The sequence below is a fragment of the Neolamprologus multifasciatus genome, chromosome 15, assembly GCF_963576455.1.
Source record: "Neolamprologus multifasciatus chromosome 15, fNeoMul1.2, whole genome shotgun sequence".
NCBI classification, from domain to species: domain Eukaryota; kingdom Metazoa; phylum Chordata; class Actinopteri; order Cichliformes; family Cichlidae; genus Neolamprologus; species Neolamprologus multifasciatus.
This window is the reverse complement of record NC_140453.1, coordinates 30,254,593-30,326,681: the sequence shown is the minus strand read 5'-3', so window position 1 is coordinate 30,326,681 and position 72,089 is coordinate 30,254,593. Positions and strand designations below refer to the sequence as shown.

Below are 72,089 nucleotides of genomic sequence, written 5' to 3'. Positions count from 1 at the left end.
CATCACCTTTCTTTTGCTCTCAGAGTTTTCAGGCATCCCGTACCAAGCCAGGTATTTCAAATTTGCCCCTGTGCCCCGTGGGCTCGAGGAGCTGTAGTGTACCGGCTGTAAACAGTAGGTGTGACATGGCAGATGGAAGGAGCGGTGGGAGACTAGGTGAGTCTTGCTGTCCTATGGTGAGTCCCCTGGGCTGCAAGTGGAAAGTGACCGCTGTAATTAATCCATTTTCACCACTTTTTTTATACTCCAAATATTGAGCCTCATGGGTGTTCACTGAAGGACACCAAGTACAGCAAATTTCAACTTTTTTTTAACCTCTCTCGAATTGGTGGGCGACAGAGGGAGAGATACTGTGTGCAGGCTCAAAGGTAATACTACAGAGCCGTGGTAAATGGAGGTCACAGTGAACTAAACTGAATGAAATCCAAACATTTTTTGCATGGCTCAGTTCGAGATGGTTCTCATACATCAATCAAGTTACAATGTAATGCATAAAGGATTCAAAGACACTGGAAAGGATCGTCTTACCAGTGCAAACGTTTGAATATCTGGAATGTCTTAGGAAAGGAAACAGTCTTAGACTAGGCTTCAACCCTTTGTTACAATAATTGTGATGCTGCTGAAATGTGCAAATCAACTTTGCTGCCCACAGTTAACAGAACACCATCCTCATTCTTTGTGCCCGCAAGCAACTCGACACAGACAAACCCAGAAATTGGTTGAAATAATCACATTTTTCTCCCCCTTCTGCCAGTTCCCCTTCTTAAATCTATTCAGATCTCAGAGGTTGCACAGAAATTTCCATGTTGCATCATAATGAAAACATCAGATGAAAGGAAGGAACTCTTTAAAAATTGTCCCTATAGATTAACAGTGAAGCTGCAAGTATTAATTCACAGAGAACAAAGGGGTGGTGTGCTGTACAAGCATGTGCACAGTAAAGAATTAAGCTTGCAGTGGCCAGGTGGGCCGCTGAGTAAGAGGAGAATGTACACAGAAAATAAATGGTGAATGGCCTGTATTTATATAGCGCTTTACTAGTCCCTAAGGACCCCAAAGCACTTTACACATCCAGTCATCCACACATTCACACACTGGTGATGGCAGCTACATTGTAGCCACAGCCACCCTGGGGTGCACTGACAGAGGCGAGGCTGCCGGACACTGGCGCCACCAGGCCCTCTGACCACCACCAGTAGGCAACAGGTGAAGTGTCTTGCCCAAGGACACGAAGGGGCTCGAACCGGCGACCTTCCGATTACAAGGCGAACTCACTCCACAATCGGGCTGAAAAAGGGAATCATTTCAGTTTGTGCGTGAGCATGCTCACTTTGCCCGGTTACTTTTTGCTATTTAATGAAAAGAACTGACCTCTAATTAACACAGGCCAAGAGTTCAAAGGTTACGGCAGTACAGAAGAAGTGCTCTTTTTTTAAACAGATGACTGTTCTTGATAATATTTTCCCTTCTGCCTTGAGGTTTATAACTTTATTGCTTGGTGAAAACAGTTCACCTGAATATTATGAGATACTGAAATCTCTTTTCATCAAGGATGCACTGGATCACATTTGCATAAACTGGAGATATATAAGGTGCTGAAGGCTGGAGGCAATTGTAACAGTCTCACTTTCTTCAAAAGAAACAAGCCAGAGGGGTGAAACTGTACTCATCTCTCACCCAAAGTCTATACATTAGTGCCATACCTACAACGCACAAGTAAGCCTAGAGTGTGTTACTCACCTACAGTATGCCCACTTAAGTGTAAAGTAAGCGGGCATGGTGGAGCACATGCAGTGTGATCACTAACTGCACCCACGCAGCTACGCCTTCCCTGCTGTATTAAATTAAAAATGCATGAGAGCTTCCAAAAACGGTCCCATTTAAATCAAAGAATACAGGAAGTAGAAACCTCATTTAGGAGCTCTTTTAAAAAGAAAATGTGTGCGTGAAAGAGAGCGCAAGAGCAAAGGAGAAGAATTGGGATGCTGAGACAATCCGAAGCTTTTGAGGGCTGGATCGTTAGCGCAGTGTGACGGCAGGCCAGCAGGGGAGGGAGGTGGAGGGACAATTGTACTAGGGAATGGACGAGGCAGGTGTCCCAGTGTGAGTAGGCCTCTTTCTGGCTCTGGAACAGGAGCGAGGTCTGTGCACCCTTATGGACGTAAGGATTTTAGTTCTGCTGCCTAAAGTTTAGACGACTGCAGCTTTAAACGTACATGAATTGAATCGTTTGGTTAGTCGATGACAAAAACAATTGTAGACAAGAAGAATTTTAGCACAGTGCTGCTGCTGCACAGTAACAGTAAAACAGTGTGGTTGGTTTTACAGGACATTTTTAAAAAAGCTTTCTAAATGCAAGCGCAGGCAGACCGTTACAAAAAAGCTGAAAAATTAAGACACACCCTTTTTTTGGGGGTGTCAAATATCAGTTAGCAGTTAACTGTACGTTGCAACATCAGTAAATCCATTTGCTCACTTAGTTTATATATTTTACTCCCTATATTTTGTGCTCTCTCTCACAACCAGTGTTGGTCAAGTTACTTGAAAAAAGTAATCAGTAACTAATTACTGATTATGTCCCCAAAAAAGTAATCCCGTTACTTTACTGATTACTTTTTCAAAAGTAATTAATTACTTGGTTACTTAGTTACTTTTTAAAAACACGATTTACAACCTGAATAGGTGATAAAGCGATAGATCTTTCAGCCCAATTCTACTTTTTCTACATAATCATCATACAAAATGTAATCAAATGGAAAAGTCTCTTTTTAAAACTTGTTTTATTCGTTTTAATCTTTAACTTTATGCATCAAGCAAACATTTAATTATATGCAACATTCTCTGACTGGAAGAATATTATAGAATATTATTTAATATTGTTTAATATTTAAACCTATTTTCTGCACATTCCAGCACATAAAATAAAATATTTTTTGTGTGTTTACACTCAGTCTTTCAAATAGATGCAAGTAAAACACAGCAGAAAATAAATAAAGTCAAAGACTAGCGGTCCTGTTGCTCTATTTTCACCTGTAAAGCAGGAGTGGGGTAGGCGGAGGTTTACCCTGGTGCAGGTGTGCAGCGGTCAGTGGAAGGATCCGCGAGTTTCTCTGTGAGTTTCCCATTACGTCGTAGCTACTCGGTGCTTGCTTGGAAGTTTAGGGGTTTTTTCGCTGTAAAAAGAAGTTTTCTTCCCACGCACAACGGACACTAATGTTTTTGTCACTTTTTATGGAATCAAACTCAAAGTAAGGTCAGTACTTCCACGCTTTAAACGCTGCACGCTCATACTCTCGCTGCACTCGATATATGATCCATTGTTGATCTGCACACAGCTGTTGTCACGAACGTCGCACTCGCTTACGTCACTGTCATGAGACATTCTCGCAAAAAAATTACGATTTTAGTAACGCAGTAACGCAGCGTTCCTACGGGAAAGTAACGGTAATCTAATTACAGTTTTTGCAATAGTAATCCCTTACTTTACTCGTTACTTGAAAAAAGTAATCAGATTACGCGTTACTGCCCATCTCTTTCACAACAAAACCCAGCTTGTGCTTAGTAAACCTGACTCATGGACATCTTACATTAAAATGTTTTATTTAATAAAGGAGCTTATCAATAAATATTTACTGTATAAAATAAAGTCTAATAGGCATTTTATGTGCATACAAAGTTAGACATTAACAAAACTTATAAAACTTACCAACACTTCTTTCATGGTCATTTAGCCTGCATAGTTTGTTTTAAGTAGTTGAATAATATGTCTGACATCTGGAGTCTAACCTTACAAAATAACTGTGATAAAGGTAACTGGATCAGATGTACTGGTGTGCTTAAATAAACATTGCCACAGTGGATTACAGTTTTTCTCCATTGGTTTGGCTCATTTCTTGAAACAGAAATTACATTCTCAAAACTCTAAGATCATTTGGCAAAACACTCTTACAGTTTAGCACAACACTATAGCTCACCTGCAAATGCTCATATCTCTTCCAAAACTGTTCACTCAGGCTTCAATCTAAATCTCTTTCTCATTTAAACAGTCAGTGTCTCCAAAATGGCAAAGATCCTTCTCAATAGCTTTGGCTCATTTCTCAACACAGATCGGACATTCTCATCATTCTTGGTGCTTTTGTCAAAATAAACCTGGATGGTTGATCACAACAACATGGTCCACCTGCAAAAGCTCATATCTCCCCTAAAACAGTTCACTCATGTGTCAAAACTACATTTCTTTCTAATCTGAATAGTCAGTGCCCCCAAAATGCATCGTCCCTTTGGCATTGTGTGAGTACTGCCATACAAAATGTTTAGATGTTTTGTCACTATGGCAGAGGACCAACAATATACAACAGAAAAGAGTAGCCTCCAAGGTTTGACATCACAGATTGCACTCACACTACCAAGGAAATGATAACCATTTTTTATTCACACGCAAAGAAAGTTTCATACATATGTAAAAAGAAAATGTACATTACAGTAGTAAATTGTATGAACACAAAATCAAAAAACAAGGACTTATTCAGTGGTTGCTGTACTAATTCTCCCGCTGCACAGTGACTGGAATACTTCTCTAAACTGTATGAATTATGTAATTCCATAGTTTACAGTAATTTGTTCAATATATTTCTTGTCATATTTAGTATCAAAACATTCCACTAGTCCTCTCCACCTGCTAGTATAGACCTACCACTGGGCCGATGCACACAAAATCTCTACAGTAAGTTATACATTTTTTGCCTCACGCACAGTGCCCTGTCCTATACAACATATAATTCCATTATAGATTACATAGAGTACATACCTGTTTTCCCTGCGAAAGGTTTGGATGATGGAGGAGACTGTAGAACGAGGCACATTAGGCTGCACTCGACGACCTGCCTCTGCCATTGTGAGGCCATGGTTTATGACATGGTCTATAATCGTGGCCCGAATTTCATTCGGGACACCACAGTGTCTTCTCGCTCCTCGGCCTCTTCCCCCTATTCCTCCACCACACATTCTCAGTCCTCCTCTTCTTCTTCTTCTTCCTCCTCTTCCTTGAGGAAGAACTTCCCCTTGTCCGTTTGCTTGGCCTTGTCTATCCATGTTCAGAGATCGGACTGGCTCTGGTCTGTGTTTGGCAGCACACAAACATGGAACACACCTGCGTGTGACACCTAGTTTCACCTGACTGTCAATGACTGTCATCAATTTATCAAATATTCAAAGAAATTCATGTATGGTATTCATGGTATTATGTTCTTGACCAATTTTGACAATTGAACAGACGGTTGTGCATGCGAGTACTTATACAATGAAATCATGCTGACATGTTTTGGAGAGAATGATCATTAGACTGAGAATCAACTAATCAGTTTAGATCTACAAGATCTATTCATTTGGGAAATGTGCTAAATGTGGGCTAACTGTATAACTGTAGGCTACTTGTACTTAATCATTTGCAAAGATGCACTGAGACAATTGAGACATGTACTAAGGCATTTGCCATTTGATAAAATGAATGAGAAATGCCATTCTGTTGTGAACATTTGCCAAGAGGTTTGGAGGTTTGTCCATGTTATTTTGAGAATGTAATTTCTGTTTCAAGAAATGAGCCAAACCAATGGAGAAAAACTGTAAAAGCAGTCCTTCCATTTTTTTGGTGTCCTTTCAGACTTCTTTGTAACGTGGTTCTAAATTCAAGCACTTTTTGGAAAGTAATATTTATCAATGGATGTCATTAAAAAAAAGAAAGAAATTTTTAAAATAAACCTAAAAAAACACAAACAAAAACAAATAATAAAGAAAAAAGACAGTGCAGACCTATTATGCTCTTTAAATATGCGAATTTCAGTGCATTCGCTCTATTATCACAATGAACATATAGCAAGCTGAATTCAGCACAGGTTGAAAGTACAACCTTAAAAGGAAAACTCGTCTCTTTTGGAATTTCTTCTTTAAAAAAACAAAACAACCAAAACCAACAAAACGAACAAACAAAAGAGAAAACAAAGCAAACGTTTAGTTTCATCAGTAAACTGGATGCAGCTTATAGAGAATGAAACGCTGTCAAAGATCCAAGTGCATCAACGTCATTAGCAAAGCCATGTAGCTGCATCATCGGTCTGTTGTTAAAGATTAACATTTGACATTGTGACTCAGATTAACAGCTGAAATGGTTAAAGGAGCACATTCAAGCGCACAGCCGCAGAGTTCCTTTGAAGACAGATAGAAATCATTGAAGCGAGAACATCAAACTGAGTCTGTCATCGTGTACACACCACGGCTTCTGTGCCAAGTAATATCTGTCAGAGAATAGTGTGATCAACAGTATTAAAAGCCCTGGAAAAGATCTATAAATAGGAAGCAATAATTGCCTATGAATTTCGGGAATGTAAGTCTGTCTGCCTCCTGACGGGAAGGCTTTGTCATATTCTGAAAACGCCATGATTACTTAAGGTGCTGTGTTAAATATCACGTTGTACAGAGGCAGCAAATCAGCCTGATCTTTCATATCCCTGGGTTGTTTTTAAAAACACTGTCTTTTAAATTGCATTGTCTTTGCAGTTATAGCACTAAAAAAACAAAAACGATGCATAAAGGTAAGTGCTTCTGACAGACAAAATGTCTGTTATGAACAATGCACATACTGCCCCCCCCCCCCCCCCCCCCCCCGCCCGACAGTAAAAGCAGCAGAAAAAAGAAGACACGAAGAGGAGGATTACTAAATATTTGACAAACACTCGATTCTTATGCGTAACATTAATCGAGTCCAGGTGCAGTTAGGCTTACTTTTAACATATTGCTGCTAATTAATATTTGTAAATATTGAATCCTGTACATACGTTCACCTGAAAAATTCATAAGTCATTCCCATTCCTTGGCAACTGCAGGGACACAAAGCTTTGCCCGATGGTTTACTGATAGAATCAGCATTAGCTTTACCGTATATAGGAGTAAATTACCAAAACACAGGCATGAAGCTGCCTCACTGCAGGGTAATAGAAGATATTGCTTCCATTGATTTAATTTTAATTCAGTACGGGGCGCTTTCAGGATTTCTTTAATGAATGGGACACAGGCGGGCCCAAGGACATGATGGCGGGGGTGGCGGTGGGGGTGGGGGGGTATTTAATAAAAAATAAAGACAGTGTAGAAAATGTCATAGAAACCTCTGGGCATGCTTCAAGCTCACTTTATGTGATAAGAGCTGTACAAGAGTTTCGATATAATGTTGTGTTTTCATTTTCTAACTAAAACCTGTAAATAACAAGTGTGCAATACAAAGTACAATATTTACATTCAAAATATAGTAAAGAGTGGAAGCAGGAAGTAGCATAACTTAAAAATACAGAAGTTGCAGTGAAAGCAGAAGGAGGTATTTTATTATTTCTATTATTGTTTTATTGTTTTATTTATTTAAAAGGGACAGTGTCCAAGCACAAAACATGAAACTGAGGTAACGCATGTAAGTTTATGGTAAATGGTCTGTATTTGTATAGCGCTTTACTAGTCCCTAAGGACCCCAAAGCGCTTTACATATCCAGTCATCCACACATTCACACACTGGTGATGGCAGCTACATTGTAGCCACAGCCACCCTGGGGCGCACTGACAGAGGCGAGGCTGCCGGAAACTGGCGCCACCGGGCCCTCTGACCACCACCAGTAGGCAACGGGTGAAGTGTCTTGCCCAAGGACACAACGACCAAGACTGTCCAAGCCGGGGTTCGAACCGGCAACCTTCCAATTACAAGGCGAACTCCCAACTCTTGAGCTACGATCGCCCCACAAGTTTATAGCTATTGCTAATTTTTAACCATTGTCCCTTGTTGGGCTTACAATCACAATACATACATTTTACAATAAAACATATATTTTCATAGTAAAATACATCATCAAAACAACTAAAATTAATAGATAATAAATTAAAACAAAAAACAAAAACAACAAAAACCAAAAATCATTAATTAAAATGACTACACTCTGATTTCCCTTTAACCAAACTTATTAGATTAGCCACCTCGCTTAATCGTTTCTGGTGATTAAGGAGCCTTAAATGTACCTGATATATTATTTGCTCTCTACCAACTTCTTGGTTTTAAACGTTACATTTCTCCTCCTGCTGGTAAAGCAACTTCTGTATGCAAAGAAGCAAAGTGGGAGCGGCGTCTCTATTGCACGCTTTGCCATGATACTGGGTCGCTTATTGATTAGTGGGTCGGTAGGTGAGCGGCTCACCGTCGCCCACCCCCTCAAGACACACCCATGCATTCAGTGGCTGTGGATTCTTCCTCTGTTGACCACGAATGCCTCAGGGTCTCAGCGCAAACACAAAAGCACAATGATTCGAACTGGGGAGCTTTGTGTGCACGTTTCCCATCTCTACACGACTATTTCGTCTGTGTAAGAGCAAATAATTGAACAAAACATAAAAATACAGGAGCTAAAATCTTTAACACATTAGATGCAGGTTGTGTGAAAAAGCATCCTGTTAAGGTTTGCAAACACTTCATTCACTGCAAGTTTTTAAAGAATTCCCTTCATGGATATTGCGTTTGCCTTAAGGCAGTATAAATGAACATGAGAAGAGCACTTCTTCACCAAGTCTAGTAGTAGCAAGCCCATTATTACTGTACTTGCATACACACAATAATTATAGCTATTCAGTGACTTTTAAGTCTTAATTGGTTTTCTTCTGTACAGTTCCTGTGATATGTCATTTATTCTAACCACAACTATTAAACGGAGGCTAATGATCAGTCAAGTGAGACTTCTTTCAGAGGGTTCAACAAGTAATTCCCACGACTGAAGTTTGGTTTGTTGACATAATTTTCTCTATCCAGGCAGTCAATAAATCCACTGTAATCAAAACGGCTGGTTTTGCTTGTATCCCGGCAAACTGTAGAGATGCTCTCTGACATCACTGGATATGAAAGGACAGGGCTGAACATGTCAGTACAATACAGAGTATTTCTCTCAGCATTACAAATGCTTCAATGCTCTAGAGCAAGTCAGGTGAACTCCACAGTTGCTAAGAACTGAAAAAATCTGTACCAAATCCAGTCACCGCTCTGGTGTATGTTGCTCAAAGATGATTGCTGTTCCCTGACTTGACGACAGTCGTGCAAACAGTTAACACACGATGCACTCAGCATGGCACTGTTAAAGATTGGTGTGAGAATGTGGGTAAAATATGAAGAAAGCCAGCCTGTTGGCAAGTGTCTGTTCTAGCGTGATAAATTGTCTTTGGCACCTGATATTGGCGCCATTTACCTGCGCCACTGTAAAGTTTGCCAAAGCGCTCTTTAAGAGAGATTATGATATTTACGTGTATGACAGAGCGCTTGTTTTGTCGCTTCCGTTTTCAGCAGATATCCTGGTGTGTGCGTGTGTGTTTTCAGATTAGACCTATTTATGTCTGAAGCGGTGAGACCAGCGTCTGCTTGTCAAGGTGTTGTGTTAAGTGTTACTTTGCTGCTTCTTTAATCATTCTGCTTCACTGAGAGCAGACCTGACAGCAGACCTGCGGTAAAATGCCAACCGCGGTGCAGATTAGGCACATCTTTCAGGGTGTCTAAAAATGTTTGCTAGTCGCAAAATTGAAATTCTCTCATTTATTTTACATGGTGACACAATAATTTATTATGCTATTTCTCATTAACAGTGTGTCAAATGAAGTTGACTGGGGAAGCACATTTGTAGCTTCATCATATAACAGTATTGTGTCGGGCTTGTCACAGTTTGTAAGAGCCACACACTTTGTATTGTGCCTGCTCTACCCGCCTGCATTTGAAATATTTATTGAGTCTGTTAAGGTGATATGCAACCTGTAGCTAGCTGAAGGCACCAATCGCACATGCAAACCTGTCTCACCCATGGCATGCCCCCGTGGTTTGCATTTTAAACCTTTGAGTTTGACATTGTGGCCGTTTTAGTGCCACAAAGTTCTAATGTGTTAGCGAATCTTGGCAAAGTTCGCCAGTAAATCCCCGGTCAAACAGGCGTAGAAACTGGTGGGTAACTACCTGGTAACCACTGGTTGCTAGGGAAAATGTGCAGTCACTGTGAAGTTGATTGCTAAAGCTTGAGTCCCACATGTCCAGAGGCTGATCAGTAACTATTCAAGTTACTCCGTGAAATGACCTGAAAGGTAATGTCGCTTTCTGTATGAACACAAAAGGGTGAACAGCAGCTCAGACTTCAAAGTGATTACCAGTGAAGAAACATGTACAGGTAGAAATGGAGACTTGTGATGGAACACATTGTCACATAATTACCAGTTAATAATGTAAACCTGAAGCCACTGTCCCACGTGCTAACACCAATATCTGTGCTAATGAGGGCAAACATATGAGCTTTCTTTCAGTGTTTACATTTGAATACAATTCTGACAAAACAAAGATGGCCTGTATTTATATAGCGCTTTACTAGTCCCTAAGGACCCCAAAGTGCTTTACATATCCAGTCATCCACCCATTCACACACACATTCACACACTGGTGATGGCAGCTACATTGTAGCCACAGCCACCCTGGGGCGCACTGACAGAGGCGACAAAACAAAGATGCCAGAACAAAGAGACCTTAAAGCCGTCGCCACATTCATTCATTCTAGAAACATGCACAGTTAGAAATGGAGGCTACAATGTTGCAAACCTGACTGCTCATCATTGATTTTGTTACCTGTTGAAGATCAGGGTCTGTGTCATGAACCTGTGTCAGTCCCCTGCCTTCATTTACTGTAGGTTCACAACTATGTTGCAGCTGTAAGCCTTAATATAGTTTAGACAGGTAAGCGCTAAAACTAAAACAAAAAAGCCTCTTGTGCAGCAGTTTTTATCATGTTTTTTTTTCTTAATTGTTCCTAAATTAATCATTTTAACACGAGAGTCCATGAGTACTGCCTAACTTTTGTAGCCAGTCTCAAGTGGCCATTTAGGAATTGCAGTTTATGATACTGTCACAGGTTCTCAGTGAGTATAACCTCTGAAAAAAGCATAATTAAAGGAAGGGGTAGAAATGGAGCATATTTTACCTTCCAATGGGCCTTAAAACACTTGCTCTCGCCAATTAGTGAGAGAAAAAGAATCCACGCAGTCCTTCATGCATTACTATGTCAGCTCGGTTGCATACCAACATAAGTCTGAAACATTTTAAGAAGGGTAAACACTTCAAACTGGTTTCAAAATTGTTGCTTTTCTGATCTACGATGTCACTCCATTAGCTGTGAGCTCAGCTGCTTTATCACTGCAGAATGTACTTAGGCTGACTACACTGAGTGTACATGTGTTTCATACTTTTTGCTGGCAACGTTTTTTAGACATGAAGCTATAAACAGGCAGCCGTCAAACTACTTAAACTACACAGTGGCATTTATCTGAAAAGGCGCCTTTAAATGGCAGTGACATACAAAACTGTGCGAGTCGTGTGTGTCTGAGAGAGAGAAGAGATGCAGACAAAGAAAATGCTTGCAACACAGGAACAGATAAAGCAGACTCGTCTACATATTTAGTCCATTCAGCCATTTTTCCTTTGACTCCAATCTCGTCTGAGCTTCGCATCGCAACACACGAGAGCATGAGAGCGGTATAGATGTTCTTATCTAAGCCTTTGCAAGAAAATATCAAATTATTCTAGTAATTGATCCATTCAATTTCACTGCAAACTGAGATTTCTATTATAGCTGTGGTACTCAATATCAACAATACTGGGTTGTACCAAACAATTTCTAATCTGCTTCATTTATAATTTTGATTCTGATTGGGTAACTGAAAAATCCTTAATTGTATCTTGTTACAGTATGGCTGAATAAGCCAAAACATCGGGATGTAACACTGAGTAAATTCTGGTCTTTGCAGGGATCAAATCGGCAAGCCTCCAGTCATGCAGCTAATCTCTAATCACCCTGTCGCCTTGCCACCTGCTCGCCTCGGTATGTAGGCTTTATATATTTATGTTTGCTAACCACAATAGAAGTTGACTGATGGAATTACTTATAGAAGCATGTTTTCAGTTAACGTGTTAATCTCATGTTGTTGAGAGCTGAAAATATTAAGACAAGCTATGCAGATTCATTACCAGTCAAGTGTTCATGTATTCCGTCTTATTGTGCTGTAGGCTTATAGTGCGCGCACGTGTGTGCACATGTGTGCACGCAAGACAGACCTCTTTCTCTTCACTGCCTAAAGCTTGATAAACTGTGAGGTTGCCATGGCAACCACTCTTCACAGGCACTCTGATCAGTGGCCTTCTTTTGCGATAGCTACAGAGCCTCAAGACTGCACATGAAGAATGGCAGTATTCTCAGTTGCTGAATGCTGCAAACAACTTCGCCATTACTTTTTAACAGTTTCACTAATTTTGCTGTGCAGTTAGCAGGAAAAGGCTTGGCAGCAGCATCGTTTCACAGGACAGAAATGGGAATTCAGTTACCTGTTTTGGCAGAGGGTCAGATTTTTCACATCTTTTCTGTTTCTTTTTCTTTCTTTATTTAGATGAAACATATCTGCATTTAAAAAGAGTTACGGTGTTTGTGTGAATCTGCTAAACAGTCTTCAACAGACAGATGACAACAGGCTACCCTGTGAGTCCCAATAAATCCTTGTATTAAATGGTACACACAGGGATGCTGTGTAAGGGGTGCTTGGCTGCCTCTGTGTGTTTGTGTATTTAAATTTGATCACTCTCTGTCACTTTGTGTGTGTGTAAATCTGAATTTCTGGGTCATATGTTTGGAACAGGAGAATGGCACTGATCTACACAGGAAGACATCAAATTTTCACAAGAAGTAAAAATAGAAAATAAAGCTCCACGAGCAGGGGGCTTCTTGCGGCGCTGCTAAGCGCAACAGTGCCCCCGCCTGGTGGCTGACTATTTAGGTGACTTCTTTATCCAAAAATAAATAAATAAAAATACAAACACATACACAGTTAAATGCAAAAAGCATCATCTCCATCTGTAAGCAATAGGATTATACCAAAACAGTAAAGAGGACGGGGCACGTAGCATTTAGAGCTCTGATGTGTCTGTAGACAAGTTACAATGGACCTGAGGTCAAAAGACCACAGGATGATAACCAGGCAGGCACATCTGAGAAATGAGGAATGAAGCCAATTTGTCAACATTTGCAAATGTTTTCATCTTGAAATGTCTCCAGTGCTTTTTCTGAGGTGATAAATAGTCTGTCTGTCTGTCTGCAGCACATTTTTTACTCTTATTGAGTGCTTTAAGGGTGCCAACCCCCTGAGCAACGGTCACCCAGGGGGCTTGGGAACTACAAGTCACCCTCGTCCTTTCAAACAGTTTTTTATTCTATGCATTTAATTCCTTTTAATTCCTTTTCATCTGTTGCACAGTCTCATACGATGATAGATTCACTGGGGGCAATTTGGGGTTACGTCTCAAGCTTCGGGTCTGGAGGAGCCAGAGACTGAAACACCGACCTTCTGATGACCTGCTCTACCTCCTGAGCCGCAGCTGCCCTGCGGTACGTTAAATCAAAGCTGCCTAATTTATGAATCCGTTTTGAAACATTTATAAATTCCCACTGGCGTGAATTTGGAGTCATGTTTCTGTCCCCTTGTTCAATGTAAGTCTCTAGCCCTTTTTTCCTCCACCAGCTCGAGAGAAATATCTGAAAGCAGGTAGTTTTTTTTTTTTTTTTGTAGAGTGCTTTCCTTTTAAAAAAGCTGCCCGCTGTTGCTTGAAACAAGGTTGATGAGAGTGGTGAGAATGAATCAAAATAGACAGCGAACCAGAGAACCAAAAAATGAGCTGAAAGATTTTGTAAAGCTCTGCAGGTGATAATTTGCATCCCTAAAAACAGTTCATCTCACTTACAATTAGTCATGCAGTCTTAGTAATATAAAAACATTTATTATAACTGCTGTATAGTAGTTTTGTTTTTCTAAGTCGTACTAAAATTTACATCAGGCGTGTAACCGTGCATGCAAAATTGCTAATGCTGGTACCGTGCAGCCAATGATCTGCAGTCAGATGTGAGCGCTCACGTAGCCTTTTTTTTTTACTTTGTCAGAGTTTTTGACGCCTCACCAACACTTCTACGGCGGGAACACTTCTTATTGATAGGATTTGGGTTACAGTAGTCTTATCCAAGAGGGTAGGAGGAATCCATGCAGCAGCTAGGGGCTACCAGTGGGTTTATGGATGTGTGATCTACTTTTTGGATAGCTGAGGATAATCCTAAACTATTACGGAAGCTAAAGCTTCAGTAAAATTGCCTTTGTGTTCGGTACTAGATGGGATTTGGAAGACATCACACAATAACACACACGTAGTATTGAATTTTACATCACAGGCTGAAATAGGCACAGAAACTCTTCATGTAGAGGAAAACTCTTGCAAAAGGAAATAGTGGAAATATATTGAATAGAAATGCTCAACATAGAGAACTGTGCAAAAAACAGTTCTCTATGTTATATATTTTGCCTGGAAAATGGGAGATAAATACAGCGATTTATTGAAACATGTGCAAACATACATGGAAATTCAATATGTGTAGGTACGCTACTGATAAAGGTCAATATTTGGTGTGGCCATGTTTATTCTCCAACGCAGCCTGAACTCTCTTTTTCTGGTAATTTCTTTAAGTAGTCTTCAGGAACAAATGTCCAGGCTTCTTGAAGGAAACTCAAAGATCTTCTTTGGATGTTGGCTGGTTTTTTGATCCACTATGCAACGCCGTCTGTGTTGCATGGTGATTGCAGAGTGTGTTGTAAAGTCTGGCTGTGCATTTCTGTGTTTATAATGTCAGAAGGTTTGACAAAAACCCAACACCACTGGCTGAAATTCAGCCCCAAACCATGACCATGTAGACCAGGGGTGTCAAACTCAAACACACAGTGGGCCAAAATTCAAAACTGGAACAAAGTCGCGGGCTAATGTTAATATTTATTGAAAAAAAATCTTCCTCCAGATTTAAGAATGAATCTTTTCTTATGGACTCAAATAAGTTTTGCTGAAAAAGTGAATATGGAACAAGGGAAGCTTAATACTAAACAATATATATATTAGCTGTATAATACCAGTAGGCCAGCTCTGATAGTAATTTGGTATGGCTTCGCGGGCCAAATGTAATTAGGCTGCGGGCCAAATTTGGCCAGCGGGCCAGAGTTTGACACCTATGATGTAGACCAGCGGTCCCCAACTCCCGGGCCTTGGACCGCTACCGGTCCGTGAGTCGTTTGGTACCGGGCCGCGAGAGTTGAGGCTCAGGTGTGAAATGTATAGTTTTTATCAGTTTTCAGCGTTATTTTGTTATCGTTTTTATTGTTTACTCGGTTTTCCTGGGTCTTTTCACGTGTGTTATGAATAAATCTTCTTTTTTTCGGTACCGGTACTAGTTTTATTTTGTTGTATTTATCCGCAACACCTTAAAGGCCGGTCCATGAAAATATTGTCGGGCATAAACCGGTCCGTGGCGCTAAAAAGGTTGGGGACCACTGATGTAGACACTCACATACTGATATCAATTTGAGCCAGAAGTTTCAAGTTTGGATGACTCCATTAGAGCTGTTCCCACTTATTTTCCATCCTGTTCTTGCGTCTGTACTCCCTGTTTCCCTGACTTGAGACGGGCTCTCGACAGCCACCCTTCCACTGGGACCATTTCTGATGAGTAGGTGAACAGCAGCTGGATCAACCAAAGGCCAGACGCAACCGTCAGGTCCTCTGTCAGATCTTAAGTGGACGTGCCTTTCAGCTGTCTGCAATAGATAGTTTTTCCGGCCTGTCACCTCTTCTTTTGTCCTCCACTTGTCCAGTTTCCTCATTTTCTTAAGGACACTGCACATCATGCCAAGAGATGCAGAGATGAAGTTTTTACCAGAGAAAAACTTTGAAGGACCTTCAGGCAGTCTGAGCTATCGCTCCGGAAATACAACTGAGTTAAACAACAATGCTCATCCTCTGTGTCTATTTGACATTTTTAATAAATGTATGTTCACATAGGACCACTAATACCAACTAATGTAGCAAATACACCAAGATTTCTATAAGACGCTTTTAAAGCTTCACAAGATTTGGAATTCAGCTGCCAGCTCAGTGTTTGCTTCGCTTTCATCAGTGGAAAATTCTAGCATTCGGGCATCATCATCCCCACAAGTGGATAACATCCACTTCTGCTGCCTGTGTTATGCCCTCCACCATTCATTATCTCTCACTGGCCTAGATTAAATTAAATAAGGATTATTTTGAATCATGCAATGCTCCAGTAGACTCAAAGAATGGAAATATGAAGCTAGAAATGAACATAATAGGTCCCTTTGAGTGTTCATGAACTAATAGTATGCATTAGCTTTGTTAAGTTGTTAACAAATACACCAGATAACAACTATGTCTGCTTACAACAGCATTAAAGTTTGCTATACCAATTTATTAAGAACTAATACAGTAGAGGTAAGCTCTTTGTGGCTGTTCCTTCGTTCACGAGGGGTCACAACAGCAGGCAGTTTGATTTGGCAGAGCTTCCGGACACAATCCCAAATACGGGATGTTATGAAATGTTTCAATATGGAAAATATAGGAAATCAAAGTCTGAAACTTGTCCTGTTCAGTATCACAGAGGTCGGACGTCTATACTAGCCCTTCAAAAGTTCAGAAACACTGCACTTGCTGCAGCTCTCACAGCTCCAAGGAAACCACAGTGCTCACTAAACTGACACTGAGAAACAAACCTAATTATATCTGTAACAGTAAACTTCTTGCATTAATTAACTACAAACAAAACAGCAGCTCTATCAGAACAACTCTTTGTACGTAAAGCACAATGTAGACATTGTTCAATATATATGAGATAAAATGAATAAACAAACAAAAATACGTTTATATCTTATACTTTTTAAACTACTACTTTTTATAAAATAAAAATAAAACAACTGGTCGCAGCAGATGGCCCCGCCCCTCCCTGAGCCTGGTTTGTCGGAGGTTTCTTCCTGTTAAAAGGGAGTTTTTCCTTCCCACTGTCGCCAAACTGCTTGCTCATAGGGGGTCATATAATTGCTGGGGTTTTCTGTTTTCCTTGTATTACTGTAGGGTCTTTACCTTTTAATATAAAGCACTCTTTTCACCGTATAAATAAAATTGAATTGAATCAAAGAAAAATATACTGATACAGCAAATACTGATACTGACTGTTGTGTGATCTCAAATTGAAAACTCTATTGTAAAACGATACCTTTGTAGTCTTTTAAATGACAGCACATCCTTTATTAGCATTAAACAGACTCCTAACTTGGTGACCTGCAGTCATTCAGTGGAAATAGAAACTCTGTGCTTCTTACAAACATTGAGCACGAAACAGCCTTCAGCATGGAAATCTCACTTTCATCGGCTCACTTCAGTTTCTGTTTATACAAAAGTCCCTTAGAGGCTTCAACCAGCGCTGCTATTCAAAGTCATAGCAATAACACAGCATGACAGCGCACCACTTATTATGATATGATCATAACATGTGCCGTTATTCTGATCTTTCTGGGATAATACTAATGTTTTCAGTGGGGCACCGTGCTCTGCGTTTTTTCTGGAGAAGCTAAAGATTTGCTTTTAAATCATCCCCTGAAAACATGGCACAGCTACTCAAGTGCAGAGCAACAACATTTTCCTAATAATGTTGGCGAGCATGGCAACAAGCTCATCTGGTAATAGGGATGGGTACCTACCTAGTGCCATGATGGCACCGGTTCTGACATAAACGGTAGTAACCAGACCGAAAAGCAGCGCACATTTCGGTGCTTTTTTTTCCTGAGCTGTGATACACTTTAGATTCTAGCCAATCATTTTACCTTTCCGAGGATAGTAGGCGGGTCCAGGTACGTACGTTCTTTTAGAGCAGAGCTACAGATTAAAAATGCCCAAGGCGAAGCGGTCAATAGTCTGGCTGTACTTTAAGCTGATACTGTGATGCTGTCAAAGGAGGTAACACCTCAAATCTCAAGCAGAGAAATGCGCCGTATTTGATAGCTTGCTGCGAGACCTCACACCGAGCACATCTACTGCGGGTGTGGTTCCTGTTATCGGACCCGGAGTTAGCAACATCCCCCAAAAATCCGAAGAGGAGAGTCCTGGCCCCTAGCCCTGCCAGTGTAGCAGAAATGATGAGGATGATGATGCAGCAGCAGCCGTTCTTCTCTGCGTGAGTAGCTTAATGTTGTTCGTGTGTAATTTACGTTGAGTAGGCTAACCACGTTATTACATTAATGCATGTAAGGTGAACTAGCAAACATCATCATAGCTACATGCAGCTGTCTTCTTGTTTGATGGCAGATACTCCCTTCACCCTGGACAAAAAGGCTAAAATGACCAAAGAAAAAGTGGAAAACAGTTAAACATGAGAGGTTTTTGGACAAAGTTTGTGTTTTTTCCATTGTTTAAGCACTGCTTCCAGCCAAGAGTGATACCATATATGCCCCATAGCTGCAGAAAAGGCTAACATTGTTATCTTTTTACAAAAAAACAGCTGAACATGAGAGGTTTTTGGACAAAGTTAGTGTTCTCCATTCTTTAAGCACCGGTTTGAGCACCGTTTAAGCACCGGCACCGTTTCAAAAGTACCGGTTTGGCACCGGTATCGGATAAAACCTAAACGATACCCATCCCTATCTGGTAAGATTGTGATTTTTAAAATTATTTATATTATTTATCTTTTTTATGTGAGATCCACAGAAGACTAACTGCGAGTGTTGTGTCAGGTTCTAAGCCCTCTGGAGGTGTCAAGAAGTGACAAGGTGTGCCCACTTGATAATGTCAGTGATATAACCAGTCTCTCACCCACTCGCTTTATGTAAGCCTTGCTTTTGTGTATCTTAAATTAGAAGGGCATTTCATGTGATCATGCGAAGCTCTTCAAAAACCAATCCACTTTATGTTCTCCTCCAAATTACCTGATCAATCATTCGCTAATTCGCTTCTTCACTTGAGACTAAACCGGCTGCTAATAAGAACTCTGTATCAGCTACAGTGTCTCACATGTGGCAGCGCTCTCCTCTCAGCTGTGCTCAGGTTAGTAAGGAAATTTGCAAATCTCCTGAAAATAAGCCATAATTACCTGCTAGTTACAACTTTAGATGCAATTTGATTTCAGTGTGCAATGAGTTAACAGTCAGATGTAAAAAAAATAAATAAATAAAAAATCTGTTTTTAGGAATTTTTAAAGGTTTCCTCTATTTAAAATCCAGAGCTGCTGGAGCACTTCAATGTGCCAACACGTTATGTTTATCTACCCTCAAAATGTCAACATCCACTGCATAGCCTTCTCTGTGAGCTAAACAAATACTGGTGCCAGGATGTCAGCACTGTGCCAGGCATATTTTAATATTTAGTAAACACTGTCCTCTAGTGCTCACACACCACATGTTCATGTAACCTGTTGTTGTGCTGGAAACATGATTTCATCATTTAAAACACTGTGAAGAGGCTTTCTAAAATCTGTCCAACCCAAATAATCCATACTCTATTTAATTTATTAAATCTATTTGATAAGAGGTTGCCTCTTATTTTATAACAAAAGCTGCATTGACCTCTTGTGCCTGCAGAAATCCTCCACATTGTGCATAAAAGAGCAAAAAAAACAGCAAAAATGTCTGTGGCCATGGTTTTATTATCAGCTACCCTCAGATGGCTTTTAGTCGGCCTGGTATAGTCTGTGTAATGAGGCATGCCACAATTACAGAGTGAGTGGCAGTAAAAAGGAGGTGATGGCCAATCCCTCCTCCTCCAAATGACCAGATCAGTCATTCACTACTAGCTGATCTGGTGAAGTCATGTCAGCACAAGGTTAGGTTGTTCTGATCCCCTAAATAACAGGAGGTGACGTGGATCTTGACGAAGGGACAACAAATTTGCAATCATCTTGTCAACCAACTCTTGACAGCCTGCAGGATATTAGAGACGTAAATAGGACATAATGGTGGCATTATGACTGTGTTCATTCTGCTCTGCTTTTGATGGCAGTGTCTTTTCTCTGCAATTCAACACCATCTGGCTAAATTAGTGTAAGCGGGAGAGCCGGAGCCAGGAGTAGTTAGGACAACCAGTCCTTTGTTAGGAGGCAATCATGATTTTTGGCTACTTACACATCCCATTTGTCAAAACTCAGATTTGAAATTTGGGACGGATCAGACGGTTTCATCTATTCACAGAGCCGTGTCTCCGTATCCGCACACTTATGAAAAATGTACAAAAATATGTGAATATTAAATAGTCGAGCCATCTAAATATTTGTTTTTCCAAAATGGCACAGTGTTCTACGTGACAGGGGAGGTGAACTTTAAGGGCATTCACGGTGCTGTTGTGTACTGACATGTGCAAACACTCCTCTTGGGTCAGTTTACCAAACAAACACAGCAGATCATACAGACCTTGCAAATATCTTTCTCCTCCAGCAAAAGTCCCAAAATTTGCATTTATAATCCAGTTTACTGACTCCAAAACTCACCCATAGCATTTAGTGCTATAAATACAGGATACAGTCACAGCCAGCTTTGATTTCTATCTAATCAAATATCTAATCAGCCAATCGTGTGGAAGCAGCTCAGTGTATTTAGGCATGTAGACATGGTCAAGACAAGCTGCTGAAGTCCAAACCGAGCATCCGAATGAGAAAGAAAGGTACTTTCCACATGGCATGGTGGCTGGTGCCAGATGGGCTGGTCTGAGTATTTCAGAAACTCCTGATCTACTGGGATTTTCCCACACAAGTGTAACGATAGCTGCTATTGTTGAAGCCACCCACAGGGGGCGCTCTGGAACCAATAAGATATACAGAATAGAAGAAGAAAGTGACCGCTGGTAGAAAAACAATAAACAGCTAGCTGAAGCTAGCACAAGGAGAGATTCTTGATGTTTTATTCATAGAGGAATAAGAACATTACATGGTACCAGGAGACGGGTCAAGAATAAGAAGCAACGCAACAAGATGGATGCAATAAAACCGCCAAGTCCGTTGAAACTGACTGGAAACGTGGATGCAAGTTGGATGACTTTCAAACAGCAGTTCAAACTGTATATAGACTATGGTCGTGTCCAAATTCATGGGCTGCATCGTCCTGAGGACCCAGCCTTCGCGGTCTACGTTGTCCTCAGAAGGTTGGGTAGGCCGGAAGTAAACGGCTGGGGAAATGGGACGGTCTAGCTGTCTGATTAGCGTCACCGCTGTCTCAGTGGAGTTTAATAAACTCGGCCGTCTGCTCCTTGCTATCTAAAATATAACAGGACACTGGCGTAAATTCTCGACCGTCTCATACTTTCTGTTTGATGTTTATTCAGCTGTGTAAAAACCAAGGAGGAACCCACCCGGGGGATTAACCCTTTAAGACCTACCATAGAACCACTTACTGGGAGCATTTCAAGTTGCTATACATCAATACAACTGTTATAGCCCAAATTTTAATAATATTTATGCATTAAATCCATAGTAACTATATAAATTGCAAAAACGTGCAATAAACTACAAAAAAGAAAATCTTTTTTTTTTTTTTTTTTACATATATTTCTAATTAAAGAAATTTAAGAGGTTTATCCCTCAAAACTTTAAATACAAAAAAGTTGCAAAAAATCGTTTACAACCACAGGAAATTTATTTTGCGTGTCTTCATAGTTTTATTTTTGAGATACACCAATTTTTATATACTGCAGAAAAAACGAAAAACAATCCTATGATGCAAATTTGCAAAGAAAACAGCATGTGCATCAAAATAAACTATTTAAAGCAGTGCAATTTAAGGTCTAAGCATCCCAGAAACTATTCAGGAAAGCATAAAGTCAAACATGACTTTTAAAAACACCAGTATAGGCTTATAAGTAAAAAAACTACATTTTCCGCGAAAATGACATCACTTCCGGTTTTGGGCAGGTAATGGCGGACATGCGATTGTTCGTGCTGATGGACATAGAAAGTGTTACAAACAGCCGATCGGATCGGCAAAGCGTGTTTCTGGAATATTATGTTTGTGTTGCTGCAAGCGCTTTTTATGCAATTTTTGCAAAACTATATGTGGAAGGAAACCGTGACCTAGCACAAGCTGATGTCATTAGATGTAAGTACAACTCCTCCGGTTTCATATGCAAAAAAATTATTGCGCTAACTTACGTGGTTCCGGTTCTACAGGGATTTAAAAATAGTTACGCAAAACGGAGCGTGGCCGCTCCGACCGGCTTTAAAGGGTTAATAAAGTTTTATTTTATCTAATCTAATAACTTTAATCTCAGCCAAACCGATTTTTTCACGAACAAATAAACACTGAAAAAAGCCCAACAATAACATTTTTAGGTTGTCTAAGTGACTTATATATTACGTTTAACCCGAGTAGCGAAAGTCCGCGGTGATCTGAAAATGACGTGCCGGGAGTTGTGCCGTTCTCGGCGGCTTCAGTGACCCTCAAGCTACCGACCAGCTGTCGAGCTGGTGGGTAACAGACGTCTCCGAAAACATCGAAGCACTTTTGCAAATATGTGGTGTCTTGATAAACCGAGCAGATATTTGATGTTTACACAGCTACTTTCTCACCTGAAAATATGTTAAAAGTTTATTTTGTGACCCAGAAAGATTAGTATGAGTAATTTTAAAACTTAGTAGCGGCCGCCATTGTTGGAAACTGGAGTTTGGCTGGGCCGCGCTATGAATTCTGGGATATGGTGGGCCACGAAGGACACACCCGACCCATCCTTCAAATTCGGGGAAAAGGAGGACGCATTTGTCGGCTGAATTCGGAGTCTACAAATTTGGACAGCCTTCAGCGCATCGCTGTGACGTAATCGGTCTACAAATGCAGCCTCAGGAGGATGCAGCCCATGAATTTGGTAGAGATGGACCGATCCGATATTACGTATCGGTATCGGTCCGATACTGACCCAAATTACTGGATCGGATATCGGCGAGAAATAAAAAATGTAATCCGATCCATTAAATATCAAAAAAGCACCTCACAAAACTTGCTACACGGCGTAACTCGGCTCATAACTGTAGCACGTAGCAGCAGTATGCATCACGTGATAGAGCCGCTGTGTGTATTTGTAGCCTTGCTAGCAAACCAGCATTTCATCTCCGAGGAAGTTTTCCCAGAGAGAAGTAAAGCAAGTGTGTAAGTTCATCTCTGAATGTTTGTAAAGCATTCCCACGTTAAGCTTAACAACCGACATATGGAGCGACTGCCTCTCTCTCTCTCTCTCTCTCTCCTGCTGCTTCTTCAATTGTGAAACTAATGATCAGCTGATCGGCTTTTCTGTCGCGAGTCCGTCTCTCTTCTTTGTTTTTGGCCCACTTCTCACCAGAAAGAGGAAACCAGCGGCTGAACAACAGCAGCACGTTTAAGCTTGATAAGCTGTTGTTAGAATTTATTTAATATTACTTTCTACACCAGGATCTTTTTCTACGCAGCTGACGGCTGGTAACTGTGCAGGGGCGGATCTAGCAAAGTTTAGCCAGGGGGGCCGATAGAGCATGAACAGGGAAAAGGGGGCACAAAGACATACCTTTCTTTCTTGTTCTCATTTAAAATGTCTGGCTTTTAATAAATAATTATCTGACTCTTACACCCAAAGTTTTAATCTGATGTAAAATATATAGAAGTCCATTACTGTATATAGTAACTGTTAAGTCTAATATACCCTAGTAAGCTATAGTACTTTTTCCTTTGGGAAGATACCATCTGTGCAGTCTGCAATTCTGTTGAAGAAAGATGTTGAATCTATTTAATTATTCTTGAAAAATAATTTCTTTCTGTGCATTTTTCCCCCTGCATCAAATTAAATTTGATTACATCGATTAAGCATCATGAGCTGGAGGGTGGGGGGTGGTTCCCTGTTTTTTTTTTGCTGGGAGTTTGCAACCCTATTAGTTAGGTTGCTTGATATTCCTGCTAAGTACTCTTTAAAATACCAGAATAGGGAGGATGGAGCAGGTTTATGTTTATTAGATTGATCATTGTTGCTGAACTATGAAATATTTTGGGCGCAGTGTATTTTTTACATACAGGTATAACAGAATAGCTTTAGTGTTGTTATTTATTTAAAGTTGAGTATAAACTTATACAAAATGCAGCAAGATATAAAAAAAACAGTTTTATTGATTAAAAAACACTATATCGGATTCATATCAGTATCGGCAGATATCCAAATTTATGATATCGGTATCGGTATCGGACATAAAAAAGTGGTATCGTGCCATCTCTAGAATTTGGACACGACCATAGACTATGTGCATGTTAGCATATGCTACTTCCGGTGTGGAAACTCCTGTGGGGAGCTTTGTTTCCGGTGTCCTATTCGCGCCTTGGTACGGTCCAAAACAAGTTAAGCAAATGAATGAATCAAGCGGCAATTTATATTTCTATAGATGTCTCGGGCATTTACCCAATATATCTGTAAATGATGTTCATCGACTTGTCGATATTTTTCCCCTGCGCCTCAGAGCAAAAGAGAAAATGGATTCAAATGTTATATTTCTCAGCTGTCCCTCGTTTATCGCGGGTGTTATGTTCTAAAAATAACCAGCGATAGGTGAAATCAAGTAGCCAATTTTATTTTTTGACGGTGCGAAACGTCAAAAAATTATTATAAAAATTATTATTATTGTATTGTATATCAATACATCGTGGACATACAGCACTGCACTTCAGAGTCACACTGCTAGTGATCGATGCAGCGATTCTGTACTGTACAGGAGAGACGTCACGGAGGAGATCGTCTGCAGCGATCACGACGCAGGACACAATGTGACGTAAAATAAGCATGCAAACTTGCACTAAAAAATCTGCGAAACAGCAAGGTGAAAGGTGAACCGCGTTATAGCGAGGGACCACTGTAATTTTGAAGGTAAGTCACAACATACCCTTCGTAAATACTAATGTATAGAAACTGTTACCAGCAATCGTTCATTTTTTGTGTGGCTTTTTTTCACGGTTTGTTAACATGCTGTGTAGTTGTGTACTTGACGAGCTGATATCGACATAACGGGGAAACATCTGGTTTGACTATGTAGTTTGAATATTGAACATTTGCCTGTTTAAATCATGAGACCAGTCACTATACAGAGATGTGCTTCTGAATGTGGACGATGTGTCTTCTGCTGCAGTGATGCAGTTCTGCTTGTGTTGAGTGATGTAAACTGATCGATCTAAACTCTTTAAACGTCAAAATTGATCATTAGATTTTTTATGACACAACAGTGGTGAGTGTTCCCACCTTCTCCTCTTTGTAACTTAGAAAAATAGCCATGGTGCTCACCATCGCCGGCACAGAAGCAATAGAGGTCTTCAACACTTTTGTGTTTGCTCAGCCCGAGGACAAAGATAACTTTAATGAAGTCATGAAGAAATCTGACGAGCACTGTCTGTCAAAGAAAAATGAAACATACGAGAGATACGTCTTTCGCTCACGCTTACAGCATCAGGGTGAGTCATTTGATACTTTTCTCACAGACCTCAAGATCAAAGCTCAGTCCTGTAATTTTAGTGATCTCAGAGACTCTATGATACGAGATCAAATAGTGTTTGGAACTAATGAGAAGAAGCTCCGAGAGAAACTGTTGAGAGAAACAGAACTAACGCTGGAAAGTGCTATAAAGATAAGTCAAGCCAGTGAGCTAGCACGACAACATGTACTGACTTTTAGAGAGCCTGTTCAAGGAGCAGCGCAACAAGAAAATGAGGCAGTGAACGCAGTGTCGATTAAAAGAAAGCCATGGAGTAAATTCAAAAACAACGACAACAAAAACAAAACGTGTGACAACGAAATGTTCACTTGCAAAGAAACACGGACTTGTGTCAAGAAAAAGAATACAGGTGCCTTAAGAGTCTGCCTTGGTGTTTCAGAGATGACCTTCTTGGGAGATAAGGTCACAAGTGAAGGGGTGGAACCTGATCAGTCAAAGGTACAAGCCATATTGGATATGCCAGCACCCACTGACAAAAAAGGTGTCTTGCGAGCAATGGGGATGATCAACTTTCTGGGTAAGTTCATTCCTAATCTTACCTCCAAGACAGCATGCCTGTCAACACTGTGTTGAGCTACAGCTCAACACAGTGTTCGAGTGGACGGCCCGGCATGAGAAAGAGTGGAAAAAATTGAAGGAAACTGTAACTACAGAGCCGGTCCTGACATTCTTGGATCCGTCAAAGCCAACAAAAATTTCAACAGATGCCTCAAAAGATGGCTTGGGAGAAGTTCTGCTCCAAAGGAACAAAGACAAGTGGCAAACTGTAGCATATGCGTCCAGATCAGAAACTGATCAAATTGAACTATGCTCAAATTGAACCAGAGACTTTGGGCTTAGTGTTTGGGTGTGGAAAATTTCACAGCTATGTATTTGGATTACCAACCTTTACAGCAGAGACTGATCACAAACCTCTCATATCAATCAGAAAAAAGAACCTCAACAACATGTCACCCAGAATTCAGCGCACGATTATGGTGTCGCAGCGCTATGATTTTGAGCTGAGCTACACGCCTGGGAAATATATTGTACTCGCGGATGCATTATCCCGAGCGCCAGCACCAAGTGGTGACAGGTTAGTCAGCACTACAGCCGAGGAGGCTGAAACACATGTAAACATGGTAAGTGCTTCACTCCCAGCATCAGATGTCATGTTACAACAAATTGTACAGGAGACGACAAAAGATCCAGTGCTGCAGAAAGTACAGCAGATCTGCACCATGGCAAAAGGTAGGCACGGATTTATTTCATCTGGATGGCAAGGACTATGTTTTGGTGATTGACTACTATTCTAATCATCCAGAAGTGGCACAGCTTTCCAGTACATCAGCACAGTCACAGTCACGCTTTTTTGCTAGACATGGAATTCCACAGTGTGTCATCAGTGACAATGGTCCACAATATGACTGTAGAGAATTTAGTGACTTTGCAAAGCAATATGGATTTCAACATATCACCTCTAGTCCCTTGTATCCCCAAGCGAATGGACAAGCAGAAAAGGGATCCAAATAGTAAAGAGATTGTTCAAAAAAGCAAGAGACAGTAAGACTGACCCTTACCTGGCTCTGCTAAGCTACAGAGCTTCATCTCTGGAGTGCGGGGATCACCTGCTGAGCTACTCATGCATCACAAGCTACGCACCACACTTCCACACATTTCCTGACAAAAGGATGAAACTCAAGCACAGACAGAAAAGGAACTACGACAAAACTGCAAGGCGTCTGGAACCGCTTAAGGAAAGAGATGTTGTGAGGATTGCAGGTCCAGATTTCTGGGACAAAAAAGCAACAGTTCTCAGCGAAGTAGGACCCAGATCGTTTGCTGTTCAGACCGAGAATGGACAACTGTTAAGAAGGAACCGGAGAAGTCTGTTTAACAGGATGTTAAACATCAGGACACAGAGACTGGAACTGAACAACAAGGTGCTAACCCCGTTGAGCACCACGGTGAGCCTCCTTCACCTTCCCCAATGTCTGAGATACTGAGAAGGTCTACCAGACCTAAGAAACCTACAGAGAGGCTCATAGAACAAGTGTGAACTGTTGTGGTAAGAATTGTTAAAAAAATAAATCACAAGTAAATAAAGGATAATAATTCATTTAGAATAGTAATTGTTCACACTTACTTGAGACCTGCTGAGTTCTAATGTGCTTGAGGGCTGTATGGGACTCATTTGGTTCATTCTGGAAAATGTAAGGTATACATTTTGATTTATTTTGTTTGACTTGTGCTACAAATTTTGGTTATATAAAAAAACACTACTGAATGTAGTTTGTTGCACAATTTATAACATGTTGAATGTTAGACAAGAATGTTCAGATGTTACAGAGTAACAGTTCTCTTCGGAATTGTGGTTTTTATAACACCAACCTGTTTGGAAAGGGGATGTAATGATAGCTGCTATTGTTGAAGCAGCTCTGGAATCAATAAGATATACAGAATAGAAGAAGAAAGTGATCGCTGGTAGAAAAACAATAAACAGCCAGCTGAAGCTAGCACCAGGAGAAATTCTTGATGTTTTATTCATAGAGGAATAAGAACATTACAACAACCATCTCTAAGGTTTACAGAGAACAGTTTGAAAATGAAAAAATGTTCAGTGACCAGCAGTTTAGGATGGCCAGACAGCTTTGAACTGATGGGACGGCAGCAGTAACTCAAATAACAACTTGTTCCAATCAAGGTATGCAGAAGAGCATCTCTGAATTCACAACACATGAAGCAGCTGGGGTTCAGCAGCAGAAGACCACACTGGGTGCCACTCCTGTAGGCTAGGAAAAGGAAGCGGCTTCATGTCCCAAAGCTCATATCAACTCAGTCTGGCTGTTACCAGATATCAATCCAATAGAACACCTTTAGGATGTGGTGTTCATCATGGATGTGCAGCAGACAGTTTGTGTGCTGAGCATCCTGGGAACTCTATGACAGAAAGAAGTCCCATATGGAAAAGAAATAGTAAAAACATATATGACTTAACTCATGAAAGTGGCCACTTTCATGAGTAAATCATATAAGGCTGACATGGTTTACTCATGAAAGTGGCCACTTTCTCATTACTTTCATATATTGTTTTAGTAAGTATCCAAAAAATACAATTTTCATTTATATAATTTTTCAAGGGATCTTATATCTGTTTTTACTCTTGTATGCTTTTCATACAAGTTTCACACAAGACAGATACAAACTTTATAAGATTTATATATATCTTTTCCATATGGGGTCAAAAGACAGAGTCCAACATGATGTGGACCTTACATACCAGCTAATTTTGTTAGGGTTTCTGCTTTGCTCACATCATCTTCTATTATTCAAAGTCAAAGTAAACTTTACTGTCTGCTATACAGCACAGTATATAGAGAGACGGGACAACGAGGCTCCAGTTCCATTAAGTGTAAAATATAGGAAGAGTAAGAATGAATATACACTTTAAGACTGAGGTAAGGGGAGTAAATATACACTTTGGGGTAAACAAGAGTTAATAACAATCAAAAATGTACAATTGAGATGTAAAGTGACCTTGGGGGGGTGGGGGGTCTGATGGCTTGCGGGAAAAAGCTATCTCACAGTCTGAAGGATCGGGCCCCAATACTGAGGAGGCCTTACTGATGCAAGAAATAATGATGAGCATAATTTCTTATATAATGCGTTTCAAGTTGCTTTTTCAAACACAGCCAGAAAGCACAGCTGTTATCAAATATGGTTAAGACTCTAACTATAAGTTAATTTAAAAGAGAAGATTTCCAGGGATTTCATCAGTACTGCTCATTGCACTCTTACTTAGCCGAAAGCTGTCTCAATAAGCGTGGATTATGCCTCCGTTACTGCGATGGCATGTGTGAGATATTCGGTTATATTGCTAATTACATTTAATCAAGAGACAGAGGAGCTCCAGCTACTGTGTAACTACAGTTTAGCCACTTAAATGTACAAATAGAATAGAAATAGAAAAAAGATTCGACACATTGCTGGATGCACAAACATTTATTGTAGCAGAATCAGAAAAAACAAAGTGTAACTCAAGCACAGTGGGCGTACTCGTAGGTACGGATTCACACAGTTCAGCTGATGGTGTTCAAATAATAACATGCATTCAAATGAATAAATCAGGATCTTTACAGGTTATTTCCAAACTGGTGACATCTAACAGATTGCTGATACATTTTTCATGCTCCTCGGTTTCATCACTGTGGTGAGCTTTTGGTCGCGCTGTTATCACTGTGAGATGAGGCATCTGGCTCCCATCTGTGCTCTGATGTCCTTCTGCAACAGAAAACAGATTTTAGACAGTAAGCAAAAATGGCACAGCTCCTCATTTGTTCACAAAAATTAATCAACTGCCACACACACAAACACAGACCAATGCTAACACACAAGGATCAACATAAAAAGACTCAGCCGATTACAGTGAACCCTCAGTTGTCCTAATCAGACATGTTTCGTTTGCTTACACATTTTTAGGCTTGCTCGTTTCTTTCTGTGTTTTCCACACGGAAACTGGTAGATGTAAATGGAAGTGGAACAGCCCGACGAGAGACTGTATACTTTTAACGAAACAGAAGAAAGGACACATCAGTGAATGATTAGCTACAGTGTATGAAGGTTTATATATATATAATCGTATGTAGTCAATATTTCCTGTCAAACCTTTGGAAGTTTGATGGTCACATCAATACTGTCGGATGAGGCACATACAATTGATGCAGAAACCTCCTTGTTGGCATTGCTCTCACATGTCTGGTTGAAGCCGGAAAGCAAAGCCATGCCTGGGATGTATCTTTCCATTCTGGAATGGATAAAATCCATTAACACAAAAAACATTTCAAGGAAGTTGGTTGAGAAGGTGATAAGAATTTTAAATCTTTTCTCCTCATGATAATCATTTAACTTGTCACAGCTTTTATTTCTTGGTAGAAGTTGGACATTTTATAGAAACTCACCTGGAGCAGTAATTCACCAACTCTTCTGGCACAGTGGCCCACTGTACTTTGGCTTCAAGTGTCGGCTTGGGAGCAGAGGACTGTGCAGCAGCCATCACCGATATTTTGTAGGGCTTACATTGAGCTCCCCAACTAATCATTGCCTAGAACAAACACAGTCAACGTTGAAGCACCACTCCACAAACAAACACATGGCTTTAGCGCTTTCTTTTAAAAATATGACACATTTAAAAAGAAGGAAAAGTATGTTATTAAAAAATAAGGACATCATTATCTACTCCAAGATTTTTACATGTTCAGCAGCTTAAAGGTCTGCTACTTTTTAATGCCAAACTGTTGTAATATTACTCTTTAAAACGTTTCCAAGTAGCATGCCATTGCTTATTAACTACTCTTTTTTTATTGTCTTGAGAGCAGAAATATGGGAACATAATGACACCAGCCTTTTGTTAAAATGTTGCTAAGGAATATTTTCCCCAGTGATTTAAGGAGGCCGTGGACATGAATAAAAAACATGCCAAACCTTAGTTACTGAGATAATGATTGTGACCAGGACACATTAACTGCTGATGCCATGCCATTAAACGAAGTCCTTGCAGTTTACACATCAAATTAAACATAAATCACTAAGAAAGTCTTGCTTTCATAGGTTTTCTACCTTAACATTTGCAGGAGACTGTGCAGAAGCGTCGACACACATCTTCCAGTTGGCGGCGTCTCCGACATGGGACACGATCATTTGGGCCTTCAGAGTGTCTCCTTCAGATGGGTTGTACAGGGTCACATCGAAACCCTCAAGGTTCTGGTTACCACTCATGGCAATGGCTTTGATGCTGACCACAGGCTCAGGTGTGGCCTAAGATATGAGACAGTACTTACTTTATATTAATCATCTTATGTCTTAAATTTATAGTAATACCAAAGTGGGTGTGGGTGTGGGTATTGTAGATGGATGAAATAAAGCTGAGGGAAGTGTTTTTTGCAGAATCAATATATACATATCTGTCACATATATTATTTTTAGTGCATGTCAGATTAAAAATGCAGAGTACTCTGTATTTGGCCTATTCAACGTACATCCATCATGATTTCTTGGCTGTTACGGGTTTCTCGTTCATTTGATGCGGAATTTGATCGCTCCTGGGATCCTTCCTGTAAACACAACATGGGAACAGGAAATTTTTAAATGATAAAAGACAGGAAGAGGTGATGCACATGTAACGTTACAGAAGTCTTCAAATACCTCTGCAATCCTCCTCATAGTCTCATACAGATGGCGGATGGTCAATGGATGACTGGCGGGTTTGCCATTAATCTCGAAGCGGATTTTCTCCACAGGTTTGGTCGCCTCAGCTAAAAAAGTGCATCATGAGCACAGGATACCTTTATAACCTAACACAGGCCTTCTTGTTGGTTATATGTGTGAAAAAGACATTTAAAAGTAGTAGTGTGTGTCATGTGAGTGAAGAAGCTCGACATAAAGTTCATCTGTGCATATGGTGCACTGAACTTGCTGCGTATACCTGGGACTACTCTGATGGCCGCATGGGTGAATCCCATTATAGAGTAGAGGGGGTATTCGTTGTTAAAATACTGTCTCCTGATGTCATAGTCCACACAGACACCCACTCCATACATGCTGCTCTTGGCACACATATTTGCCTTTCGACACCAGTTGTTTGGTGTTGGCTTCTGTTTGAAGGACAAACAAAAATCAAGAAGAAGAAGAAGAAGTTGTTGCCAGTTTTCAATAAATTAACGTGTAGCAGTAATCTTCCACAGGTGTTGGCTGTACCTGTTGGGAGTTAAATTCATCAGGTATCATTGGTGTCCTTTTAGGAGATTGTGGATTTGCAATGTTCCTTGAGACTGCAAACAGATTGGAGCTGTAAAATAGAAATGTCGGATTTATTTAGTACATTCAGCTTCTTGATGAATCTGAATGAATGAAAAGCACTCATTCTTGTGTTTTAGTTCCTGTGAGTTCCAGTTTAAGCTGGAGTGACCAGTTTATATAAAGTAGAAGGAATCACACTGCAGTGACTAAAGTAAAGAAAAATTGAGAGTGGTTGGTAATTGATCTAGTAAATGTATTTAGACCTGTAGAGGGACATAATCATGATCTTGACATACCTGAATGAAGCGAGTTCAAACTCATTTTTACAAGCGGGGATGTCAAGTTCGAACACTCGGTTTCCAACATTGAGCTTGGCAGAAAACTTCCATGGCAGCTCAACGGGAGCTTTGCTCTTCATCTCTGTACCGCACTGGAAAAGCTCTGTGTTGATCCCGTGGAAAAACCAGAAATCTTTTGTGAATCTACAATAAAAAGTGTAACAATAGAGTTAGGGTTTGCACCTCCAAAACACATTGTTTGTCGCATATACTGATGATAGTTGCCAAATACACTGGGTATCTATCTATTGAAATTACCCCACAACACCCTCAGATTCCAGTGAAATATCTGCATTCAGCAGGTCTACGAGATGCTGAGCTTGTGGTGGATTTATTGCAGCTTTAGCTATAGACACACATAAAGAAGCACAAATGTTTAGCCCAAGTACATTTTTCAATAATAAACAAATGTGATTGCCATTTGTTATAAGGTTTTATTCCTCACCGTTAATGGTGATCCCGGTGAGTGTTTGATAATATTTGGCAATCTCCACTGGCAAACCCAGGGTGGTAGCTTGCAACAAACGAGCCTCAATAGTCAACAAAGGCTTCGTCCAATGCCATGAAAGTCCTCTTTCCAATTGCTCAATGGCAGCCCACACAAGGGTTCCTTTAGGTGCAGAAGGACTAACAGCCTACATGCAAAATCACAGGACAGCATCTTGTAAGAGGCATCAAGGCATCATGTGTCTTTAATAGATCAGCAATGTCTCTGCCCATTTATTCTCACCGCTTTGATGTACTCAAGGAGATCCTTCTTGATGTTTACAAAGAAAAGCTCTTGTCCAGACGTGCGTGAATAGGCAGAAATGATCGGCTTATCATTTGGCAGCGATTCCCAGTTTTTAAGCTGAAAATGACACGACACAGTGGACACAGTGGACACAGTGGACGCCCACATCAATTGGCGTCATAGTACAGCTGATATTTTTCCCTCGACGTCTTTGATGTAATACTCACGACATTGTAAATAGCCTGAAAGTCGCTGAAGCTAAAATCGCCATTAAATCCAGGAATGCTGGGGCCAAACAGCTGCTTGAGTGTTTCAGCACGGATACCAAACTGGAATCAAAAGAAATAACAGGATTACAGTTTGTGTTTGGGAAAGGTTATTTGAAGGATATTATATGACGCTGTACCTCCATTAGCCTCATAATTCTACCGATGGAAAAATACTTAGTTTGGGTTATGATCTCAGTGGGCAAGACGCTTGTTGGACCTCCCAACAAATTAAATGAAGCAGATGCCCCCATCAGGAAATCATCTGCATTTGGAAAAGCAAAAATGGTCATTTTTATATGTGAGTGTGAATGTGTTTATTTAAAGTCCTCAAAAGTGGTCTAATTATTGGTGAACTTGAACCCACCATCAAACATGTCCATTTGGAATGATCTGCTGTTGTAGCTAAGACGTCCAAATTTGGCAGCGAGGCTTTTCACAGCCAGACTGCAGTAAGTTGACCTTTAGCAGAAAACACAAAAACAATTAGATATCATGTAAAATATACCAGTGAAAGCAACACCAATAAAGATACACCCCCTTTTTAATTGTTATACTCACATAATGTGATTGTCTGGAGTCTTGGATCTAGCTATATTTTCCAAGTAAGAGTATGCAAAGCTAGCGAGATGGATGTCTTTTTGTCTCTCTAGATGTGCAGTCAGTGTGGAGACAAGAGCCGCTGATGGCTTTGTGTTAAACATGACCATGATTGCCATCATGCTTGTCTCAGGGGCACAGTTCTTTTGCAGGAACACTTTCATGGCAATCTCTTGGACCTGAAAACATAAGCAATATAATAATCAGCTGTTGGGGAAACCAGGGTCAAAGCTCACACATTTGCCAGCTACTGTTAGGACAAAAACTATTATGTTCTGGCACAGTTTCAGTGAACCCTGAAAGACAACTGAAGACACTTTCCACTTGATTTTACCGGTCTAAGTTAAGAGAACGAAATACTTCACTTGGCCTAAAAAATGTGGCATTTTAAATGCAAGTTATCTGCATATATTAAAAAACAACAACAACAACTGCATGTCATGTAATGTTCTTACATTGTGGGGATCTCTGCGAGCTGTCAGTCTCAAAGACTGCATAGCAGCGCTCTGCACACGGCACGACACGTCTACGGGGTTGGCAGCGACTCCAGGGAGGAAGTTGATGATGGTTTTAATGCTGCCTGGATGACCTGCATTGCCCAGAGCTCTCAGAGCGATGATCATCTTAGTTTCATTGCGGTTTCTCAGGCCCTCATTGGCAAGGTCGAGCAGTGGCTAGTTAAAACAACAAATACATGTTTAGCCTTTTTCTCAAAAATGCTTGTTGACTTGCTTTATCATTTTACACATGGAGCCTCTCAGATAATCTCAGATCTTTTCTAATTATAATGGTTAATTTGGGGGAAAATAGTACTTGAAGTAGTATTATTTCAATATTAAGCTCAAAATGATTTTTTCTAGTTAAATTTGAAATATTACTTAAATAGTTATCTCAAAACCTTAACACTCCATTGCACAGATAATTTCTCATTACATAGCATACACCTGTTGATGTATGAATACCTGAACAGCAGCTTGTGGACATGGTGAATGATATGCGCAGTGTTTGTACACCAGAGAGCCAAAAGAAAACACGGCAACAGGCCACATATAAGGATGGGATTTGATGAATTCCATGTTCATTATTTCCTGCGAAAGATCGACATGTCATTTAGGTGATCGTTTTGTTGTTGTTTTTTGTTTGTTACGTGGTATCACCATCCAGGTTTGCTAACTCACTTTAGCCTTCTCAACCAGCTCAGGTCTGGGCTGGAGATGATTCATAGCAATCAGAAGGGTTTGCGCAGCTTCATTTGCAGTCACGTCTTTCGCCTGAAATCTCTTTTGCAGGAATTTGAGGACTCTGTCATCGTTGATCTCGGCAACCATGTCCAAGAAAAAGCGTCTAATAAGTGAAAAAGAAGAGAGAAGAGAGCTAATTATACAAATACTCCAGATAAAGATTATCCTTCAAATAAACAGATGAAGGGAAGGTGTGTACCAAAATGTTACAAAAGATATTCATAAGGTTTCAATTAAAAGCAGGTTTTAAGTTGTTACATTTCTGCCTCGCATAATATTAAACTATTCCTCATTGTTAATGCGCTGCACTAAATCCCTACTGGGCTGAGTCAAAGGATAATCAGCTGAAGGGGATCAGCATCAGACTTCAGAGGCAGCCTCGAAAAATGTTCTTCTTCATAATGAAAAGCTTTTTTAAAGGTTATCCGTAAAAGAGTCTCACTTTGAGCTTTAAAAAACGTGTTCTCGCTGGGTACAAAGATGTTCACAAAAAGTTAACTAATAACTTAATAATGATACTTTTATTGCAGCTTTACTCATAAAGTTTGTAATAAATCCCGTGTTAGAGGCTGTATTTACAACACCATCAACCGCATTCATTCAAATGAGCATACTCGACGAGTATTAGTGTCTTTAAGCATGAAAATGTAGCAAGTTTTACACGTCTGTGAGTGCAGATGAATTTCCATTAAATTTTAAACTCCAATTAAATAGGTATAGCAGTAGTATAACTAAGTAGTATTTTGTTGAATCACAATTGTATTACACAGTGCATTCAGTGCATAACAAATGTATTTGACCAGCACCCGACAGAGGGTTTATGTCTCATGTGCAAGCTCTTTATCAGACATTATTGTTATCCATGAATTTTGGACAAAAAAAGCAAAAAAAAATTGCTACATTATTACTTTTTGTAATCACCTCACAAACACTCACCTGTATTCATTGTTTTTTGCCAGTTCCACCCACATCTCATCCAAATCCCTGTCCTGAAGCATTCGCAAAAGCTGATACACCTTTAAGGTGTTCTCAGTTGTTTCCTTCTTAATCTGGTTTTTATGATCCTCAGCCATCTGTTTGATCATTGTAAGAGCCTGCAAACAGGAGCAGTGTACAGATTTATAGGTTAAAAAAGAGATTTTCATCAGTCATTCTTTAACTTTAGCTGTTTAACTATGAAGGATTTCACTCTTTTTGTTGTATTCTGGTGGAAATTTTGCTGCTACACCAGTTCATCCCTACCTTTGCTTTTGGTCCTGTGCGGTCCTGCATCACAAGAGGGATGTTAGCGTCGGAGTTCACTATTTTGTGCACGAGGTCGCCCCTGTTTTGCAATTGCCCGACGTTGGGAGGTTTACCTCCCTCACTCACACGGATCAGTACCATTTCCTTCCTGCAGGAGAAGTTTTTTTTTATTTGTTATGCAGCAGCTAAAGTTAATTAGCAGGTATAACATGCAGATGCCTTCTTGTCTTACTTTGCTTCCATTCTGAAACTACCGCGCTTCACATTGAAGGGGCTAAAGTGCTGTCGCTCGAGGCCATAAGCACTTTTGACCATGCCGCCCTCTTCTGTTGGTTGGATGGTGTAAAGGTATTGCATAGTGGAAATCACAGATTCTCCTCTCTAGATTGGAGCATATGCAAACAGAAACGGAGATGATTTAATTTAAAATCGCACAATCAGCTGCATTTACGACGAGACAAACAAACCTGTTTGGTCTCTTTGTCGAGGACAGCATGGGCCATTCCCTTTTGCATTGCTGCTTTAATTCTGCAGTTGTCGATATCCACAACCTGAGTGACGTTCATGTTGTTTGTTTGCTTGTTAATTTCAGTAGCGTAGTTGCTCTGACACACTCCATGGATTCCAGCCTACACGCAGAATAAAACTCGTGTTATTGACATTCTTACTAATGATGTAGACTAAAAAAATCAGTAACTGATGACTTACCTCCTCCAGCTCATAGACCGTTGGTGAGGTCTTGACAGTTGCGTGGAAGAAACTCAGCATCCCTCTCACAATGTTGACAGTGGTCTCAGTGACGTCAGGTGCTGCTTGGATTTGCCGAACATGGCCGTTGATGTGCTCAAACTTGAAAGGTTTGGCGAGCTGGGCAGCAAGACGCTGACTGAGCCTGGGGCGTTGAATGAAATCACATTTCCCCGAGATGCCATTGAGCTCTGCGAAGGTCACTTCTGAAACCTTGAAGCCCGAACAGAAAAAATTAATATTTTTCAGATTTTGAGCAACAAAACACATCAAATAACGTGTGACCCTACAAAAGTGTGCAGACATTGTCATTTGTATGTAGTATTATTAGCTTGCAAGTTCACAGTTTTGTAGTTATAACATTGTAAAGCAGAAGACAGAAAGATGCTGGAACATAGCCAGCGTCGCACAGCTGTAGGTCTGCAAACATCATTGAAATTAGAGAATTAAATTTTGTGAGGGTGTTGAAGCCTCAGTAGTGTCTACTCATTTGACCTCTGAAGAATCTATAGTGATGATTACATAATGTTTATTTGGTGGATTTATAAATAAAGTTTCAAATTAGCTGTCCAACATTGTGTTGCTGTGTATGCAAGTTTATTTATATAGCACAATTCAATGGCAAGGTGATTCAAAGTGCTTTACAGAGACATTAAAAAACAAAAAGAAATAAAAAGCATGATTTAAAATGAAAAAAATTAACAGTAGATAAAATCAGTAGTTAAAATGTAAGTTTTGAATTTTTTGGATTTGGTGCTTTATTCAAATGCAGCTGAGAACAGGTGAGTCTTCAACCTGGATTTAAATAAACTGAGTGTTTCAGCTGATCTGAGGCTTTCTGGGAGTTTGTTCCAGATATATGGAGCATAATAGCTGAATGCAGCTTCTCCATGTCTGGTTCTGACTCTGGGAACTGATAAAAGACCGGATCCAGATGACCTGAGGGATCTGGAAGGTTCATACTGGGTCAGGAGGTCACTGATGTATTTTGGTCCTAAACCATTCAGAGCTTTATAGACCAGCATCAGAACTTTAAAGTCTATCCTCTGACAGACGGGCAGCCAGTTAAAGACCTCAGCGCTGGACTGATGTGGTCCACTTTTTTGGTCTTAGTGAGGACTCGAGCGGCAGAGCTCTGAATGAGCTGTAGTTGTCTGACTGATTGTTAGGTAGACCTGTAAAGATGCTGTTACAGTAATCAACCCTACTAAAGATGAAATGCGCATCATTTATAACTTTAAGTAACCAGTGTGTGGATTTATATCACTGTCTGCTGCGACTCTCACCTGAAGAATGAATACTTGTGGAGATTCACCAAAGATCTTGATGTTGCACTTTATCCTCGCGCCAGACTCGGCTCGGTTGGGTTTGCCAGATCCAAATTTCACTTGTCCTTCATATTTGTACTCGTAGGTTTTCCTATGATTCAGGGTGAGATCTGAAAGGTGTTTTTATTAAAGTTAAATACCATCTAACTTAAAGCATTTGGAAGAGAATATTATTATTATATGATGGATTTATGATTAAGATTAAGGAAAAAGACTCACCATAACGAGCAGCTTGGCAAGCTAAAAGCAAGAAAGTCAAACATAGTGTTAGCATTATAACACACTGTAAGGTACACTATGAGTCTACATCAATGCTACAAAACACAATGCTACAATCAGGCAATAAGGTTCTAATCTTATCCAGGTATTAAGTATTTGCATGAATAAACCTGAATCCTGACAATAACAGTACAACTTTTCTATAAAGGACACTCACAAGGGACTTTTTGGATGTTCTTACCCAAACTTCTCAAGAGAAGTTAGAAGATTATTAAGTTTTGGGGTGCTATCCTCCTACAAGTAGAACTGAGTGAATGATACTTACTGGCCAGAGCCACAAGGCAACAGAAGAAGAAGACAAGACCCCGCATGGTGAGGGAGGAGTGGAGATCAGGTTTCAGAGCTGTGCTTTTATATGCATGAGCTGCCATTACTCATTGATCCTTCAGAGCACATCAGACGTGTGATAAGGACAAAGAACATAATAAAATAAACACATACTCTCTGAAGTGAGGCCGTGTTGACCCATGGCGCTGTCAGAGCGACACAAATGATATGTCAAAGATAATTTAAGGGGCAGAGCAGGTCGTCCGTTAATGGGAAGGTCACTGGTTTGATCCCCGGCTTCTCTGGTCTGCATGTCAAAGTGTCTTTTTACGAGATACCCCAGTGCCCAAAATCAGTCCGTTGGTGTGTCTTTAGAAAAGCATTATATATAAATAAAAGTTATCCTTTTGAATATTTTACAACAGTTGTGAATGTGTTGGCTTAAAAACTGTTGTTCACTGTTCGTAGACTTAAACTACACCTTTCTTGGCTGCTACTTCAAAGCACATTGTGCGCTGTCTGTCCTGCGTGCTGCACAACAACATTCAATATTTAGTATTTACTGCTCTTTACACTTAGCTAGATTAATGCGATGGTGTTGTATTTAGTATGTTGCTTTGTTTTGGGTTTTTTTTTGCTTGTTTTCTCTTCTTTCTCTCTCAACAGGTGATCCAGGAGATTTTTTTTCCCTTTCTCACTGTCCCTCTCCCCTTCTGTTTTTCTTTTCCTTCCTCTTTCTTTCTCCCTTTCCTATCCCTCACTCATGTCTGTCCCGTCTGTAACAACTGAAAATAAAATAAAATAAATAATAAAAACAAAGGTCGATCAAATGGACCAATACGGCAAGGCCGTGATGATCCATTTGGCAAAATAAATCCATTGGGTCTCCTTGTTGGTCTTCAGACAACAATTCTGACGGCTAAAGAACCAAATGGGACAGGCAAAAAATATATATATATATATATTTTTTTATATATATATTTAAAGCTTATTTATACGTTGTATATCACAGATAAACATTGTGAAAATGTAAATGTTTCATCATTCAGAAGAAGAAATAAACACATTTTTCAAAGCTCCGCTGCAGTGAGATTCGTGTCTCAAGTAAAGGGAGAAAGTTGTTTGCTGCCCGGGTTTGTGCTTTTACTTCTTAGACATCAGTGAAACGCTTGGTTTTCAAATATGTTCATAATACACCAAACACACACACACACACGCCGCTCTTCATTACAGATTTAAAGATTCTGCCTTGGCCTAAACGGGTTAACAAACATCCCTGTTCGCATGTGAAGTTTGAGGCTGATGACATAGAGCAGCAATCATCTGATGCGTTTGTCTGAGATGTGAGGGTCGTGCTCACATTTCACAATGCACGTCTGTCTTGTGCAATCACACCCAGTCTTTATTTCACCTCTAGGGTGATATGGGATATCATATTTTTGTCTTGAAGCTTGCAAACTTGTTTTAAATCATTTATGTTAACTCACTTGAGTGGTAGCCTGTCATGGTTTTAAATTCAATTGCAATTACAATCATGGATTCAAATGAAATAAAAAATGGCAACATTGTATCAAAATCACAGAAAAAATTATATTCCATATGTCTTCTGACAGATTTAAAACATCCTACTGTTTCAGCGTTTAAGACTAAATAGGTGCATTTAAAAATAAGAAAAATAATGAACGTTCTAGTTAAGGTCACAAACTTCATAAACGGGATATGGCCACCGTGACATCACCCTGGGGATTTTTTTTTTTTGAGCCAGATGAGTAAATATATTTAGAAAGACAGCCGCGTCCTCCGTTATCAGCTTCAACTGGCAGGCTTGTCAAGAGTCTAGCAAGTTGGACAGATGCACATATACCTGCAAATAAAACAGAAATAAATACTGGACCAAAGACGTTTGTATATGCTACAATTAAACAAATAAAAAGCTGTAATTTTTATATTATTTTCTCTATTAAAATGATCAAAAGAGCACAAACACAGACACGCTTAGCAGACTGATATATTAGTATCTACCTGTCAGTCACAGACGTCCGGCTCCAAACTTTATTAGCTTTAAACCTTCAGGGGTTTCGACACAAGCCACAACACTACAACACCACAACACTACTGCTACAGTGCAGCGTTTGAGGGACTTCTCAGGTCTCTTTGCTGTGTTTCCTTATTCCCATAAGCTTTAGCAGATCTGCAGAGCTAACGTGAGGAACACTAACAGATATAAGATTTGCTTGCTCCCATTTTCTACAGCATATTACGAATGATTCATAATGTTAAATATACAAATAATCTGTTTATAAAATCGAATTTGTTGAAGTTAGAAGATTTAGTGCCCTTACAGACATTATTAATCATGTTCAAGGCAAAAAATAATAATAAATTACCTCTTAAATTACAAAGTTTATTTGTATTGTGTTCAGGAAGTGTTATTGTGTTATTGAAAGCATCAGTTTGGCAAATGTGTCCCACAGTTGTAGGCATAAGAATATGGAGCTCTCTCCATGATAATGTCAAGAGTTGTACAAATATGCACCGTTTTAAAATGTGTTTCAATATGAATTCAATATTTCAATATGAAGAACACAACAGTAATTTGGGCTAATTGTGGAAGGAACAATTCTTCTTTGCCATCTTGTGGTTTTGTGTACTGTTGATTTTATTCTTTTGTTGTTTTGTTTTGCATTGTTAAGTGTCGATAAATGTTAGAGTGCTCTTTGGGTTGTAGGTGCCCACTTGTAAGATTATTTGGTATTCAGATAGGGGGCAGGTGTCAATAAGAATTTATTCTTCCTCCTTTTCATTCATGGGTGCAGGGCTATATTAATGGGAATGATGTTTGCGTGTCGGAAACGAAATTCTATTGAACCATGTGTGAAACAAATAAACACAAACCCGATGTGTACTTATACGTTTCCCAGGGCAGTGAGAGCACCTTTACCATTTAGATGGTTATTTATTATTTAATTAAATAAATAAAGATGAAAAAACCCGCCCTACTATACTTCCTTTAATTAAGGAACTCCACATGCTCTTTTTAATAATGACATACAGTTTCTCAGATAGTCTGAGGACTGTTGGGAGGCTATAGTAGACACACACTGCTTTCTTGTTAGTTCAGTAATATAGGTATTGTAGGATATATCTTGCTAGCACCCTCCAATCAATAAATGTGTCCTATACATTAATAATTAACACGATAAACAGTGTTCAACTTCTGAAATGAACGAGCAGCATGAGAGTGTTTTCTGGCTCTATAAAACAGAGCACTTTCGTTTGTTTCGCTCAAAAGTTTGAGGTTCAGTTTATTAGTAGAGTCGTGACATATGCAAATGTACTAGCATGAAGACAATAATGAAATTTTTGGTAAATGTGTTTAATTGCTAGACCCCAGGCTGACGTTTCTTAACCTCATTAAAAGATCCCACAGCCTAGGAGACAGATAGTTAAGGAATGCTGTGTGCTGAGGAGATAACACATATTAATTCATTTTTTTCTTAACATGCAGATAAATAATGCAAAAATACTCTGCGTTTATGGAAGAACGAGTGCGCCCGATAATCTCCACTAGATGGCGCCATTGGCCTATCCAATTGTTACTGACACACAGCCATTGATGTTGGACTTCCTGTCCACTTAGCAGTGTGTTTATTTAGCAAAGAAGGCTGATGGATGCATTAACCAAGCCCAACGATTGTTTTGCATTTCGGTTTAAAAGAAATGGGCAACAGAGACGTTTTGCTTTGACACATTTATTTTAATAATTTACAATCAATTTCAAACAAAAGATGAGAACAAAGACGGACGGCATTGATTATTTGGAGTGTAATGCTTATAAAGGCACTAAAGGTAAAGGTACTCAATTAAACTGAACATATGCAAACTATTTTTATTCTATTGTTACTCTCACAAGAATTGCTTTTGTGTAAAAGGCAATGCAATTGTTTGGCTTTTTATGTACTTTATGGAACAAAACAAACAAACTAAAAGTGTGCTGCATAATTATGATTCCAGTCTGTTAAAAAGCAAACAAGACATTTTGAAACTACCACTGCTACATGTTCTAATTTATTAGACATCTGTACTAAAATCCTCCCACACCATTTTTCCCAAAAGTGGAAGCACGAGTCACAGGATATTAAAAAGCTGTACTATAGACTATTATTATACAAGTGCAGATGGTCTGGCTTTGGCTGCGTTAATTCATCTTAGGCATTCAAAACAACAGGGGACATTTTTGAAAAGCCTGTAGTATTCGTCTTGAATCTGAAAAGACAAACACACAACAGAAATATGCTTTAGATATAATACAACGTATGTTTAATCCATACAGTGGTGAGCTGTGCCAGTGTTGTGCACATATTTACAGGGTTTTCATACATTTATAAACCTTCACTTGGATATTTTGTAACAGGAAAAGTTTCAGTCGGTTCATTAAATATTTGATAGGGAAAGATTTATGCCTCAATCTGACCACCTAGGGAGAGAGAAAACATGGCAAACCCAAACAAACTGAGCATGTTCGGATGCTTAAATCCTAACAAAAAATGCACATTTGCTCACACACAGGTTTCTTTTTTCATCTTCAGCTAAATAATCCCAATTGACTATATAAAAGGTGTTTTTTTGGGGTCTATTTGTTCTATTTGATTCAAAAAAAGGAAAAAGCAAAAACAAAAAACCCCAAAAAGCTGATGTTACCTTTCTGGACAGCACACAGAGGAAGATGAAAATGAACATCCCTTGGAAGGCGTTGGTGATGGTGAACAAATAGGCAGTGAGGGTTGTCTCATTGAGAATGTGCAAGACTCCAAACGTCCAGGTGGCACCGAGCACAAACAGCAGAGCCAAGGCACCACGGGCACAGGACCTGAGAGGGAGATAGCACCGATTTAAACACCCTGCACGTGGCTAAGCTCCTTTCTCAATCAACAAAGAACTCAGCTGTAATTTAATTCTGCAAAGGCACCACATGATACCCTAATAATCCACCAGATAAGGAACCTACAACTTGACTTTCTTTTTTTCCCCCTTCTTTTTTCCAACTTACTCAACGGGAGTAAAGATAATCCTACCTGATGTTTTCATAGTGGCTGATTTCAGGCTTTTTCACAGCAGTATGTCGGTATACCTTATAGATGATTACTCCAAAAGCCAAGAGATTAACCTTTAGTGGAAAAACAACAAATGAATATCTATTATTAAAAAAAATTACTTTACTTGCTTATTTGAACACATGAGTCATGATGTATGATTTTACCAGGATGATCAAACATGCAGGTCCAATGAAGCTCCATATGAAGTGGTTTTCTGTGCTGAGCCAACACCTATGATGGAATAATATTTAATAACATTTTAATACGTTTGATTCATATTTTGCAAATTATGATTTCCACCTTAGTGTAAAATTCCTTGATGTTAATTATAATAAAACTGTACATAAGCTTTCTTATCTTAGGATAAAACCCCTAAAACCCCCTAAAAAAAGCAATCAACACGTCTTTTGCATAACTTATCTCGTCTTTTGTAATAGCATTTTACACTAATAAACAACAGGGCTACTATTTTAGGGGATTTTTTTATCAAGCTCTCTGTGGTACCCAAAACATTTCAGAATTTATTTTCTGCCCCACGGCACAACCATCTTCAACTTCCTTCATGTCCCTCCAGGCCAAATTTAATCTATGTCCCCTTGTACTTATAATTAATGTAACTTGTTTATCTTGCTTCCTGAATGAGTTTGAAAAATGAAGAAGTCATTTTACGACCCTTTGTCTATCCACACATACATATATATATAAAAAAGCTGCAAATATCGTCAGCTTACACTTTATCCGTGCCATAATACTTGGAGCCTAGTGTTGCAGAAATGGCCACCACTACCGCTGGGCTTCCATAGCCGAAAATATAAAAGTTACGGTGCAGAAAGCCTTTGTTGTAGATGACGCCAACCACTATTAAGTACAGATGGATGCCCTCGATGCACATCCAGGCAAAGGCCGCAAGGAAGAAATAGTGCAGCAGCCCTGCAATCACAGAGCAGAAAAGCTGCCAAGAAACAGTCGCGAGAGAGAAAGACAGAGAGAGATTTTACAATTTTATTACTGTGTTAAAAAAGTGTTACAGTATTCATATATAAGTGTATCTTTATTCAATGTGTATGTTGAGATGTTACTTTCTATTTTCATTTTCATAAAGTAAATTATCTGCAAGTCAAATAAGAACAGATTTACACCAGATTTAAAGCTGAACGTCACAGGTTAGGCAAACGGACGATGTTTCGCGTTCCACTAAGTCAAGTGCATCCTCACCTTATGCGTGTACATGTTGATCCCCACCAGGAAGATGAATTCGGCCATGAAGAGGCTACAGCACAGGTTCTTGTGGATGGTGGTTCTGGTGCTCTGAATTTCACTGAAGAACCAGAAGGTGAAGATGCACATGAACAAACAGATGAGCGAGATGATCATTCCCAGCTGGGTGATCCGGGTCAGGATGGTATAGTGGGCCACCAGCTGAGAAGCGAATGGAAAGGGAGGCGTTTCATTCACAGTTTCGTGGAGCGCCGAGTTGTTGTGTTTTCTGCTTGGAATCGTTTGGAATAACGTCGGCACAAGCTGGAGTTACAGCAACATGTTGTGCTTGGAGACGTTCTGGGGCGAAACTGGTCCAAAACTTACAGGCAAGTGGTTTGTTGTCAGTTTAAAAAAAAGGAATTTCCTCGTTGTTGGTGTGAAATTCACCAAACAATTTAAATTGGAATTGAAACCAACAATAAAGGGAGAGAAGGTTTCAAAAAGTAGTGGGTGGATGTCTCTTATAGATGCCAAACATGTGCACTGAGTCACCTTGCCTCTAGGACCCGTTCAGGCTTCCTCTGCATTTGGCTTTAGTTGATTTTTTTTTATCTTTCTACTGTAAACAAAGCAGCGCTTTCAAAATATTTAGTAGAAATATCCATCATCTTCACAGATAAATCCACATATTTCAATTTCTCAGATAAACCTAAAGACCGTAAGTTAACAGGCGACTAATTGTCCACCACGCAAATAATATATGACTTAAAAACAAGACAACATAATGTTTATTTTGCATGAACTGAAATTTCTCCCTCGGTAACCGTGGAAACATTGGTGAGAAAAAGCTGTTAAAAAACTCCTTGATCTCGCTCCATATTTCACTGTTGTAATTTAGTGCATGCTCACTCACGTTGGCTCGCCCAGAGGACATGAGGATAGCAAAGTGTGTGAGGTGATTGCAGGAGCAAGTGGTCGCATTGCTGTTGACGTGGACGGTCTTGCAGCCGTGAGTGGCCCACCGGCCCTGCAGGCTATCCGCCTCGTACTCCCAGAAGGCGCACTTCGTCACATCAGCTTTAGTGTCTATGGGCTTCAGGGGATGGAGAGGAACAAAGACTGTTAACTGTGGAGTTATTATTAGTTTTTGCAGCTCGCTGCTTTGGGATAACAAATCAATAGGGGCTTAAACTGATCCCAGAGCTGGTCTCATCAAAACCGCTATGAGAAATCATCACAGCCTGTTGTTCTGTTATTGATTCTAACTCTATTTATGAGCTTTGCTTTTTCCAAGTTTTCACGTTAATATTGCCATTGACATGCAAGTGCACATAAAATAAATGTAATGGGAAGCTCATTAATCACTGGCACGTGAGCTTTTTTGCTGGGCTCACTGGGCCTATTCTAAATGATATAATATATTGATATAATGATTTTACTTTCTTATATGTTTTAATGATCCTAAAAGAAAATACCAGTACAATATGTTTGTATATCAACGTTTTAAATTTTGTGTTTTATACTCTCAAAGTCCTGACTTAAAAACTTAAAAGGTGCAAGAAAAAAGCATCCCGCGCATCACAGGAGAAAAAAATCTGCTTCAGTAGTAAAAAGTATCTGCACAAGAAAGGGGCCCAAATTATTGATTGTTGCTCTTCAAAGAAGGCAGTTCACAGAGAATTTTCACGGCTCAAAAATAAATCAACTCGTCCTTTGTTAGCCTTAATACTCAAGGGAGCAACAAAAATAATGATTTGATTTTTTCATACATTTTAATTATCCTAAAAGAAAACACCAGTACATTAATTTTTAGGGCCGTTTATCTCATTACCCACGTTTTTCCATAATCTCGTCACGTTTCCTCAGCTATTCCCTTTAAATGAAAGGTCATTGCCGAAATGCACGGTGCGAAATCTTAAAATTTCATAAAAACTTTACACAAAGCGCTAACTGTTCCTCCCATGTGAGTTTGTTCAAATTTGACTTTAATGGAAACTCTGGCAGTTATCAGGTTACTGCCAGACCCAATCTGGGACTGAGGAAGCTATTTCTCACAACAAAAGCACAACGCCCCAGTCTGACAAGGATATATATGATGAGATACTGACGAGAGAACTGAACAAGATCCTATTAGCTAATGTTGATGAATGACTCGTTTGCAGAATAGAAAGTTTCGCTGTAAGTTTAAAGTGGCACAAAAGCGAGCAGCAATGTTTGTTTTTAACGCCGTATTTAGCTTGTTTATCACACAACGCTTCTAAATGAAAAACCTTGAGTAACATAAACTATTTTGAATCATTTACCCTGATCAAATCGAGCAAAAGGATCAGACTGAATTTATATAGAGAATAAAAATGAATGAAAATCTCTAGTAATCGCATCATGTGTACAGGAGCAGCGACTTTCTGTTTTGACATTACATTCTACAAATGCAGAAGTAAGAAAACAAACAATGTAGCCTGCCTCAGCACTCTGTGCAGTCTGTACCTCACTGTGTCTCAGAGTGAAGGTGACATGGTCAAGTTGGTAAACGTCAGCAGGTTTGACGGCTGCTGCAATGACTTGGGAGTTGACAGTGATTTCCCCCGTCCCTGCATACCGCGAGTAGTCAGTGACACCTGGGTCGCTGCTCGGCTTCAGGATGTCACTGATGCTGTCATATCGCACAAACACCACTGACACGCTTCCTGAGGAAAAAGAAATCTATTAATACAAACTTTTCTTTTCGGCACAGATTGCATCTGATTTTCCTTTTAGGCTTTAAGCTACTTTACCATTGCGGTCTTCTTCTGGTCTCACTTTCAGTGTTAGATTTATATGATCTCCTCTCATGGAAGCAGACAGTTTGGCTTTTGTGTGATGAGCCTCGAAGGTGAAGAGTTTCACTTCTGCGGTTGAGGATAAAAAAAAGAGGTCAGGGATAACGCTCTCCATTTCAAAGCCTCGCCAAACTGGAGAGCTGAGCCCAGTGATAGTTACTGAGTCTTATCAGGCACACTGTAACTATCACTGCTGTTCAAACACCAATCAAAATAAACCAAATCACAACACACTGTAAGGAAAGCTATTTGGGACACAGAAAAGAAGAAACTAAAAGCTAAAGTGGATTAAAATGTTATTTGGCTCTACAAAGAGATTACGACTTGGAAGAATATCTCTCTGCTGAAACAGAAAAAAGGAGACAGATCCAAAGCAACAACAAGCACACAAAAGGAGGACAGATATGAAATAAATAAATAAAAAAGAACCCGTACCCCCCAAAAAATATTCAACATTGCACGAGGGTGAAGTTGTGTGAAAAAAATAAATTAATAAATAAAATAAATTTAAAAATAAAACAGTGAAATGAAGCCATGAGGTTCAAAATTATCAATAAATAGTATTTAAATAATTTAATGACCGACTGAAAATTCAAATAAAATAATAATAATGTGCAACACCTACTATTATACTACCATATCTAATTAATACATATGCTGTATTAAAATTCATACTACTTTTTTCATAATTGCCTTTTGTGTATTTTGATACCTTCAGTAATTTTTTTCTGTATTTTTGAACCTGTCATTGAATTTTAGGGTGAATTAATTCGTGGCATTCATTCATGTTTACAGATTTTTAAACAGTGAAGCTTCTAAGCAAACGTAGGGGCGCCCTGTCTGGTTTAAAGCAAATAAAGGAATTAAATGCATCACAGTGACAATTAACTGAAAGCCTCACCCATTTCTGTGGCTTTGATTTCAAGCTCTGTTGGAGTTTTGTAATTGCAGGCCAAAGACAGAGCGCTTTCTTCAACAACATGCAGCAGCTTGGTGATGGTATGCTCACGACGTTCCTCTTTCATTCTGGTCCAAGCCACCAGTTCATCCTTCTCCACCAGGTTGTTTACTGCACTTACTAATTTCTGTTTGAAAAGATTTGCTTCGAGTATAACATGTGCACAATAATATAGCATGTAATGTATGTTATGTCTGCACTGCAATATGCTTCCAATTAGGTATGATTAGAACGGGATGTTTACATCAGTTTGGCTGTTTTTGGCCTCTCGTTAAATACAAGCAGCAGCTACACTGTGTTTAAAAAATTATTGGTTAATGGGTAATTTTGCTGTCAGCTTTGGGACAACAACAAAATAATAAGTGCTAAGAATAAAAATGACACATTAGCACATTAGCATCGCCAAGGCGTAACTGTTAAGAAGGCAATGGGCTGCAACCAGTGCCACTTTTTCTTAAACCAGTTCAAAGCATAGCTGCACTTCAGGCAGACTTCCAACTGTTGACTGAGGAACAAGAATGGTAAACAAAGATTACTGAGAGAGTCGAGTTGATGGCAGATGGTTTGACAGCGTAATCCTTCTCCGCGGCACCCAGCGTTGATGCGGATCTACTCAAGGCCTCAACATATGCAATCACTTCCACTGAAGTAAGTTCACCAGACGTCTGCTTGGCAATTTCTTTCAGTAGACTTTGGGGCTCCGTGAGGTTGCTCATCTGGTGGCGGAGAAATGTTTAGATTGATAGATGTCCTTGTTATGTTTTTTCGGATCACAGCTGTGAAACAACCAAACTTTACATGAAAACCTGACGTATCCTATTCACACGTGTGCACATATATAATGCAAGACTCTCTACAAAAGGGGGCAATTGTGTCAAGCGTTTTTACTACTTGAAAAGATGCTAAATGTTTTTCACGTACTCCTCTTAACTTCAAACTAATCACGGCTGCATGCAGTAAATCCCCAAATATGACCTTCAGAATTTTTTATTTTATTTTTTTTGCTTTTCTTTATAAACATCAGTTCATGAACGACGGATTACACTCAGCTTAATTATCACGCTAGTGAGCCAGTTTTACATAAATCATCACCTAACCACACGCTAATTAAATCTCTCCCATTCTCCTGTAACAAGGAACACAAAATGTGCTACATGACATCCATTAACTGGTCCTGCTATAACTTGACTCTCCTGTAGGGGGCAGGACTGCAGGTCCAAACCGAAACTGCTGATTGAAACTGCAGGTTGCGTTTGGATCATAGCGGCTGGTGTTGCATATCCTTGTTATCATACAATCTCGAGTCGTTTCAGCCGTTTTCCTATTCCACCCTCTGGTTGTCTTCCTTCTCGCCAACAGAGGGCAGCATCATCTTATCCTTTCTTTTTTTACCCCGTTTGGTTAAAATTGTGAGAAAGGAGTACTCACAGATTCCAATGTTCTGTTGACAACCTGCGTCATGCAGCCGGTGTTGTCATGGCAGTATTTCTGGGGATGCTCTGGAAAACAAACAGTTTGCAAAAACACATCTTTGATTCACTACCACGACTTCGCCCGTCTGCCTTTCATTTAGAAAAAACAGCAGCTCTCTTCATCATCAACTTTACTTAAAACATCAAACAATTCAGGATTGCACTGTTCACTCCATGTATTGCATCGAGTGAGCAGTGCGCACACACACACACACACACACACACACACACACACACACACACAATAATGGCTGTGTCTGGGATGTGTGAAAGCAAGTAAAAAAAAGAAAGATGAAAAAAGATGTATGTCCTTGAATGTAAGGATCAGTGTGTGTGTGTGTGTGTGTGTGTGTGTGTGCTCTTCCATCCTCATACCGACCTTTACATCTAACTTTGCTCTCTGGATGAAAGTGCTTAGGGCCTGAAGTCAGGATGTAATCACGCTGACAGGTGCAATAGAAAGATCCATTTGTATTATGGCAGTCTGAGTTTGGTCCACAGACCTGTTCCGACTCACACTCATCAATATCTGAAAGATGCAAATGAAGAGTTCAGCTTCAATTAAAGCAAAGCAGCTTAATGTTCCCTTAAGTTGGCTGCTCGCTGACAAAGTTAATACAGTTACAGATGTTTGTCTAGGCAGCATTAATACCTCAAAATAAGAATAGGTTGGTTTTTTTAATACAAATATGTGACCTGCAGTTCTTGCACGCATGTTACTCATTGATAATTAATTTTCAACCTCGTTAAACGTTATAACTCTTTATGATACTGATCAAAACAAAGTTTGGTATATTTAAATCCTGAACAGGTCAACCAGACATTACCGATGCAGTCAGTGCCATCGTTGGGCAGGAACTCGTCCCGTCCTGTCGATTTGTATCCAGAGACACAGTTACAGTAGTAGCTGCCCACTGTGTTGGTACACTGGCCCCTGTCCCCACAGATATTAGTCACGTTCTGGCACTCGTCATCATCTGTGGTGAGGAAATGGAAATACGAAAGCTAAAATGAGCTCAAAAGCTTTTGTCCTCAATAAGCAAAGTAGTTCAGCTTGTTACTCTGTTACTCATGGAGTGGGTAAACCAGCTGGTTAACAGATGACCCAGAACAAAGATGAAAGGAGTTTGATGTAGTCTGCATGTTTGCTTTGCATTAAAATTCATGTTTTTTTTGTTTGTTTTTTTACAAATTAAAAGTTACAGCATTTTGAAAAAGGCTACTTTTTATTCTTAAACTGTTACAATATCATATTTCCATCTTGTCTCAGCAGATTCATTTCCTGTCCAGGTTTGTGTTGAGGCTGAAATGCATTTTACTCTAATGAGAAATGAAAGCGCCGTCTCTTCAACAATAAATCAATTCTTCTTTGAATGTGCAGCATTAATTTAAAAATCACTGAAATACTCAGACTCTACTTTTTGAAAACCAAATCTTAATTTAATCCTCCATGATTAACCAGATGCTATGCAAAAATTACTACAAAGACAGCATTTTTGGAAATTTCAAGAGCCAACTTGAACTTTTTTGCCCCTAAATTTGTTGAAATTGTACTGGATGGGAAAAAACCAACCTATTTTTTCATATCAATTTATATATTAAACCATAAAACTCAACATAACATCTTCCCAGATCCTTTTTAGTATCATTGTTGTTGAGTTACTTTGGGTAGTACACTCTGAAGTTTGATCCATGATTGCTGTGGTGTGGATGTGAAGCTGATGAAGCTCAGAGATGTTAGTCTGAAGTTTGATTAAAGCCTTGGCTGGGTGTAACCTGCACGCAGTTTAAATAGTTCACATTTGTGATTGATTCGCAGTTGTTTGCCTGTGTTTGATTTCATGGAAGTCAAATTACCTAAAATATTTTGCTTTCCAGGCTAACCGAGCACTGCTGAAGATGCTGCTTCATTACAGAAAATGCTGCTCCAGCTTTTCTTTTACTTCCAAACACACCTTCCGCCCCTTGTTGACAAGGACCTGCTAAGACTTTCCACTGTTGTTTTTACTTGTCGAGGTATGATGGACACTCTGCTCTTCCTCTCCTCTGTACCTTTGGCACACAATCTGTCCGGTAAGGGAAATCCTCTGCTTCAGCGAGAAAGGTGACCATAGTCAGAGAGGAAATACTCCCATAGCACATGTGATCCTTTATCTGTCATCCTCACAGACTTTTCACCCACATTCTTCATGATTCACTTTAATGTCCTGTTTTTATGGATCCATTTTACCCTCCTATCATCACTAAAGATGATAAAATTTCCTGTTTGTGTGAAATCTACAATTGTTGTTTGTTTCATGTAAATTTTCCAAACAGTTTTGGTAAAAATGCAGATTTAATAAAGCATGAGCTGACACACTCTTGCTAGTTAATATCATCCTAATTTTACGTCTCTGGCTTCAGTGTAACCTTAACAAATAAAAAACCCTCTAACATTTTCATTTACGTTTGGCCCTTGGACTATGTACGCGGTGATTGTGGTCAGATTTGGCCAGGAAACCAAAAGAGTTCCAGGAATTCTAAACAGCCCAGAAACATAACAGGACTAACAATGCCGACTGTAGGCGATGCAGGCCATTAAAATCCTTCTAATTAAGCTGTATCTGGACATATGTTCCACTTCACACTGTTCCCTTTGTGAATAACTCTGTGGCAACTTTTTAGGCAAGCAAACTCTAAAAAACCTCCCCCCTAACTTTAGCTGTTTTAAGCCAGCACAGCGAGTCGATCATACGCAAACAGGAAACACGAGAAAACTAACTTCAAATGACTTACACAGACCTTAAGTTTTTCTCAGCCATTCCTTTTGCCTGTGTTTTCTAAACTGGCCAGAGTGAAGCTGAATTACAATGATAAATCTTGTTTGCTTGCACACGAGCATCCTTAGGTCGCTAATTTGCTTCATGTCTGTGGACTATTTTGAGATAATCAGAGATAAATGGTTCCAGAAGAGAAAAGCTGCACAAGTCACAGTGATTTATACTGATAATATGACCATAGCAGTGCCTTGTTCCTCATTAAGTTTTGACAAAAACGGTTTTTGCCATCGAGAGCCATCATAAGAAGCTTTAACCCACCCAGAGTTATATTTTAAACGCCTCATATCTATGCTCTGCTCCGTCAAGTGTAATGTTCTAAAAATGTTCAATTAGCCCGCTTGTTTCGAAACGTAGGCCTAATACTGTTGTTTACGACGCGCAGTCACAGCAACAAAGGCTTCCACAGTCGCGCTGCGTGTGCTCTTTAATATAAAGGTTGATTTGTGTATGCGTGCGTGTAGTCACCGTTGCAAAATGTCGTTCCGTCTCCGGTGTATCCGTGATTACAGTAGCAGGCCTTGTTTGATCCATTCAAGGTCTTACATGTTGCAAGTGTGTGACAAGAAACACAAATGTCAGACGGGACGCATGGGCCCGTCAGACTCGAGAGCCACGCTGCGTAGACACAAGAGACACACTGTGTATGTTTTAATTACTCCACAACATTATTATTCCAAACCTTCCTGAAGACGTGTGATCATATAAAAAACAAAACAGGTTAACCTCCAAATTACTAAAAGTTGCAGAGTCAGTCATGTAATCCATCAAACTTCAACTTATACCGAAAAGCAACACATACCTGTCAAAAACCGGTTAAACCCCCCCAACAGAAATAAAGTTGAAGAGAAAATTTCTGTTAAACAAAACCACCTTTCCAAACTAATAATACTTGATAATGCGGACCCCTCTGAGGGACATTTAAAACAGTCTCCCAGTAAGACATCTGGTACCCGTCGAGTATAAATTAGCTCACGTACCTGTCAAAAGTACAAGTTTCATTGGTGAGTTGAGCAAAGAATCCATACTTGCGCTGTGTCTGGATTTCACTTGATCGTAGACCGCAGTGGGCTGTCTGGTGACGTCGTTCATTTCCTTGCATCAGTTTTCCTGTTTCCTTAAACCTGGCCCTTCCTGTCCTGCTCTTTAATCTGCTTTGAAAAACACGCAGCTTGGTCGAGCCATCGGCCACACACACACGTTTGCCTCCATTTTTCACTAAATATAAAAAGACTTTTAGTTGCATTGAGTCGCTTTTTCGTAGCGTTGCTGACACTTTGTCTTAGGTTGTCATTTTGGAGGCCTGCGTGCCATTGTTCTCACTTGACCACATACAGTAGGTTATGTAAACACAGGCCTAAACAACACCAGCTAACTTCACTGAAGGACGACCCCCTCCCTTCCGCAGGCGCTAGCACACAAATTCACACACGGACATTCCTGAGCTATGTCTTCCACGTATCATCTTACGCATGCTATCCTTTCCAAGACACGCGTTACTAAACATGAGATGCAGACTCTTTGGTGGTGTGTTTAATGCATCGGCGTTGCTGCTCTTGAGAAAACACAGTGAAAGGAAATGTTGATTGGCCAGTGTTGACTGGTTCTTATCAGTGGTCCCATTGCAATTTCTATTAACAGTCTTTCTTTTTGGACTTTCGCTTAAAAAGGCCCGATTTTCCACATTTCCTCTAAAACAGCGCAGATACCATTTTCCATTTATAGAGTTGTTGAAATATGCTCCAGTTTGCTATTGTTCACTTTTTCATACACGTTGGATTTCTGTGAGCACTGCCAGACTAATTGTCATATTGTGTAAAATGGTAACATAAACAGGTCGTTGAATGAAGCTACATTTCGAGTTTGTCTTTGGAGAGAAGTGATTAAGCAACGCATTGTATCGCAGGTTCTTTGACTGTCACGGACCGGTGACCCCTTTCTTGCGTGATGGAAATGAGCGGGGCCGAAGGTTATTTGGTGCGTGTGGGCCACTGACCTACACAAAATGTCTTCACTTGGAGTTGCTCATTTCAAATGCAGATATTTTCAGTGGCGCCTTTTCACCTCACCCATGAACATCAGTCCTCAGAATTGCTGTTTTAAGGTGGAATTGAACTAGCGGTGCTGCTCCAGAACAGGTGAATTAAAATGTGATGCAGTGACAATGGTTCCAAAAAAGAAAAGTGGCCATTCAGGTGTCTGAGGTCTTTTCAAAATACCCTCTACTTTTTCAGCACACAAACTCATTCAGCGATGAATAGTTTCACTTGGAAGATAAGTTCTTTGTTGACTGTATTGCAGTCTGTGGAGGCGGTTTGAATTGCTTAGGCAAGGCGTTTAGCAGCTGCTTTGAATGACACCATTAGAATCGCTCTGCATTACTGTCCTGGGAAAGGGCTCGGTGAAAACCACATCTGAATGTCTCACTCTGACACTCTCCTAACGGTAAGGAAGGAAGTGATGTTGCCTCGAACAAACCTGGACTGATTGCACCCTTCCTCCTCCGCTTTTTTGTCTCAGGAAATCTCTCATTTAGTAAGAAACTCAGTAAGCCCACAGGAGCTTGGTTGCTCCACAATGACATTGTAAAAAAGACATCTAAGAGAAAAGAGCTCTTCAAATGTGTCAAGGCAGTCTTGTGTAAATGTTTCCTCCTTTCCTTTCCTCTCTCATGGATATGGAAATTTTGACTCTACGGTTGCGGTATTTTGCACGGCTTTCTGTATGTGTGCAAGTGTGAGCAAATGAAGAGTGTTGTTTGTGCCATTGGGGATACTGAGATTTGCAATACGAAGAAGGGTGAAGAATCTATTTTGATACTTCTCATAGATATCTGTTCTGATGCTGGCCGTATGTTCAGCCATGATGGGAGGACTGAACGCTGGGGCACAGATGGCAGCAACTGTCTCATAAACTTGGAGCTCTTGAATATTTCAGGACACGGCGTTGGAGAGACAAAGTACGCCCTCTGTTTGGTTTCAGAGCTACCAGCTGCTGTGTGTGGAGAACCCTCCAGAACGTACACTGAAGGCACATATAGGTGGCACTACTTAATAAAAAGAGCCTAGAAAAATATGACCATGATAAGAATTTAAAAAATAACCTGTTGCTATTTTGACGACTGTCACCAATGCCTCGAGTTACCAGCTGCAGCACAATTATTTGATGCACTAAGATTGAGTTTGGGCTCATCAAGCACTAAAGTAAGTTTTCTTCTGGTTCAAATTTTCCATTTATTTTGGGCAGCTTTTGGTCAGGGGTAGATAAGAGGATCAAGAATATCCTCTTAAGTGGACCAATCGCCACAATTTCAGAAACTATTTGGTTGACCAGAAAAAAAGAAACCTTAAAAGCATTTATTTTAGTCTGCTTAGATGTTTCAATCAATCCTTGTGCAGACTAGAAACTCTGTCTTACAAACTCATTAAATCTTAATTCATGTAGCAAGATTATACACACCATGGAACAAACTATGACTATTCATCATGATTGTTTAGTCAGGATATATTTTGCTGATGTATTTGATGAACCTGTACAACAATGCTTACATTCAGGGCTGACGTTGAGGTTTCTTTTCATTGGGCATGAGCGTTGCTGAGACCAGTGTGGGAGTGGGTGTGTCCAGATTGGTGTCATTTCCATGTAAACAATGCAGTTTTGTCACTATGTCACTAGCATGTCAATTATACACAAGGTGCTGTCTGGTGTTGGAGTGAGATGCATCAGGAAATGGTTTTCGTGAGACAAGGCTTTAACTGAATCGTATTCTTTTGATAGTCAGTGAACTGTAAATCTAAAAAAATGTTTTGAGGTGGTAAAACTAATTTAATGGTTAGCACAATGTGGGAGATGATGAACAGCCAATGGTAAGTGTTAGTTTAAGTGTTAGTCTTGAGGCTGTTACACATCAAGTGCATTGCAAAAAAAGCAAACCCGAAATTCCGATTTTTTTGGATCCGAACTTGTTGTGGTTTTGTGGAAAATTCTTTCTCAAAAAACAGACCGTGAAAAAAATAAAAACGGTATCAAGCGATGATGAGCTGTTCGTGATGTTTCTAAGCAGCAAAAGGAAGCAACACATTCTGGGTTCATCCAACTCTCAAGAGAAGGCAGCAGCAGGGAGAGCTTCATAGTTTGATCCAGGAGTTGAAGCTGTATCATGGCCGCTTTCATACATTTTTCAGGTGCCAGTGGGGCAGTTTGAGCTCTTGTTGGCAGCGTTGGGAACACATCTGAGGAGGGAAATCATTTCAGAGGGCCGATTGACCCGGAGCAGCGCCTAGCTATGAGGTAAAACAGTATTATTTTAGTATTTCCACATCACTGTATAGTCACTACTGGTGCCCGTTTTGAGCTACGTGTGGTCTGATTGGTCACATCTGTTTCAGATTAGAAAAATCTGAAGAATTCAAGCTTGGTTTGGAAGAATAAACGCTGCGAATTCATCCATTGAAATTACATGATCTGTGAATGATTGCATTAAGAATAGGTGAGTCCAAAAAGAGTTTTATTTGCATGGTGTGTCAAGTCTTTAAAGCTTATATTGTTCAGTCCGAAGCTAGCAAGCTTCATGAAAGAAGTTTTATAGAGAAGACGAAAAAAAAGGATAACGTCAACAGTTTGCTAGCATGATAGTTAGCTAGCTGTTAGTCCTTCAAACACAGTAGCAACCATGTCTGAGTAGTGCTATATGACCATATTTATTTCACTGAAGGAGTATTTGATTTGATCTTAAATGAGAGCAAACCTCTAAAGAGTGACTCTGTTGGACTATGAACACTTGTAAGGCTGTATTCTTGCTAGCTTTGATTTCCCGGTTAAGCATCTATCCGTTCGAGCCTTCAGCCCTCTTTTTTATGCAGCTTTTTGCAAACAGAAGAAACAATATTTGAAAAGCATCAGTGCAAAAGTGTGTTAACAACTCGAAAAGAGGAAAGTAGTTTTATGAAGAGAAATGATACTGGTAACTCGCCTGCTAGCAGTTATCTAAACACTTACATCGCACCCAACCGGCCACGGCTGATGGCTACCACGTTCCTTAGCCTGGTTCTCCTGGATGTTTCTTCCTATTAAAAAGGATTTTTTTCCTTCTCACTGTCGCCACGTGATCGTGTGATTGCTGCGATTTATTTCTAATATTGTAGCGTCCCTCGCTTACAATATAAAGCATGCTGAGGTTATTGTGAATTAGTGAATCAGTGCTGTAAAGAAAAATGAGGTTAAATATATAATTATTATTATTATGATATTTCAAGTTGTGCTGTTGTTTGTTGAATCTTAAGTCTACTGTTCAAATTTCTTTCAATGCAAAGCTAAGGAGAGTGGAGTTTCAGACGGTATAAACTGTCGTTCATAGCTTCGTCCTACATCTTTATAATGGAAAAGACTGACTCTAGCACTTCTGACACACCTGTTTGCAATCTAGAGTAAATTGCTACTAGAGCAAGCCTTTTTGACAGTCCCATCTTTAGCCATGAATAGATGTTGACATTTCCTTATGACATCATTTCCATTCAAAATGACTGTTTTCACTTCAGCATCTTAGACATAACAATAAAAATAACACATAAAAGGAGTTGAATTCTCTCCTGCCTGTGAAGTGCAGTGGCCTAAATGGAAGTTTTGATTTTGTGGTCTCAGTTCTGGGAAAAAGTTACAGAGGATATATTGTGAAATTCAGAACAAAGGGCCCTGGCAAGATAAATGAATAATGCATAGTCAGACTACATCAGTGCACACAAGAAAAAACAGACCATTAAGCATGGCTAAGCTATTTTTAGCCCCAATAATTAGCTACCATGATAGTAATAATTTGTATAATTACGAAGAGGCTGCAAATAATATCAATGATGTTCATAAATTGTGGATGGTTTATAGTCATATTTGTTTTTTATTATTCTTACAGGTATGCTTGTATGTGTAAAAATTGATGACGATAATAATAAAAAATGTTGAATTGGGGTCTCGCGTTGTTTTTCACCGCAGCTCGGCTTGCTCTGTAAAAGCATGTGCAGGTGTGGCGTGAAGAATGTGTGCGGTCTGCACATTTTTACTGCATGTTCTTCCCTTTTTTAAAGGAAAATGTCAGAAGTGGGACAAAGTATATGTATGGTTTTTGTGCTTGCACATGGTTTCTGCATTTACCCTTCCATTCATCCTCGCCTTCTGTCATGCTTTTGTCTGTTATGTCCATACACTTTACATGCAGCATTAAAGCTCTCGCACAATCTATCCAAGCTCTTTGTAATTATTATTATTATAGAGTGAATGATTTGATGAATGAGGCTGAAACTTGCTTCATGAGTAAATGCGTAGTATTTAAATAAAGTTAAATTGCTGCTAATAAACAGCTTAGAGAGGTCACAGTTGAACCAATAACAAACAAGAAACAAGATTCTCTCTTGTGAGGCAGGAAAACTCTGACCTTCGTTGTACTGCCGTTTCGCCTTATTACTGTTGCTCCTGCATATTTGAAGGCACACGGAAACTCCAGCACAGCTCACGGTGTTTACGTGTGCCCTTACCGCCCACGCACCGTATTGTTCTTCTGGAGCTAGATAGAGCTGAATAACAGTGCTATGGGTTAAAGCAGCTGCCTGGTCAACAGGAGTCAGGTTGACATTGGCTTCCTGTCACGTGTGGACTACAGAAAGCGAGCAGCAGGCAGCATTTCCCTCCTCTATCTGTTGGTGTCACGGAGTCAAAGGCTTGAACGTTATCAAGCTAATTTTAAACACTAAGAGATATATTTGTACAACTTTAGAACAATTTTAAATTTAAACACGGCCTTGCTAGAATTTAAAATACTACAGAAAGGTAATCCGGGAAAAAAGGACTTAAACTATACACATAAACCTACCTGAATAGCTTTTGTCTATAACTTGAAAAGTTCCCAAGGACACTTACAGACTAATTGTGCAAATATCTGAAAGTTGAATCTTGCTGCAGTGCTGCATGGATGACATTAAAAACAGTCACCGAATTTCCAACCACAAACAAAAAAGCAGTGCGCTGTTTACAAATGAACAGGGCAAAACTCTCAGCATGAAAGCACTGAACCTCAAGCTTATGAGCTACAGGGTTTTTCTAGGCCACGCGCTTTCGTTTGTTTACAGGAGCACTCAGGTTCAGTGAGGCAACTGTCTGAAAAGATCGTCTATCTAACATCAAAGTGGAAGTGTGTGATTTAATGGCATACTTGACACCACTTTGCATAATTGTAATCAGATTCAAGTTTGTGCGTACAACAATGTATGAGATGAGTGCACTGAGGTCAGTAAAGTCTCTTAGTTAAGACAAGGACTGCCCTGATCTATTCTATGTTTCTTTACAGTGAATATTTCGCTCCTTTTAATATGTGTATTACCTTTAATGCCGGGCAGTCAGTAGACGTTAAATATACCTGCACAAGGGGAAACAGGGCACCGTTCTGGAGTCAGTTCGTAATTCTCATGGGAGTGGAGATCCCTGAAATCGAGTAAATTCTCACTTCTTTTAACCAGGAAAAAAATAACATCATCAGTGTACACGAGGCTTAATAGTTAAATATCCCTCTTTGTCTTTCATTTATTACCTGGAGTTCTAACAAAATGTAAAACCCACTGTAATGTCCTTCTGAGCCCGCTAATAGACACTCTTTGTGAAACTTAAAGAGCCCCCTAGTGTCAATGAAAGGAACATGTTTAGCAAATTGTTTAAAGGACAAAATATTTTCATAGTTGGAAAGAATATATCCTTTTTTATTTTTTTTTACTTGCTCCTCCATAAACCACTGATTTTTGCACAAATATAATTCATTCACTTAAAAAAGTGTTTGAAGACCTCGGACTGCATCTCTTTCTGCAGAGATCAAACATATTTGTTCAAATATACAAATTGATGCAATTCAATTCATTCATTTTTTTAAATAAAAAAAAAACACCTGCCAAATTTCTCGAAGTATTTAATAGCTTCTAATATGCTGTAATACAGAAATATTTAGTTATGTGCAGTTCTAATGTAACATATGCAAAGTATATTAAAATGCACAACGCGGTTTGTGTATTTTAATATATTACTGCTCAAGTTTCAAGTTGAAGTCTGTGTACAGCTGGATAAATGACAGACTTCTGTGTCGATCCTGCATCTGGACCTGAATTGGAAAAAGAGGGAATTTTTCCATAGATCGGGTGCAATTTACAAATGAATTTCCTTCATGCTCGACTGCTTCATAAAAGCATTTGTCCTGACTCAGATTGAACACAGTTGAATGATTCTATCCATATTCCCGACTTCTTTACAAGACGATGTTTTTCATTTTCTCAAACAGAGAAGTCTAAAATTTCCATGTTCTCAGGTGCAACAAGTGTTACTGATTGGCCCTTTTTTTTCTCCTGCCACCAACCTCTTGTTAGCTTAGCGACTGGAACAAAATGACACTGGAAGAGCTTGTGCTCGCTCGAGGATAAAGGGGGTCCTAGTGAGGTGACAAAGCTGTGTTATACAAAACATACGATACAGCGTGGTTTTTGTTTTATGTTTCCGAACTGGATTCAAATACACGTAATTGCTGAAAAAATCAGCAAGAGAAACTGCCTACTGGTAATTCTACTGGTAATGGTGATTCTTTGTGCTAGATTTAAACTATCCGGGGAAATCTGCATTAAATTTCACATTTTTGGAACTTTAATAAATAAGAAAAGAAAGAGCGCACACACACGACCTCACGCACCTGCCATTCGCACTTCCAAAATTACTGCATGTTATGATGTTAAAAACTGCATTGATACATCCTGGCATGATGTGTTCTAACCTTTGGTGCAATTGATTTATGCAAAGCTAAAGGTGAAGCCATTAGTTTCTGGTATGAGATCCCTCTGTGAGGCCGATTCTGAATTTATAAAATTTCAAGAAGCTCTGATAATTTAATTTGGAGTGCCCTTTTATAGGTTAGGTCACCTGCAGCGTGCCTCGCAAATTGAATAAAGAACAGTAATAGAAAACAGGATGTCAGGTGGGCTCCCTGCTTATAAAATCATTAACAACAGTATGTCTTTTCTCATAAAGGAGCCCATTTGTTTTGAGGAGGGAATGTTATGAAAGTGTAGGGAGCAACTCAATTTATTTTTCATTAGGAATTAACTCTGGAGAATCACTGAGAGGGTTAATAGCTGTATGTGTACATAACCAGTATGAACTAATAGGTTTGAGGGCAGCCTCTTCGAAAGTCTGTGGCACTTTTAAAGTATTGCTCTCATGCAGTGTGGGTTTAGTGGGTTTGTGTAAATACATGTAGATTTAATGACGCTTAGTGAGTGCATATTAATAAATAATAATAATAATCAATTTATAATGCCTTAATTATTAACATGCTGCAGTTTTACTTTCACAAGTAAAACAGAAGTTGAGGTCTTTGGTAATGTGACTTCATTGTGTTATTTTAAAAAATGAAGAAAGGAGCTGCAGATGGCGAGTGCTTTGCTACAACGCCGTTACTGTCGTCCTTTATGTATCTTTCATTATTATGAAGTAAAGTGTAATGTTTACAAGACTAAATCGCATCTCAGCCACAGACTTTGTTTTTGTTTTTTTGAGGAAGAATTCAAACACACGAGACTTCGCCACCAGCCTCCACCCAGAGTCAGCTGGGAAAGACTCCAAACTGAAGCTGACATTTCACAGGTCAAAGGTAAACCTTGCTGGGACCTCATGTAAAAAACATAGACAAACATGGAGCATGATTTCAAAAAAAAAGTTTAAAGGTTTCATCCTTTCTTTCATCCTTTTATTACTGTCGCCTCTAAATGTTTTCTGCTGTGTTTTGTGCGATTCTGCAGTGCTTTTCTATTTGCTGGTGTTTCCTTATGATGCATTACTTTTGACCTCTCAAGGCCAAAGTTTCAAAACGACTCGACTAGTGGTTAGTGAATGTTGTGAAGTGAAGTTTTCCATGCAAACTTTGGGTGACCGTGCCAAAGCAACTGCAAGTTGCAGCTGATTTCAGCTGAGCCCCAGTTGTTTCTGGCTTTTAGGCGTGTCTGACTGAGACCATGATCAAAATTAGTGAACGGCCACTAGTTCAGCTCTTGTTATATTACCTCCACAAAACTTCCACACAGGCATTAAAATGTTAAACCACAAATGTTTAGAATGCACAAAAGGCTTTTGTTTGTATTCTGATTGTCAGAGTTATTTTATAATGTTCAGTATTTCTCCCTCAGAAGAAGAATTCTGCACAAACGGTCCATTTACTGCAAACACTGAACTTCTTGCATGCTGTGCAGATAAAACTGATCTGAAACAAAAATACATTTTTGTCCCAGATTGCTTTTCGAGAAAGTTGCATTGATGCTACTGTTGCCATATAGAGAGACAATAGAAGCTTCCTGATTTACTGACATGTATACATTGTATCACTAAGTGCCTCTCTCACTATAGAGCACTATGAACCTTTGCTTGCTTCTTTCAGAAAAGGAATCCCTGCTAGTCAAGAAAGTAGAGCTATCACGACATCCTCACACACACCACCTTCAAGCAGGCACTGTCAAAATTATTACCCTTAAATGTTGAAGCATCTTCAAACGTAACCCATATCTAAATTATGTCCGCTCTCTGCCTCCCCCAGTGAGATGTTCCAATTTGAGAGACAAACTGGTTCATTGTGACACCTAAATCTCCTGCAGGGTATTTTTGTGACGGCCACTGTGCACAATATTTCTAAGCCACGTATTTTTCACATCTATGCACTGGCAAAAAATAGTCCTTAGACTCTGTCATTAACTGCAGTTACTCACTATAAGTTAAAATGCTTAGTCTGGTTCATGTCAAACAAATAAAAAGAACTTTAAAGACTTGCATATCTGCACATCCAACTCCAGTACATACACAAACATGCATTACGCTATATTAGACATTTGTGTGATATTTTGTCGCAATTAGCCTGCACGACCTCATGCACAGGCTTATTATAAGCAGACACAAGCCTCATTAAAGTGGTGAGGAACTGGAAAAACACAAAAAAGTATTTTCTTCTTCTGGAGGTGGTGACATCGTCAACCCAGCGCGCTGCGGACAGTCGCTACGGTCGCCACACTTTAAACACAGTCGAGGCAGAAATGAAGAGCTGAGTTTGTCATGTTTCTCCTAATTTGTCACACATGACTAATGTTTATACTCCTACTTTTGTCTTTGTAATTTTAAGCGAGGCACGTGTTTGCTCGTTACTCATTTGGTGGGTTAGAAAAAAGTCCCCTTGCCCATACCCACACCACAAAAATGGCATGAATCCCAGAATATGTTCAACTGTAATTATTTATGTTACTGAAAGAGATTTAATTTCCTGACTTAAAACCTCTGCCAGTTTTTACAATTTAAAGACAGAAACTTAAAGGAAGGACTCTGGCCAAAATAACATCTCTGATGGACAGAGTCTCCCACCCCATGCATGTAAATGTTGCTGCAGAGCTGCTTCAGTGACAGACTGCTGCATCCTCGATGTACAAAGGAGCGTCTCTGCAGGTCCTTCCTCCCTGCAGCTGTCAGACTGTACAATCAGAACTGCTCCCAACAAACATAGATGTTTAACTGCAATAAGTTAATTAACCAATTCACACTACAACCTGGTTTGCCTATTATCTGTAGTTATTTTTATTTAATTTAATAACTGTACAATACTCTGTTTATAGTAACCATTGTCCTTAATTTAAATATGTAAGAAAAATTCTGTTCTGTGTCCTGTGTACTCTTTGTTTGTATATGTGTCTTTTTGGCTGCTGTTACAACCAAATTTCCCCTTGTGGGACAATTAAAGGATTATTCTATTCTATTCTATTCTATTCTATTCTATTCTATTCTAAAGAAACTGAGAATGTTTGTGTGCCTGAAACAGAAGAAATATGATAATAAAAAAATACAAAATAAAGCTGTCCTGGTTTAGTAACTTATTTTAAGAAGGACTCAAATTAGGTCTATTAGAACTAGACATCTAATAAAAAACACCTCAGCTCTGTTTATGATGTAATTTTCATTTATTCATAAAATAAATAAACAAAAACACTCGGTCAGCCAGTTATCTCTGTGTAAGTCGCCTTATTAAATGTTGAATTATCGGAACAAAAAATGTTAAAAATTAAAAAAAAGGAACGAGTAAGAGACAAAAATAGAGTGCACCCCCTACACTGGACTCACGCTGATGGCTTTTGTTTGGGTCATATCAGAATAATGCGGCAAGCAGGTCAAATCCTTTCCGTCCTGAACGGACTTCAACAGAGCTCCTGGTGTTCTCAGCATGACTCAGTCCATGTACAGCAGGAGGTAGAAAACCCTGCCTAATCCCTTCAGTGCTTTTACAAATATCTGTATTTCCCCACTTAGGAGTTCTGAAGATTACTGCCACAGTCTGTGTATCTGTGGACAATGAGTGATTATTGTACCCACATGGTGTTTTTTTATTTGGCCCAGCAATCTATTTTATGGTTCAGGCAGCAATTCTGTCATGGATCTTGGGAATACAGTACAGGATGTGTTATAACCTCTGCGAGACGTGTGAAGTTTTCCTTTTTTGGTTGTTTTCTGTGTCCATTGTTTAACCTGTTCTTTAACTTGTACACTTATCATTTTAAATGGAAAACTTTATGTTTGTTTGTTGAACTAAGACTTCAGAAATGAGGTTTTTAAATTTTTTGAACCTGCAAAATGTTTAGATTGTAAGAATATGGTGTGTGATAAAATCTTAATGATGTGGGTAAACAAACAATTGAAAATTAAAATAAAAACGAAATCATTTTCAGACAATTATCAAAAAGCAGTGCAAGGAGCCACTGGATACTAAAGACCTGCATTAAGTGTGACATTTAAATGAACCTTTCTGTGCTTTATAGACCTCATATTTGTTATTGGGTCCCACACATATAACAGATGTGTGCTGGGTGAGCTGCAGCAGTGAGACAGTAAATTTATCAGCATGAAAAACAAATTCAATTATTTTTAAGAAAATAATGCAAAAAATTTTGCCTGCATAGGTTGATAAAATATGACAATTTATTGCTTTAAATTTTTATCATAAAATAAAAAAAGAAATAAAATAACAGGTTCATGTGTCGGGTTTTATCCATTTTAAATTAAGCTTAAACAATGAAATAATTACCAGAAATTCATTTCTTTTTAACCGGCCTCTTTATTGAACCGTCTGACAAATAAAAATAAATTAAATATTATTCAATCATTAAATTTGTATCATTTTTCCTGCGTCCAGGATTTTTTTGTGATGTATTGTCTTAACAATTTATTGGGGAAATTAATATTTACATATTTAATATTTAGTTTGGTCCAAAAAACACAAAAACACACGCACCAAATATGACACACTTGTGTTACAGGGTTAAGTAAACAGTAATAACGGCCAATTAAGAGAGGTATTAAAATAACATTTTATTGATAGTATTTTGAATTAAATATCATAAATAACTATCAGTTAGTAAAGTGACTACTGCCTGTAGTATTATTGCTAAAATGAGAGTAATGATAATTGTTAATGTTTTCACCTGACTCTGATGTGCTGTCAGTCATTTATTTACTGACTCTTATCAGTAATGGGCTCATGCATACTCACCGTGATTTCCCCAGCCTCTGCTGATGTAGAGAAAAAAAAGGTTTTGTACACTGTCATCTGCATAGATCGTGATATTGAGTGCAACACTATTCTTTTATGTATGTCTTCATTAGTGTAATCTGCAGTGTAAGATGTGATTATAATATAAGCTTGAACAGCGAGTACGCTCATATGGGTTATTCATGCATGTTGTGTATTAATTAGCAAGCAGCCTCTCTGGTGCGTTTCTTTTCAGGCCGGTTGTTTGAAGTGTTTCTTTACCAGCAGAGGATGCTCATGGCATTGGAGCCAACTCTCTTCCTTTTTCCCTGGAAGTTCACCCACCAGGGAGGCTCTGCTAATAAGTTCCCTGAGCTAACCCCAACCTGTTTTCAACCTCATTCCCTACAATATAAAGAGAACTAAAGATGCATTTGTTCTTGCAGATATTTAACTAGAGCTCTCGATTGTTGGACAAAGTATTCAGCACTTCATTCATTGTGGACTTTTAAATGTTAAGTATTCGCGTCATGAGATATAAAAATAGAAAGTATGGTGCTAAACATAGTTGAATAGTTTCTGTGTTCCTCGCCATTTCATGTGAATAAGGATTAAATAAATTGGAGGGCTAGGCCATTACTGGACATATTTTCACAGCTTAAATCTGAAATGGAAATGAGAGGCAATTATAACAATTTCTAATATCACCATTATTACATGGTGACCCTTCATTTCACACAGTTTGGGCACTTTGGATAAAGCAGGCTTGTTGGAAGTCACACAGGCTTTTATTTTTCTTTCTGTCTGAAAGGGGGACTTGTCTTCGCTTTGACCTCTCAGGAGAGTGCTTTGTGTGCTCACTTTACTATGTGTTTTTTTCTCCCTTCTTCAGCTGTATCAGGGTGTCTGACTGTCCAGGAAAAGTCACCCAATCTTCCCCGCTGACACAGAAAAGGGCTTTTACAGGCTTCTGGGATTTCTTGGAGAACCGCAATCCAAAGTGTCCACTATGACCACTTAAAAGATGCTGACAACAGTATTAATGAGATTTCCTTTAGGCTGAATGGGGGAAAAAATCATGCCTAACCACAGTTTCAGTTCAAATATTAGCTCTGTGGTATTGGTTTCCAAGGACTAGACTTCACTGGTAATTTGATAGTTTAAGATGTAACTATACAAAGCTGAAATAAGAATAAAAACTTCAGAAATTAATAGATTTGTTCTCAATAAATCAGTGTCAACAGACATATGGTAACAATCCTTTATGTAGCTTTTCATGTCCAAGTATTTATAGGTTTATCAGTATGCAGTGATTATATAACACACAGGTTATTTTACTGTTTTGGGACATTGTAAACAACAAATGATAAATAGAAGTAATTAAGCAACAATCTGTGCTTTAATCAATCAAAAAATAACCTTGTTTTTCAATCTAAAATAATTCTTTTCCCCTCACGATCACAGTGATCATGATTTTATTTCCTTTGGTTTTGTAAAGTCTCATCGTTTCTGGGCTCTCGCTTCATTCATTTTTTCCTCATCAGTTCATTTCTGTAAGAGTGATGCTTGTTGACACATATTTGGACAGGGCAGAGGCTGTTATATCAGTGGAGCATGCCCATGCTTGTGAAGTTATCACCTTCAGCAGATCAAAGACAGTTGGCACATTATTTATGCATTGCTGAAAGGTGAGGTATTCAGTTGAAGTCAGCCAGCAAAGCATAGCTACCCTTTATTCATTTCCTCTTGATTGAGTGCACCCAGTCAAACACTGAGAGATCTGTGTTCTTTGTTCTGTGTGGGGCATAATATTAAAAATAAGACAGTATTTTGTGGGGTTTTGTCTAATAATGTTGTGCTGAAACACCCGCAAAGTTAACTGTGAGACCTGATTATTATTACTTTGCATTGCCTTGTGCTAGGATAAGTCGACTGCTATTTATGGTGTGGCCACACTTTCCCACAGTGTGTTAATTTCAGAAAAAATGAGTAGTGACACAAATACACAGGGCTAACTAAAAGGTTGTGCCCCCAGACCGTGATCATCCTCAAAAACTTGTTTTATAGAGGATATACAGCGGTGAGCCCGAGGCTAGTCTTTAGCTGCTGTTTGTTCCTAAGGCCTAAGGCAACAACCTCGGTCCGTGTCATAACCCACTTTTATTATTAGGGAGGATATAAAAATATATATTCTGTGTCTTCATTGATTATCTCCCCCAATGGATCAGGTTCTACTGCTTTTATCAGATTGAACTGATGTGCTGCACAAATATAACATGTAGTAAGCTCTTAATTATTTATATTTATTTCTTTTTTTGTTGACGTCAGCAGTTTGGGCCATCAGTGAACTGCCACAAAGAGTTTGGTCCTTTTTAAACAGATGTTTCTAATGAGCAGAGGAAGCAGATTTAAGCAGCCCGCTCAGTCAGGACTATTTTCACTCAAAGGTCATTCAGGAAAGAGGAGGTACACCTCGTCACTTTTTGAAGGACTAAGTGTTCTGCTTTGAAACAGACCATTGGGAGACTCAAATGACTCAAAAGGCTATATCAGCGAGCACTTGTGGTTGACGTTATTTATTTATTAATTTGAGGCCTGTCTACTGACACATCTGAGTGGTCTAATTGCTGCGAATTGACACCGGTTACAGTCCATAATGGGAGCTTGGGAGTCTTTCCTAACCGCAGTTCATTCAGCCGCCCCTCGCTGCAACTTAACTGCCCTTAAAATGTCTGATTGCAACATGGGAGCTGTGGGGCGAGACAGGATTATCAGTCTTTGTTGTGTGACTGTGTCTATTATCCTGACCTCTATTCACAATGGGCCCTTAGGAGTGTCGCTTCCAGCCACACAGCAAACTACCCCATACCCGACAAACAACAAGTGAATCAGAGATCTCCCTCTGTCCCAATGCTCTAGACACTTACAGCTCCAACACTTGGCAAAGCGCTCCGCTGCAGGTAAGGCTATCAAATCCCTATTGATTTAATAAAGATAAATTGGAGGCACTTCCTTTCGGTGTTATTGCTGCAGAGCCGATTGATTGTTTGTGTTGACTGGCGATATTGTCACTGCAGTACTGTTAGTTACGCAAGTTCATTAGTTGTGAAAAGTTGCTTGCAGGGTCTTTTGTCTGGGATGTAGAAAGCTTTTGTGTGTGTTATAGTGGTTAAAGGTGGATTTGCACATGCATGGGATTTTGGTTTAGGAAAGGCCATTTTGGAAAAGCTAGCATGTATCCTCCTGTTTTTATTTTGTTTCACGAGGATAGTCAAGACAGTCAAACATTTAAAAGAATACATTTGAGAAATCCAGAGGTAAACTGTATAGCTTGTTCTTTTTTAAACAGATTACATTTAAACACTTAAAAAAATGATGATTCTGATTAAAACAATCCTAATTTTGTGTTACATGAAACATTGTGTTACATTGTATTTTAATTCGAATGCATTATTTATCACCATTTCGTTTGGCATCAGAGGATGAGGTTTAATATTGATGAAAAGAAAAATAGAGTTGTAGAGCACCTCAGTTGGAGTCCCAAAGGAAATATATATCTTTAAAATCTTAGATCAGTAAATTAAACTTTCCACTGCTCACCAATCCAAGGTTTTGTAACTTTCTTTTTTTTTTCACTTGGATTTAAAAATGTAGCTTCTGTATAAAACAAAACTCTCGAGCCGTTTCTCTTTGTGCCAGTGAGAAACGGTAAGAATGGATGTGAACAATGCCAGAGGAGACGTCTAAAGATCCTACCAGCAGAGGGTTTTGGATTGAATCCTGGCCCAGCGTAGCTCGCAGACATAGCAAGCGTCTGAATCAATTCCATACATATCCATTAAAGCACAGCTGATTAATTCATCATGTTTATTTCCACGGTGGATGACATGCAGCCTATTTATAAACTCGCTATAATCATAAAGATATCAAGGCAACAAGAAATGGAGGGCTTCTGTGGCTTACTTTCAATATTAGATTTGACCTAAAACCTAAATACACGCATGATGAATGAAAGATGAAGAAGGACAATCGATTTTTTCCCCCTTCTTTTATTTTAGTTTTCGCATATCTAGTTGAAATCTCCGTGCTGTCGTGGCAGGTTAAAAGGAGGAAAGGGCGTTGAAGTTAACATCATCATCCATTAAGCCTTTATGAAAACCAAATATGGCAGAGCTTTCGTTTTCGCTGAACCTATTCTTTCAGTAAAACGATGCAAGCATAATTCTTCTCCATCTGTCAGGAGAACCTTAAAGCACAGCAAGTGTGAATTCAATTTATTTCTCTGTGCTCTGCCCCTCGCTGCAAATTGCTTAAAGGTTTGAACTTTATTTCTGAAAGCATCATTACAAAGTTGGGCGAGATAACATCTAGTCAGGGCCATTAGAAGTGCTTTGGTTGTTTTGCATTTGTGTTATTGTAGAGTAGAGCTGCCACAAACGATTATTTTGATAGTCGACTAGTCACCGATTATTTTTGCGATTAGTCGACTAATCAGATCATCATCCATTGGACGTAAAACGTACAGCTTATTGCACCAGCAGCATCTGCTCTTATATAACTATCATTAGCTTACAGCTTTAAGTCTTTAAGGTATGTGCTAACTAAAAATAAAGACAAGATGATAGTTTATTAGAGTTTAATGAAATTTGCAGATTGTTTCGGTGAAGTTTAATAAACTCCTTGCTATCTAAAATATAACAGGACACCAGAGTAAATTCTCAAGCATCTCAGAAGTGTGAGATGCTTGACATGCTTCAGCTGTGTAAAAACTATAACTTTAATCTCAGCCAAACCGATTTACTCAGGAACAAATAAAATACAAAAAAAAAAGGCAAACAATAACATTTTGAAGTTATCTAAGTGACTTATATATCATGTTTAACCTGAGTAGCAAAAGACTGCGGTGAGTT

At 39.3% G+C, this 72,089-nt stretch overlaps 2 protein-coding genes across 3 annotated transcripts; both read right to left on the bottom strand.

Annotated features, from left to right (window-relative positions):
* Positions 1–29,399: 29,399 nt before the first annotated feature.
* Positions 29,400–39,363, bottom strand: vtg3 (vitellogenin 3, phosvitinless). Of its 2 annotated transcripts, none has more exons than XM_085133320.1 (28): positions 39,250–39,363; positions 38,925–38,945; positions 38,664–38,815; positions 37,339–37,590; positions 37,098–37,259; positions 36,863–37,011; positions 36,628–36,778; positions 36,322–36,479; positions 35,323–35,488; positions 35,107–35,232; positions 34,600–34,818; positions 34,106–34,323; positions 33,912–34,006; positions 33,685–33,809; positions 33,506–33,607; positions 33,276–33,395; positions 32,991–33,180; positions 32,804–32,891; positions 32,504–32,689; positions 32,166–32,256; positions 31,894–32,062; positions 31,614–31,723; positions 31,448–31,522; positions 31,029–31,226; positions 30,371–30,513; positions 30,078–30,216; positions 29,882–29,974; positions 29,400–29,693 (listed from the first exon to the last, which is right to left on the bottom strand). In XM_085133320.1, the coding sequence occupies exons 1-27, from the start codon at positions 39,353–39,355 to the stop codon at positions 29,888–29,890; spliced, it is 3,798 nt and encodes a 1,265-aa protein (XP_084989446.1). In that variant the 5' UTR covers positions 39,356–39,363; the 3' UTR covers positions 29,400–29,693; positions 29,882–29,887. The 2 variants fall into 2 exon arrangements, with proteins under 2 accessions (XP_084989446.1, XP_084989447.1); XM_085133321.1 differs by having other exon boundaries at positions 31,448–31,510; positions 39,250–39,362.
* Positions 39,364–42,987: 3,624 nt separating this feature from the next.
* adgrl4 (adhesion G protein-coupled receptor L4) lies at positions 42,988–54,825 on the bottom strand. The gene is made up of 16 exons (XM_085133322.1): positions 54,593–54,825; positions 54,081–54,230; positions 51,624–51,773; positions 51,176–51,325; positions 50,753–50,823; positions 49,861–50,040; positions 49,268–49,451; positions 48,322–48,435; positions 48,035–48,234; positions 46,461–46,640; positions 45,563–45,766; positions 45,079–45,299; positions 44,512–44,578; positions 44,327–44,418; positions 43,953–44,121; positions 42,988–43,517 (listed from the first exon to the last, which is right to left on the bottom strand). Exons 1-16 carry the CDS (start codon positions 54,702–54,704, stop codon positions 43,455–43,457), a joined length of 2,307 nt encoding a protein of 768 aa, XP_084989448.1. The 5' UTR covers positions 54,705–54,825; the 3' UTR covers positions 42,988–43,454.
* Positions 54,826–72,089: the final 17,264 nt, after the last annotated feature.

Coding starts and splice junctions, on each gene's coding strand:
- vtg3 (XM_085133320.1), bottom strand. CDS start 39,355: ATGGCAGCTCATGCATATAAAAGCACAGCTCTGAAACCTGATCTCCAC. Junction 37,260..37,338: donor CGGTCTATGAGCTGGAGGAG/GTAAGTCATCAG, acceptor TTCTGCGTGTAG/GCTGGAATCCATGGAGTGTG. Junction 32,690..32,803: donor GAATCTGAGGGTGTTGTGGG/GTAATTTCAATA, acceptor TTTTTATTGTAG/ATTCACAAAAGATTTCTGGT.
- adgrl4 (XM_085133322.1), bottom strand. CDS start 54,704: ATGAACGACGTCACCAGACAGCCCACTGCGGTCTACGATCAAGTGAAA. Junction 51,326..51,623: donor CGATGGCACTGACTGCATCG/GTAATGTCTGGT, acceptor TGCATCTTTCAG/ATATTGATGAGTGTGAGTCG. Junction 50,041..50,752: donor TCAACAGAACATTGGAATCT/GTGAGTACTCCT, acceptor CTCCGCCACCAG/ATGAGCAACCTCACGGAGCC.